This window comes from Sander vitreus, chromosome 10 (genome assembly GCF_031162955.1).
Source record: "Sander vitreus isolate 19-12246 chromosome 10, sanVit1, whole genome shotgun sequence".
NCBI lineage: Eukaryota > Metazoa > Chordata > Actinopteri > Perciformes > Percidae > Sander > Sander vitreus.
The window spans coordinates 10,472,656-10,535,155 of record NC_135864.1 but is presented as its reverse complement, the minus strand read 5'-3'; the positions used below and the strand labels follow the sequence as shown (position 1 = coordinate 10,535,155).

General features: G+C 40.2%; 4 protein-coding genes across 5 annotated transcripts in view; 2 read left to right on the top strand and 2 right to left on the bottom strand.

Moving 5' to 3' along the window:
• The window catches only part of stag3 (STAG3 cohesin complex component), a 20,521-nt gene extending 14,054 nt beyond the window's left edge, over positions 1 to 6,467 (bottom strand). The window contains exons 1-8 of the mRNA XM_078261338.1: positions 6,439 to 6,467; positions 5,609 to 5,705; positions 4,966 to 5,181; positions 4,060 to 4,156; positions 3,638 to 3,714; positions 2,595 to 2,799; positions 1,870 to 2,021; positions 175 to 372 (exon numbers count right to left, since the gene is read on the bottom strand). Of these exons, the coding sequence (XP_078117464.1) occupies positions 175 to 372; positions 1,870 to 2,021; positions 2,595 to 2,799; positions 3,638 to 3,714; positions 4,060 to 4,156; positions 4,966 to 5,181; positions 5,609 to 5,705; positions 6,439 to 6,467 (1,071 nt within the window). The remainder of the gene's footprint in view (positions 1 to 174; positions 373 to 1,869; positions 2,022 to 2,594; positions 2,800 to 3,637; positions 3,715 to 4,059; positions 4,157 to 4,965; positions 5,182 to 5,608; positions 5,706 to 6,438) is intronic.
• A 2,290-nt stretch (positions 6,468 to 8,757) lies between these two features.
• gpc2 (glypican 2) lies at positions 8,758 to 22,178 on the top strand. Its single transcript, XM_078260188.1, has 11 exons — positions 8,758 to 9,230; positions 11,248 to 11,406; positions 12,737 to 12,871; positions 14,477 to 14,652; positions 14,750 to 14,830; positions 15,363 to 15,528; positions 16,255 to 16,385; positions 17,187 to 17,333; positions 18,292 to 18,428; positions 19,509 to 19,681; positions 20,171 to 22,178. Exons 1-11 carry the CDS (start codon positions 9,035 to 9,037, stop codon positions 20,440 to 20,442), a joined length of 1,773 nt encoding a protein of 590 aa, XP_078116314.1. The 5' UTR covers positions 8,758 to 9,034; the 3' UTR covers positions 20,443 to 22,178.
• LOC144524141 (integrin alpha-6-like) lies at positions 21,581 to 34,616 on the bottom strand. Its single transcript, XM_078260187.1, has 25 exons — positions 34,273 to 34,616; positions 34,061 to 34,179; positions 33,189 to 33,268; positions 32,836 to 33,106; positions 32,107 to 32,226; positions 31,787 to 32,000; positions 31,001 to 31,197; positions 30,349 to 30,437; positions 29,217 to 29,344; positions 28,503 to 28,592; positions 28,346 to 28,410; positions 27,096 to 27,241; positions 26,858 to 27,004; positions 26,584 to 26,705; positions 26,325 to 26,481; positions 25,668 to 25,751; positions 25,503 to 25,582; positions 25,350 to 25,424; positions 24,981 to 25,083; positions 24,720 to 24,896; positions 24,534 to 24,635; positions 24,222 to 24,332; positions 23,955 to 24,059; positions 23,645 to 23,770; positions 21,581 to 23,031 (listed from the first exon to the last, which is right to left on the bottom strand). Exons 1-25 carry the CDS (start codon positions 34,488 to 34,490, stop codon positions 22,945 to 22,947), a joined length of 3,213 nt encoding a protein of 1,070 aa, XP_078116313.1. The 5' UTR covers positions 34,491 to 34,616; the 3' UTR covers positions 21,581 to 22,944.
• A 10,191-nt stretch (positions 34,617 to 44,807) lies between these two features.
• LOC144524140 (uncharacterized) lies at positions 44,808 to 54,461 on the top strand. Of its 2 annotated transcripts, none has more exons than XM_078260185.1 (6): positions 44,808 to 44,888; positions 45,124 to 45,468; positions 45,554 to 45,892; positions 50,088 to 50,204; positions 50,474 to 50,520; positions 54,019 to 54,461. In XM_078260185.1, exons 1-6 carry the CDS (start codon positions 44,846 to 44,848, stop codon positions 54,142 to 54,144), a joined length of 1,017 nt encoding a protein of 338 aa, XP_078116311.1. In that variant the 5' UTR covers positions 44,808 to 44,845; the 3' UTR covers positions 54,145 to 54,461. The 2 variants fall into 2 exon arrangements, with proteins under 2 accessions (XP_078116311.1, XP_078116312.1); XM_078260186.1 differs by having other exon boundaries at positions 44,809 to 44,888; positions 45,104 to 45,468.
• Positions 54,462 to 62,500: the final 8,039 nt, after the last annotated feature.

The following is a 62,500-nucleotide window of genomic DNA, read 5'->3' as shown; positions in this document are numbered from 1 at the left end:
CCCTAGTCATTTCTAGCTTCAGTGCTGGCCTGCGGAGGGCTGCAGACAGACAGCTGCTACGTTTGTGACACATGTTGTTGGACAGCGGTGAGGGAAACAGCAAAATGAAGAAATAACATCATAGTAACACTTAACTCTGTCATGTATTGTCTAGTCCTGTATATATGTGTTTACCTTGTCATGCAGGGTCCACCCCAGGTATTTAAGACACCCATCATTCAGAAAGTCTTCAGGATCCGTTTTCAGCCACATGCCCAACTCCTCAATACAGGCAGCCCGGATCTCAGGCAGCCGGTCACGGTAACGGTGCACAAACACACCACGGAAAGTGGCGTTCATCATGGAGGATATCTCCTCCCTGTTCTCCCGCAGCTACAACACACATATGAATCACTAAGACTGTGAGCACTAGTCACCTGAACTCCTGTCTCTTTCCTATAGTGGTCCTGCTGGGGCAATAATCTTTTATTGCTTTGAGGACCAGCGGGCAAACAATTCACAATAGGGCTGCACGATATTTTGTGCATCGCGATGTGCGCATGCGCGATAGTCACATCGCAGGACGTTGTGATGTTGACGCTACAACTTCTTTGCTGCTCGATAAAAAGTAAACTTTCACCGTTCTCCTTTTCCATGATTGTTACCGGCCGACCCTTCCCCTTTAAGACAGGTGGACGTGTGATGTAACGTTAGTCCGACCGGGGGGGGCTGGGTAGTGAAGCTACAGTAGTCAGTGTTTTACGTTTGCTGCAAAGACAAACTAAATCACCTGATTAATGCAACGTAATCACGACATATCCCGTCCATTTTTCACATCAGAAAGCTGCTACCAGCCAGGCTAAAGCTAACATAGTTAGCCTAAAGAAACAAGGCGTCTGTCCCAAATAACGTTATGGTTCGGAGCTGCGACGCTGGAAACGCAACACTAATCTACAACAGCAGTCTGTTTCTGATATAACGTAATTTACACTGATTTAAGTGCTCTTGAATACACAGTTAGTTGAAGAGTGTGACATGCAGGCTCTGCATGCACAGCAAACCAACAATCATGATCAATTTTAATCAATTTATCAAACAACCAAAGCAGGCCCCGCTAGTATTTATGTCCTCTTGTAAAAATTAGTCTTTTTTTCCCATATCGCAATATATAATCGCAGGGAGAAAAAAATATCGCAATGTAAGTTTTTTTCCCAATATCGTGCAGGCCTAATTCACACAGCTAAAAATGTTCCTCATATTAAACTTTTTCCAGGTTTAAATAGCAACTAAGGATTACATTTCACCATTTCTACATCTACCTGTATCATTCTAGTGATCCACAATTAGTAAGGGAAGTAGACCTAATTTTGTTATTGTCACAGATGATTTTGTCATGAGACAAAACATCATCGGAGGTACCCTTTACTTTACTCCTAATGCTTCACCAACCTTAATAACACTTTGAGAGTGCACATCTGTTGTCCCGGATATAAAATATGCCCATCTTTCTATCTGAGAATTTATGCATTAATGCATTCTGGCTAAACCTTCTCTACTCCATTACCCAGGCTGGAAAGTAAAACATAAGTTTTTGACGCATTATATTTGGAAAATCTATTTGGGTGGTAAAGAAAAAGCCAACAGCTAATTAACAACTGTGTCTAACAAGCAAGGAAAATGGTGCATTGTCATCAAGGACCTACTGACATGCAAAACATGTCTTTGCACTAAGAAAACACTGGCCCTTGGTATTGTCCATTGTAACCTTTCCCATGAAAAAATAGCACATGTGAGATATTTTTTACTGTATAAAGCCAATGTGGAAGGACTTTAATGACTTGCATGTTTTGTCTGTGAAAGTAGCTGCACTCATGCCAGTGTTTGTGTCACCTCACTGATGGTGGCCTGCAGCTCCTCCAGTCTGCCAGAGGCTCTGTCTTGCTCCCTCTTGCTGTTCTCCGTGTCGTATTGCCGCTGGGTGGTCTGCAGCTGAACCGACACTATCACAGCTACCTCCACCAGCCCAGTCATCAACTTCATGGCTGATAGAGAAAAACATGCAGGTTTACAAGGCTAGACAGTACTGACAGACCAGCATATAACCTTGGGTCAATCTGAGGGGGATTGACAGGTGATGTTTCCCCACTTTGGTGGGAAAAGAAAATACTAAATGAATCCTTAAAAATCCATCCCAACTGTTATTTTGCCAAATGTCACTAAAACTGTTATTAATTTTTAATCTGATTTTACAATCGTAATGGAGAAAAAAAAAAATCCTTAGGGGATAAGAAATATAGGGGAGAAGAAATCACATGGATGAGCTTTCAAAAGCTGAGGTTTCAAAAGAAAACAATGACGAACAATAGAAGCCTATAATAACAGCTATACAGGAGTACAATCTGAAACACAAAAGAACTTCTCGAGCAACTAAAACAGATGTCAGCTGAATGGAGCAGTTTGTTCTGCCTCCCAGAAAAGCAGGAGAAAAACCCTCCGGTATCTGAAGCATGGAGTGCGATTACCACCAATCAAAAAGTGTAGCCTTAATACTATAATCAAAGCTCTCTTGTGAAATCGGTGTGTATACTAATATTGTATTGTACCGATGTGCTTACCAAGCAGGGTACTGGTGTGTCTGAAGGCTCTGACCTGGGAGTCAGACATGCCGGTGAGCAGAGCCAACAGGGAGGGGAAGAGGTACTCATCAAAAATGAGGCTATTCCGACAGGAGCTCACCAGAACCCGAATAAACTCGCACAGGCTGGCTTTGAATCGCCTCAGCTGGGGGCCTGGGGTGCACAGAGGGTAGTTCACTGAATCCTTGAGGAACCAAAAGAAATGGAGGAAAAATCTTTCACTGTGCTTAGTATTAAGTTATTTGAGGCAGAAGAGGTTGCTGTGCTAATGACAATTATATCAGTGGCGAACCCATTAACCCATTAATGTGCTCATTTATCAACATTAGATTTTAATTAGTTTGTTCCATCATGCTGTACTCCATCCTTCAGATCATAATCTGCAAGGATATGGAGGTCGTTTAGATTTCTCAGCAAACTTGAACAGGATTATGAGAAGAATGGGTGACAAAGAATATAAAATAAATTTAAAAACTTGCAGATATGATAAGAATAATCTTCATTTTTAGGATCTATTAAACAAATCTAAACTATTGGCGCTTTTCCATTACATGGTACCTGCTCGTCTCGACTCTACTCGCCTTTTTTGGTTTTCCATTACGAAAAAAAAAGTACCTAGTACCTGCTAACTAGGTACTTTTTTTTAGTACCACCTCGGTCGAGGTTCCAAGCGAGCTGAGCAGATACCAAAAGGTGACGTGAAAGCGACAGAGGGGGGTGTCCTGAACAAACCCGCTATTTTTAAATAGTTCAGCCAGCTGTGTTTTTTTTTTGCTGCCTCCAGCTTCATTTGAAACAAAATGCGTCTTCTGGCCGTGGCAACAACAACACACCTTCGACGTTCTGTGTGTGCGTCGCGTTAGGTCACGGCAGTTTACTGCGGCGCCGCTATGACGACCAGCCACGCTGAGGCGGTACTAAAATCTGCAATGGAAAACGGATGCACAGTGCGTTGAGTCAAGGCGAGTAGAGTCGAGACGAGTCGAGCAGGTACCATGTAATGGAAAAACGCCCTGTCTCACCTCATTGAACTCTTTGGTTAGTGTGCTGATGATCTCGGCATTCTGCATGCTGTCCAACATCTCTCTGCTAACCACACCTGGACAAAAAAAATGAAACGCAATGTCCCACATTAGGAATCAAAGTGAAATAAACACCTGAACATAGACAAGTGTAATAATACAATAATTCTGGCTCTTCTATTTGACCCTAAAACAAATGACATGGTAGGATTTCTTTACATTTTCATTCCACTCTCACATACAATTGATATATTGTGTTGTCAATAGACCGAGGATTAACACAGCACCTAGACATTGCATCGTTACCATACTGGGAGATCAATAGCTGACTGCTGATCATTGCCTGAGCTGTAATTGGAAAGATAATCTCTTGAACTTTGACTCCCACCCCCCAACTTGTGGGCTCCCTCTTGACCTCTGACCTTTGCATCCGCAGGACTGAACAATGAAGTTGATGAGCACCAGCAGCCCCGCCTCTCTGCTTCGCTTGTAGCTATCCAGCCACTCGTCCACCACCGTCTTAAGATTGACAGGGAGATAGCAGCCAATGAGAACGCTGGGCTCAGATCAAAGGGTCGACGGATATAAATAAATAACATTATGGATTTCAGCTTTCACCTTTCTTCCTACCATTGTCCTTTTGTGTTTTCTCAGTAACATATGTATGCCCCACCGTCCGATTTCAAATTTATTCACCATGTCCTTTGCATAATCATTTCTGGCAACAATGGCACCATTACACATAAATAGACACTACTTTAGAACATCTGCTCTGTTATTATCATAGTGTAGCGTATGTAAAGTGTAATATATTGGAAATATAGTATAACTAGAACTGAGAAGCCTTTGCTTAACAGACTAAAATTTTGTGACCTGCAGTTTGCCAAATTTGCTGAACGTGCTGTATAAAAAGTAGGCCTTCACCCACAATCACCATCTGCATTTTGCCGCTGCTCTACACTGTAGTGACAGACTCTTTATTACTGCCCACCACACTTTTTAGCCTCTTTTGTTATGCGATTCTTTTTTGTAGTCTTTAACCAGAAGAGACTAGGCACAGCACCACAATGGTTGGGATGGACGCATGCTGTCAATCATTGCCTACTACACAACCCAGTGAAAACACTTCTTCCTCTTCGCATATCAAAGCCAATTCTGTAGGGTCAAATCAGTCAGCCACTGACAGCAGATGATAATCTCTCTCATTGTTGCTCTTACAGCCTGGTTTCTCTTCTCATTACACATGCCTCCTTCAGCACCGCCCTCCCTTCATGTGTTCATCTCTACATCCCCTTCCCCCTTTGCTCTTCAGCTGGGGTTTTGCTCACCACCATGGCACTCTTTCCAGAGCGGACAGCATCATAGATATCCTCTGCACTGAGGCCCCCGTTTCCCTCGTTCACTCGCGTCACAGGCCTAGGAGAGGCCTGCCTGGATGTCACTCGGGAGTGCTGCTGCAGGGAGGGGTTTGGAGGCGTGGGGATGGGGCTGCTACTGGAGCTGGATACCCTCAATGCAGCTTTACGCCTGGGTCTCTTGGGTGGCTTGAGATGAAAGAGATGGGAGGGTAGCTCAGCAGGAGATTTAAGGTGAATTGATGTTGTCAACTGAATTAGTGGGAGCCATGGTAAGATAAGGTGCAGGCTTACCACAGTGTAGCAGTTACTATGACTCTGGTATTTGATCTTAAGAAGTAAAAGATGATCGACAATAATGCAACTTGATTCAATACCATAAAAAAATAAATAATACCAAACTTAGACAAGATCATAGCCCTGGTCTACTGACCTTATGAACAGTGAATGAATGAATGCAGACATATCAAAAATAAAGCAAACAAAGTATCAAAGAAATATGCTAATAAGTCAAATAAGCAAAACATTCAATAAACAAGTAACATTGGCTAACTTAACAGTCTAAATTGTATCTTAATGAAAGTGAACACTTTTGAGAGAGAATAAGATAATTTACCTGAAGTCCAGTCACTGGCTGGTTTCTTCGCTTTGTAGCTTTCGTTGTGGCCTCATAGTCACTGTCAGAATCTGAGAAGTCATCCAACTCCTCAAGACTAACAAACAAGAAAACTGAATCAAAACAAATTCTTAGATTCAACAAATAATTATCACTAAGACTAACAAGACTACACAGCCAGGCAGGTATCATGATAAAAAAAAATGTTGATGAATTGAGCATACAAGTTACCAATTACTTAGTACCCCTCAAGTTCTTGTAGCATTTGGTTGTTGTGGCCAACAGTTAGGGAGGAGTTTCCAGTGCCCCTCAAATTTTGATTTTAAATAAAAATTATTTTATTTTTAGTTATTGTAGTTACTCCATTTGTCCTTGTCCGTTCAACCCTCTCTTACATATAGTTTTGACTGTTATTGGATGTTGTTTCGGCACTTTTTAAGTCTTTGCTGGCTAGTTTCAGCTTCTACAGACGCACACATGCTGCTAATGCAGTGCAAATAAACTGTAACACATAAGGTCATTATGGACAATGTCAATAAGCCATTTGGGTTTAATGTAGTTTTATTTTGAATTTAGACTGAGATATTCAAATACAGTTTTGTGTTTATCAGTGTATTATCTCAGACATCTTTGTTCAATTTTTAAGGTTGGCACATTGTTTCTGTTAACTTGTGTGCATTTTAAATCAGTAAAATATGTACGTCAGATAAATGCTCTATACGCAAATACGTTCAACAACTCCACACGTTTTACTTTGAGACAAGATTCTTAAGAGTTAAGTTAGCTAAAACAAATAAAGTAAAACATTAGCTAAGCTTGACTAACTTTACCTGTCCAAAAGGGAGTCTCCACTTGACATTTTCAGTGAAAGAGGCACCACAGATTGTAAACTGGTTTTGAACTGCAGGTTAGCTGTTCTTTGCTAACACTTTTTCAGCGGTAAGACCAAGCTTCTGTGCGGGAGAGGAGAGAAAATTAGCCGATTTTCATTATTATTATTAATTTACAGTATCTCAAACCTACATTATCGGACTTGCAACCATAATTCTAACTAACGTTAACTACTTTTTAAAATGTGTCGGCCAACAGACATATAAAACAAACTATGGAAATCGCTGCTAAGGAGTAAAGTTATGTCCGATTATGGATCTAATGAGCCGCTAACGTCCCTTAAAAACGTTAGCTTAGCTAAACGTTAGTTAGCTAGCTAGCTAACTTCGCTAGTAGCCAGCTACCTACTACAGCGAAAATTATCAATAAATATTATTAGCAAACTAACTGAATCATTGTACCACCTGATAATATCGCTATTAACCGATCAGTATGTTGCTTTCTTGTCGTGTTTTCTTCTCTGTCTTCATGACCTGAGGAGTCAAAGGCGCGCAAAAGTACGCAAAGTTATGCTGGATGCCGATTGGCCAGCGATTACTCAAATCATAAAACGATTGGTCTTCCAGAGGGTCACTTGATGATCATTGGTCATTCAGAACAAGTAGTTCTGCCTATGCAGCCTAGTAAATTAAACAAAAAACAAAAAACCCACAGTGAATTTAAAAGACAAAATGAGTTTAACTACTGCTGAATAGTAATAGTACACCATTATGGATATTTCTTCTATGAGTTTCTATAGTTACTGTCACGTATTGATTGCATGCGTGTATAATCTTTCAGTCGTTCTGCTCTGTGTCTGTCTGTCCAGTTTTTAGGACCCTGAGGTGGTTGTCTCAGCTGCTCCCCGCCCCGCCACCGCAGGCTCTTCGCCCTTCTCTCCCCTGTTGGTCCTCTTCTGCACGGTCCATTGTTCGGTGTATGGCCACAGTCAATCCTGCTAGGGTGAAACACGCAACTTCTGGTCCGGACCTTTAAAATAAAATACCTATTGCCCTTATTGCTTCACAATTTCTTTCGTAAAAATGATGCAGAAGCATAACACACTACAGTCCCTCAATGGGACAGTAGTTCTGAATATAATTATGTACATTATTTAAATTACCCCCCATTGTATAATAATGATCAACACCACCACAAGCTCAAAGTAGTCAGTTAAATCTTGTGCTCAACAGTGTCAGCAAGCAGCATCAGTGTCAAACTAGCAGATAAGCTTTCAATGCAGCCAATGTATTACTTGCAAGAATGATATTACTAAAACAGTCTCATGTGGCTTCAATTAGCCTTGCTTTTGCTTCAAAAAAACTTTTAATTATTTTAGTATTTAAACTGTGACAAACCTTAATGAAAAAAATTTAAACATTTCAGGGTAGACCTATTATAAATGATTTACGATGTACAATTCATAAACCTTCCACACCATGCATATATCCAGGGAGAAAAAACATGTTTAGTGTGAATAGGTCAACACAGGTTATTCAACCTAGCTCCACAGCCCTGATCCCAACCAGTGGTGCTGCAAAAATCTCCTTGGGTACAAAAACATGAACCTTTTTTGAATTCAACTATAGTAGACTGTGGAAAAATATATAGCCATAAATTATGCTATACTAAATGTAAACTATTTAACATGATTTTGGAACATACTGTACATTTGATTTATCCTTTGTTATGGTTGATCCTCCAATATAGAAAACAAAGAATTTAACTATACACATTTTTTTAAAGAGCTTAAAATGTAGCCATTTGGGACTACTCATTCATATCTTACAGCACTGCAATTTTTATTGTCTTTTTTTTTTTTTTAAAGATTATTTTTGGGCATTTCAGGCCTTTAATTTGATTGAGACATGAAAGAGGAGAGAGAGGGGCGCAGCAAAGGGCTGCAGGTCGGAGTCGAGCCCCCGTTCGCTGCATCAAGGAGTAAACCTCTCTATATGGGCACCTGCTCTACCAGGTGAGCTACCCAGGCACCCTTTATTGTTTTGTTTCATCAGTTTAAGCACATTTTTATCTGCCACTTTATTTTACTCTTTTTATACGAGTTTTATACATGCTTGAGAGTCTATTACAACTTTTACGTTTGTATGGCTTATGTATGCTTTGTTGGAAGAAAAAAAAAAAATAGCTCAACAAATAAACATGCCCTGGCTTTTATTTTGAAAACGGTAGCTTTTCCGGTATTCTTATGCTAAACCCTTTAAACTTGACGCAGTTTGGCTGTTAGATGAGGTTGAGGGACGGGAGTGCCCCAGTCACAATCTCTTTACATTTAACATAGGATAACAGCGGATCTCCCAGGAAGGACAAATTGACTGGACACGGTCGATGGAGACATATGTGTGATATAAAAAACAGCCCGGATGCAGCTGTTCTTTACACTTATAGGGGAAAACTATGACTCTTTTAAACGACTGACGATTTGGGATACTGTTTTTACTTTTTCCTGCATCTTAGCTGGCCATTCATTAATTCATTTATAAGGTGCTGCACCCGTCTGGTTTTATATAAACCCGCCCTCTGTCCTGCTGTCTTTTTATGAGTTCTGCGATTAGGATGGACACCCGGCTTAATTTCCCCACGTACCCGCTGATTGTGCTGCTCTGCGCCGTCTGTGCGCTGTCCGGGACCCGGAGCGCCGTGGCTGCTGCGGGGAGGAGCTGCGCCGAGACCCGGCAGGTGTACGCAGAGAAGGGGTACAGCACAGGCACCGCTCCACTGACTCAAATCTCCGGTAAGACTCCACATCTAGCCTGCGGTTGTGATTATACACCATTAGAGTTTGGGGGAGTCATGCAGAACAGTCACATATTCATCCGTTAGGAAATATGTGCCTAATTCAAGCGTATAAAAACACTTAAGATACACATCGCAGCAGAAATGTAGGCGCGTCAGCATACGATCGCAATAGGGATACAAAAAAAAACACTTATGCAAATTAAGGTCACTAGGGTATATAAACTCGCTGCTCACCACCACCACCAATTATTTAGTATAGGAACATTAGTAATAATATAGCCAAAAATACCGTAAAATAACAAACGCACTGAGAAAAGTGATATTTAAAAGTAGGCTACAAGGTGGCACAAAACTAATTAATAACCACCAGAGACACAATGTAGGAATATCATGGTAAGTTTTCCTAAAGAGAAACAATACAGGGTGGTTTAAAACAAATTATACCCGCCCCCTCCTCCCCTCGTGCTGTTTAAATAGGATGATTAAGGGGATGAGCAAATTGCCAACACCGGTGCAACAAAGAACCTCGCCCCTAATTAGTCTTTGCCTACTGGCCCACTGCTAAATCCCTGCATATCCATAGGCTCTGTTCACTGGTGATAATCGTATCTGCTGATTTAAAAAAAACTGTTGGATTTTGGATAATGTGAAGTTTTGGTGGGTGGAGAGGTGGAGAGAGGGGAAGTAGGTGGACATGTTGAAATGAGGATGTCTGACCAAGTGAGGGAGCAAATGATGGAGCACTTAAGTGTCAAAGATGTAGTCTACTTCTTGGAGGTTCAGCTTTGCATTTAAGTGTGTGTGTGTGTGTGTGTGTGTGTTTTATTTTGTTACCCTCAGACAAACTAGTGTGTGAAGATTTATTTTGTGGCAATTTAACTCTGTGTGTGAGTCACTGAGACAACCGCAATATTGATTTTGTGTGTGTGTGTGTGTGTGTGTGTGTGTGTGTGTGTGTGTGTGTTGGGCTATCACTGCCTGAGTCTTGGCTCACTGTCCCGTGGGCCAGGGGAGCAGATGGCCGGGAGAGCGAAGGATGAAGAGAGGCAGTTTAGAAATGGAAATAGAGGGATGAGAGAGGGCTAATAGTGAGACACACAGAGAGAACAAAAGAGGCAGAGGGGAACATCAGCAAGGGTGGAGTTGGAAGACTTTCGACTGTGTTAACAGTAGGTATATTCATGTTAGATGTAAAATTCTAGAAACAAAGAATTCAAACCTTTTGCTATGTTTTTTTTTATTTTTTATTTTTTTTATCTTTCTCCCCTGGTTGTCGTTTGCATATCATTACCTCTCACATATCAAAGACCCAACCTGAGCTGACAAAGAAAGACAGATTGAAGCTGAATAATTCATGCAGGGAAATTACAATTTTCTATCATACCCTTATCTTTGATAAGATTTCCCCACGGTAACTACACAGACTGATGAGTGGAGGAATTGAGTTTCTCGCTAAAAATGTTTGCTTAGACCTGATAAAAGACTACTGACGTTATTGAGAATAGGCCTTGTTTTTGGTTGAGGTAATAATCATTTGTATAGTAAGTAAGTACATTTTATTTATACAGCGCTTTTCACAGACACGGTCACAAAGTGCTTTACAATGTGCATAGACAATAAAAACATGGTAAAAATGGTCAATAGAATAAAATACAAATACAACAGAAACAATTATCAAATAAATAAAAGACATAGGCTACCCAAAAGCTAGCCTGAACAGGTGAGTCTTCACTTGTCCCTTAAAACAATCCACATTCTCAGCAAACCTAATGCTGGTAGGTAGTGCATTCCAGAGAATGGGTGCCATAGCCTCAAAAGCTCTATCCCCACATGTCTTCAGACGAGTGGGTGGCGTGGATAGCTGATTTTGATATAGCACCTTTTAGCCACAAAACAGAATCATAAAATATGCTATTAAACCAAAATAACCACATTTCTACACATTTGTTTCAGAATGTGACTGATCCTAACTCTTCTTTCTCTTCCGTCCTGGTTTTACCTTTGTACTCCAGGTGAGCACCTGCGGCTCTGTCCTCAGGACTACACCTGCTGCTCCAGTCAGATGGAGGAGACTCTTGCCCTGCAGAGCGAGAGAGATTTCCTCAAAGCTGTCGAGGAGAACAGCCAGTTCCTTTTGACTACTTTTACCCAGAGACACCGCAGGTTTGATGGTAAGTCTTGGCTCTGCATTGCTGTGGAGATAGGTCTGGCAATGCAAGACTAGATGGCTTGTACACTTATTAATTATGTTTGATGGGAATATTATCTGGTTTGATATAGCGGCCACACACACACACACACACACACACACACACACACAAACACAAACTGAACTTGGCTTCTCCTTGTCTCGCCCTCCTTATCTACCAAGTTAGTGGCGATGAGTGACAGCTGATTAAAAACGTATTTAGGCTCCCTGACTGCACAGTTCATCTTAGATGGTCGGATATCTAAGCCACAAAACTCGACTTGACTTTGAAAGCTAAAAGCACAGCAATGCATGCATATTGCAGAGACTCTAGTAGGTTCCTATGTATTTTGTTAACATATTTTATGTTTAATCAACACATAACTGCTATAATTAAAGAAGTAGTATTGCACTTTCATAAAGTTGGGGGACTCACAAGAGATGGATTATAAAAAATAATGGTCCCAATTGAAGCTGCAGACGTCGAGATATCCTGATTTTTAGTCTCTATGGGTTAAGCTCCAGAAACACTGGATCCTACGTTTCCCATAATGCAATTTGATAGCGTCTTTAATTGGACCCTTTGTGCCTGGTAAATGCACAATTTTTTTAAACAGCACACTTCCAGTTTGTAATGCAGACTTTCTGTTTGTAGTCAGTAATTGTAAATTTGTAGACACCAAGCGTAGCAGAGGTAACCCTGATGACATCATTATGACATCAATAGGGTGAGCTCAGACTTTTGAGTACTCCCTCCAGAGCCACAGAAGACATAAAACAGTTTTATCGGACTAACCATGGCCAGTAAACTGAACTTCATGTGTACAATTGGTGGAATGTGCCTTTAAACAAATGGTCACTGTGGGGATACCCACCCAGACAGCTTTAGTGACTGTTGTTCAGAGAATTCAGCCCACGTTGTCTCAAATTCTGTATGTATGGCTGAAGGTTTGTAGCAGCCACAGCACAGCGCTGAATTAACACTTTTTCCTCCTACTTGCTGTGGACTGCTATCACCTTTTTTCCCTCCTCATCCTCTTATATAATGTACGGTATGAATCATTTAAACATGCTGAAGGAGTGGGAGACTGCATATGAGTCCTAAAGTCCTAAATAGAGTACACGTTGTTGCACTCATTTACCAGTGTGCAGGATCTGATGTAACTTTCCCTATGAGCTGTTAATCTTGGAGGGGAGGGGGGGATTGAGCGCCCACGTACGTAGAAACCTGGCTTAGCTATTAGAAGAGAATTAGGTGGGTGATTAGATATGGGATTCCTATCTAATCTAAAGTTTTTCCTGTCTGTCTGCAGAGTTCTTCAGAGAGCTTATAGACTTGTCAGAGAAGTCGATGAACCAGATGTTTACCAAGACCTACGGCCGGCTCTTTACCCAGAATGCACACGTCTTCCAGGAGCTGTTTGTGGAGCTGCGCAGATATTATTCTGGTTAGTTTAATCACTTTATCCACCTCACTTCAATCTTATGTGTTCAGATGGTCTAATGTTCTTTGCAAAGTGATGCCAGTTGGGTTGAATTTGACATAGAAAACAATGAAATCAGGGGCTTCACAGTAATTTTGTGGTCTAAGATGCATACCATGTAGGTCTAATGGAATCTTCCTCATTTTTTTGCTTATCCCCCACACAGCTCTCTCCTCATGTTTTCCTGTCTATCTCTTATCTCAACTCTCTACTCTCAAACAACGCAAAATATCAAAAAAGTTATCTAAAAAAGGAAATACACACAACATATTAGTTGTTTTTTGCACAACAACCCCATTTCAGGAAACAATTATTCAGGCAAGCAACCTTGTAGTCTACATGGGCCTCTATCAGGCCTGAATCAATGCAGATAAGTCTTAAAAAAAAAAAGATGGTAAAGAGCTGTGATGACTCCACTGGCAGTTTATTGTCATTTTATCAGTCCACATCTCCGTTGTGGTAAATCCACAGCCGCTCTGGGCAGCAGAAAAGAGCCAGCATTCTCTTTTGAGGAGACTTGAAATGCCAAGAACTGGAGAAAAAAAATAGAGAGAATTGGAATCCCGCGGATGACTGTTTCTATTTCTGTTCCGGATCGCTCCGTTTTGGCATGACAGCCGCTCGCTGGCGAGTCTCTCTGCAGGCTGTTGCTGCTTAGTCAACATGTCTTTGTCTGCCAAACAGCATGTATAACTAATTTGAGGCTGTATTGTAGACTACAGATTGGAGAGTCTCATATTCAGAATTTTGTCTGCCAGTTGACTAATGCAGAGAGAATGACAAGCACATTTAAAGGAAGAAGTAAATGAGGAAACATAGTGTTTAATAGACAATATAGGTATCAAAGCAGCAAATAACACAGTTTTGTGTTAGTTTGGTTCTTTCTTGGCTTTTATTTAGTTAGTTAGTTTTTTACAATATCTGTGGCAGCTTACATCTAGGAGAGTGGTTCTGCTGTGCATGTGTAGAGAAAGTTCACTCAAAAATGAAAATTCACCCATAATTTATATCCCTTTGTCAGTCAAAATGTGTAGTACTGCTAAATGTGATTAGTCCCTGTAGTCAACTACATCTCAAACCATTGAAGATGGCCATCTTTTTACAGCATCAATAAGGCATTTAAAAAGTATTTAAAACTGTCTATTAAAGCTCTCCAATCAGCTGGTGCAGTGTGTGTAGTCAACAGTTAGTTGTATAACAAAAGTCTGGTAAATTTGTCTTACCGTATTTTCTTTCTTGACCGTGGAATCGCATACAGCTGTCATATAGTAGGGGCTAATTCACAGTGTGATTGGTGGGTTTACATGCTTCAGTTGACATGGAAGGAACCAGATGATGACTGATGTTTTAGTTAAACCTCAACCTGGCTCAATGAGCATCATAGTTCCCCAGTGTATAAGGATATGGTGCTTTAGATGAAAAGCCTAATTCAGTCTTGCGGAAAAACGTACATCATCCACTCTGCTGAAATGCCCCCTACTGTAATACGATGCTCTTTCCTCTCTGCAGGAACAGGATTTTTGTCAGGTTACAGATACTGTATGCTGACCGTTGTTCTTGTGTCCACAGGGGGCAGTGTCAGTCTGTCAGAGGTTCTCTCAGATTTCTGGTCCAGGCTGGTGGAGCGGGTCTTTTCTCTGGTTAACCCCCAGTATCAGTTTAGTGAGGACTACCTGGAGTGTGTCAGCAAACACGCCGAACAGCTGCAGCCATTTGGGGATGTGCCCCGCAGACTGCGTGTACAAGTATGTGTGTTGTGATGACATAGTTAATAATTGTATTTGCAGATGTGCGGATTGTTTGACTAATCTTACATCTTGCTATTTTTCTTTTTAAATTCAGGTGTCGAGAGCTTTCATTGCCGCCAGAGCACTATCTCAGGGCTTAGCTACTGGTCGGGATATTGTCAACAAAGCAACAAAGGTGAGTTGTTTCTTGTACTGTTGTCTGCTCTGCTGTTAAAACTACATTGACAAGATTGTTATGTAAATAATTGTACACTTTTTAGAGACCAAGGCGACATGTTTTTTTTGTTTGTTGTATCTGACCAACAGTCTAATCTAGCTATCATATATGACAAAGACAAGCAGAACATTCTCACATTTCTTAAGCTGGAAATATTTGGCATTATATATATATATATATATATATATATATATATATATATATATATATATATATATATATATATATATATATATATATATATATATATATATATATATATGTGTATATATATATATATATATATATATATATATATGTGTGTGTGTTCTCACTTTTTAGTATCAACAAATTACAGGTTTGGTTGATGAAATAAGTGCTTGTTTTCTGCACTTTAAAGGTTTCCAACTGTGTAGCTGCCAATGGGAAGTCCCCTTATATAGTTTTAAAGTCAATAATGTTGATTAATTCTTTTGGTCGTAACTCTTTGACCCACTGCTTTGTGTTTCAGTTGACTGCAGATTCAGAGTGTGTGCGTGGGCTGATGCGTCAGTGGTACTGCCCGCTGTGTCGAGGCATGCCCTCCCTGCGCCCCTGCCACTCCCTGTGCCTTAATGTCATGAAGGGCTGCTTAGCCAATCAGGGCGACCTCGACACTGAATGGAACAATTTCATTGGTGGGTGAGGGTAGGATGAACAACACATCCTAATATGTTGTTGTGGTTTAAGTGGGTTGTTTAGGGTCAGGTGCATGACACACACATACTGTATTTCAAAGAGCCACAAGAAGCCTTTGGGTTAATAATATTAGCTTGTTAAGAAAAACATGTCATGACCCAAACATAATTTAAAAGCCTTTTGAATTATCATTGTTAAATTGAGCATACCTAAAAGTAGACTCCTTTTATTGCCCTCTGTCACTCATTTACTTTCACTTCCTTTCCCTCCTAATGAATTCCTCCTCCATTAATCATTCATGCTTCTCTGCCCCTTCACAATTGATCTGTCTTGCTATGTTTCCTTTCCCCTTTCATCAAACCCATCATGTTCCTTCCTTTTTTCATCCCTCAGTCCATGTGTACTGCACCCAAACCCATTTTACCTATTTTATGTACCCTTTTTATCCAACCATTATTCTTCACATTCCCTTCATATGATGTTTATGAGGCTTGCTTCCTAATCTTCCAATCCTGTAACCACAGATGAAAATCCAATCTTTTTTTAGCTGGTTCGCCAGTGAGAGATTTCAGAAACAGGAAACCATTGTCTTGATGTTTATCAGGGTCTAAAATATGCCACCAATAGAGCGTAACACCAGACAATGAGAACTTGGGTAAATGTAGTCATAGCACATTTTATCACCCTGCCATCTATATTTCTGTATCCCCTTTGTCCTCTATCAGATGCTCTGTACCAGGTTTCGGAGAAGTTGGAGGGGCCGTTCAATATGGAGCTTGCAGCTGACTCCATCTCTGTGAAAGTGTCGGAGGCCATCATGCACATGCAGGAGAACAGCGTCAGCATCTCCACTAAGGCAAGGAAGAGGCAGATGATTGGGGGGGGGGGGAGAAACAAAATGGGCATGAATGTATTTTTAATTACGCTCCCTAGCTGTTCATCTTGTATTCATTGAACCTTTGTGAGTGCATAAAGATCATCTACCGTCTTTATAAAAATCACTCCAAGTCAAAGCTACAATCTTGATTATTGTTTGGTTCTAATCTTCTTAATAAGACAGCATGCAGTCAAAAATGACAGGAATTATACACAGAGAGCATGGCTGCCTCACAGTGTGATAAAACATGGCAGACATCCCAGCAGCTAATCCACCAGAGAGACACCCACATCTCGTTAGAAACAGAAAAGCTCCTGGTTTGTGGCAGCAGTGCTTTAAGGAACAGGCAGCTCTTTCCTTTGCTTTATGTGTTTGCTGCCTTTCACCAACAAAGTGTGATTGTGGAGGTTATGGAGAACCATTTCAACAATGTTAAAAATGTTGATAATTGTCACCCCGCAATATTACAATAATCATACACCATGTGAAATATGTGTCCTGTCCCGTCCTTAGTGTTTTTATGTCTTACATTATTCTTGTTTTTAGCTATTTGTCTATCTTGTTTGTCTCTAATGTACCTTCAGTGCGTTGTATGGGTCTCTGTGCAATGACAGTAAAGGTTTATCTCTATCTCTGTTGTATTGCAAGATTCCAGTTCAGTTGCAACACTTGTAGTTGCCCCAATAATTGTGTATTAAAAATCTATATATTTATTTATAAATGCTTGTTACATAGCTGTTTACTGTACACTGGTATTGCTTTTGTTGTCGTTTACCTCAGGTGTTCCAAGGTTGTGGAAGCCCCAGGCCAGCTCCAGGACGGTCCAAACGCTCACCCAAGGAGTCAGGGGGCAACAGGAGGCCCTTCCGCACCTACAGTCCTGAGGAGAAACCCACCACTGCTGCAGGCACCAACCTGGACCGACTGGTGAGGAGGAGACATACCCTGTGTATACTTGGTGTCGCAGCTACTTATCCATTCATATTCTTTAATATAGTGCACTTAAAACTGTTTAAACTTACATTAATGGATTTTTGGCCAGGACACCAAGCTCCAAACACAACATTTACATGTTATCATCTTCAGAAATTTTAAAACTAGTCAGAAAACAGTGGCTGTCACATATCCAGCAGACACCGTAACATTAGCTTTAATTTGGACAAGTTTTATTTTTTTTGACATTATAGTTGCATGCCAGAAAACCAAAACAATGAGCTGAAAAACTCTCTGTAAAGCTAAGCGAAACTACAGTCTGGTGATAACTCTCTGTGGGTTCATCACTACGAGCGACTCTTTAAACATTACACATGGTAATTTGACCAATTGTTGTATTAAAGTATTGATTAGTGCAGCTTTAAGTACTCAAAAAGATTGTTTTGTGCAGGTCATCTTCGGGTTGAGTGTGATTTTCAAGTTATTATATACAGTATATATTGAAACCCCAATAAAGAATGTCAAAATGTTTGCACTGTGTGTGAGTCAGGATTCAGACATAGCAACTGAGCAGGAAACAAAGAGAGGACAAACAACAAATAAGTCTAAGCTTGGTAAAAGAAACTAATAATACAGAGTGCAGCAGTCAGAGCCCAGACAATACTCCTGTGACCACAGAGTGGTACTGAACTTAAAGAAGTGCTGGGCAATAAATGAAGCCAAGAGCAGAGGAGGTAGAAAGAGGATGGTAGATATTCATCATCTATTTATGAAACATCAAAGACATGTGGTTTAAGAACTGACCCGAAGCAGTGTCATGTCAGTTTTTCACTTTGGCCAACGTCAGCACTGCAGCTTCAATATGCTTCCTCCAGCCAGCCATACCAAACAAGGATACTTTAAAACCAGGTCTGAGTCACAACACAACCAATTTCTTTCCGCCTCCGTGTAGGTTACCGAGCTAAAGGAGCGACTGCGGCCCATGCGTAGCTTCTGGGTGTCCCTCCCACACACCATCTGCAACGATGAGAAGATGGCTGCTGACGTCACTAATGAGGACCGCTGCTGGAACGGGCAGACCCGGGGGAGGTGAGCGAGATCAGAGTGGAGGGACGGAGGGTTGGGTTCGGTAGAGGTGGAGGAGGTAGTGATGGTGCAGAGGTGGAAGGATGCAACAGATGGAACCAAGTTCCTTTTTAATTTTTCCACTGATAGTCACCCACATGCTCTCTGCGTGGGTCTGCTTGCTTTTATGCACACAGAGGCAGCCCAACACCATGTATCCAGGCCGATGTAGAGACACTGTGCAGGTCTGTGTCTGTGTGCTGTGAGAGGAAAAACAAGTCCGCATAATGGAGGATTTTGTGTCTATGATGTTCATGCAATAGGAAACAGGTTTATGTAAAGGTACACCCACCTCAGCAGCTTAAATCACAAAGTGGGACTGCAGCCACATGGGCTGGTATAAAATGTTATACTACTATAATTGCCTTTGCCAAAATGTTAACATATCCTACACATCACAATTATGCAATGCTAAAATAATTGAGTTAATACATTAAAAGTACTTGTTTTTATTATAAAACATTGGTAAAAATACATTTGGGAAATTCTAATATGCAGTTTGAAGAAAATATGGTGCAGTTTGTTCCCTAGATATTGTACAACTTATGGGCCGCAGTGTTTCTAACAGACCTCCAAAAAAGATTCTGTGACACTGTACTTAGATACAGTGGTGCTACTGCTAACGTCACCATGGTAACATGCTCAGAAAGACAATGATGCTGATGCAGAGCAGGTATGTTTGCCATTGTCATCTTCTCGTCTTTAGCATGTTAGCTAAAATTTGATGTGCTAAATAAAAAGCGGTAAAGTAAAACGTATAACCAAACTCGCCACAATTCATCCTGAGGGGGACATGTATGTCAAGACAACTACAGGACATTTTTACTCTGAAACAAAAATGTGAACCTCAAGTTTAGGAGATCACCAAAGTCCGTAGGATTCATGAATTGGGACCATCCAACAGCTGTTGAGACATTTCAGTGTGGACCAAAGAGCCATGCTGTTAGCGAATCAAAAATAACATGCAGTTCAATAAATCCATATTTGTATGGAATACAAAAGGTGCTTTAAGCTTAAATAAGTAATTGCTGTGTATGTGTGCAGGTACCTCCCGGATGTGACGGGCGACGGGCTGGTCAGCCAGATCAACAACCCTGAGGTGGAAGTGGACATTGCCAAGCCGGATGTGAGGACCAGACAGCTGATCATGGAGCTGAGGGTGGTGACCAACAAACTCAGACACGCTCAGAGTGGACAGGACATGGACTTCATGGACAGTCAGTCTATATATTTGTGTTTATTAAAAGGTGCTCTAAGCGATGTCACACGTTTTTTAGGCTACAACATTTTTTGTCACATACGGCAAACATCTCCTCACTATTCACTAGCTGCCTGTCCCCTGAACACACTGTGAAAAAACGCGGTCTCTGTAGACAGCCTAGGCTCCACAAACGGAAACAAAAACAAACTGCGCAACCTGCACCACGAAACATAACAACGTTCCAGCCAATAACCGACAAGAAGGATTTTGGGGTGGGGGCTGGGGGGGTTAGTGCGCGGAAGGGAGGGGGAGGGGACGGGATGAGGAGGAGGAAGGGGCGAGCTAGCCTCCGTTTTGTTTGACAATACTTCGAACGTCAACAAGAAGTGACATCACCCAACATCGCTTGGAGCACCTTTAAGTGATGCATCGATCGAACTTATCCACTAAATTAGTATGAACTGTTTTATATCGGTCATAATTTTCTTTTTTTTCCTTGATCCAGGTGAGGAGGGCAGTGGCTCAGGAGATCAGGGTGAAAGGTACAATGATGATTGGCCCGGCTATGGGCCTTACTCCCCACCCTACAACAAACCCCCTCACAACCCCGCCTCCAACCCTGCAAAGCCGCCTCGAGTCCGAGAGAAAAACGGGTCCAAGTGGAACAGAAACAACGGTCATGGACGGGTCAAATCTGCAACCAGCCAGCTCTCTTTCTCCCTGGTTCCTTTGTTGTCTTTGCCTTTCATGGTCACTGTTGCCCCCATGTGGAGATAGCTGGTTATTACAGTCTGGAGCTGGAAGTTGTCTGTCATGCTGGAGTCTCAAGCACATTATGAAAAACAATGAAAGTCATTCCATTTGGTTGCACCAGCAGAAAAGCAAACAAAAACAAACAGTCTAATTTAGCAATAATTGAAAATCTGTTTACAGCAACAACAAAAATATAGGTTAAAGTGAATAGTTTTCCTACTGCCCAAAAGGTATTACCAGGCATTGATGATTACAAACAATACTTAATAAGTACTGCCATTTTTGTAGTGCCATTTGTTTGACCTATTGGAGTCTTGATACTGAATGGTGTGTAGTACTGGAACATAGGAGTCTGAAAGAGAAACTAAAAGTACAACAGCAAATGAATTGGCAGCATGTCTGAGTGAAGAAGCTCATGTGTCATGGTGTCATGTGTTTGGTGAGATGGAGGTTAGTCGTGTCGGTTAATAACTGTGGCGTTTCAGTGAGCAGCTGATTCGATCTGAGTGAGTTTGTTTGCTGCCTTTCTCATGAATTAAGTTCATTCATTTATCATTGATCTTGATTTCAATGCGGTTGTGGTTAATTGTTTGTGGACGTAGTAAGATTTAATTTACTGGCTTAATTAAACCTCCATATTTTGGCTTGGAGAAAGAGTTAATAGTGTGACTCTTGAAACCAAACAAGGGGCTTATTTTGAATGTAACTAAAAGCTCAAATTAATTTGGGGTAACTTGTGACAAGGGGTTGATTCATGTAATATATTGGTTATTAATTTATTTGTAATATATTTCATTGTCTTGTGATTTTTGAAGCAAGTGTTTTTATCTTTTTAAAAGATAAAAAAAAGGAAAGATAGTGTATGTATTGATCCTTATCGTAAACCAATCATTTAAATATTAAAAATATTGTTATTGAACAAATCACAAGAAAACATAAAATAATGGGACACAAGACCAGCTATAAATATTTTAGCCTTAACCAGAGATTGTTAAGGAGCAGTGTGTGTGTGTTTGTTTGTATGATGGTTTTCATATTGTTTGTTGTATGTTCTTGGTTCTGAGGTCATGTTGAGAAGATTTTTGGGATGTTTTTTTAATAACATGCTTTTCTACTTATCTTTCCTAAAAGCAACAAAAGATGATGAAAACAGTAGGCGAGGTCATGATGTGGCATAAAATTTAATTGAATGTTAATGGAAAGACAACTAAGAGACGATGGCTCTTAATTTTCATATGCTGAATGTGTTTGAGCGAAGGTAAAAATCAAAGAATTTTCAAGAAGGAAAAAAAAAAACTTGTGAGGATTGGTCATCCATGGACAGAGAGGACAATAAAGTAGTTTTTTATTTTTTTTTAAATTTTTTTACTTTTATTCACTTTCTTGCTGAGAGTTGGATAAGAAGAGTGTTGCCATGTTTGTATTGTAAATGTCAAGGTGCAGCCAGTTAGCTTAGCATAAAGACTGGAAACGGGGAAACGGCTACCGTGGCTCTGTCCAAAGGTAACAAAATCTGCCAATCAGCACCTTACTAATTAACACATTGTGGATTGTTTGTTTAATCTGTAAAAACAAAATGTGTAAAATCAACAAGTTGTGGTTTTACGTGATGGACTATTTCTTGGCTTGGAGCAATTGCCAAGTAACCAGTGGAGACCCTTATGCTAAGCTAACCAACTGCTAGCTCCAGTTCCAAATCTTGGCAAGAAAGCAAATAAACATGATGAACTGTTTTGTTAAAGATGATGAAAGCCAATTGATAGGGTCCCAAAAAGAGAGCAGATGGAGGATATTAAAAGAATGTATAGATGCTGTGAAAGGACACCTTGCTGAATAAGGAATCGTGAAATTCACTTGGTTGAAACAGAAGTACACTTGTCAAATGGGCTATTGCACCTGTACAAAATATAGAGGGGTTTTATTCTAAAATGTTGCTAGCAGTTTAATTGTTAAGTTTTTATTTGAGTTTCTGTCAAATTTTGGAATGAAACCCTTTAGTGTCAGTAGGGTCCTTGTATTCCCTTCACCACAAACACAGTATTATGTTGCACAACTACAAATGAAAACAGTATTTCAAAGACAACAACATTGTAATCATATGTGCTTTCTAATGATCAGCAGTCAGATTAGGATGTGGTGGCTGCAATATTTAAATTCTATTTCAGGTAAATTGTTCTGTAGTACGACCCCTCATCCATCCCCACCACTCGCACATTCCTTCATGGTAAAAGTATAGCACAACTTTTTTCATGTTGTAACAGTTTTTTGGTATCAAACGAGTGATATTTTCTGCTTCATTAAAAAAAAACTCTAAATATGTTTGTATTTTTTTTCTTATTTTATAATAACGTAGCAAAAACATGCCGAAAAAAATAAATACAGAAAAGGCTCTACATCAAAGATGTCCCAACAAATCATCATGTATTTTTCATGTAATTCTGCACTAGTATATTTGAGCCAGAATCATACGGTTAACATAACATAAGGTGACATGTGTCTCGTACCGCTAGGGTCTCTGGTTTCATTTTAGCCTTTAAGGGGAGCGGTCTCTGTGTTTGGATCTCCATCATGTGAGGGCTTCTTGTTCTGAGCGAGGCAGTTGATGCATCCACGCTGACAAGGACAGAGAATATACAATCAGTCAATACATAACATTGAATTCAGATTTACAGACTACTCAGATTAACAGGCTACATTTACTGAGGCAGTACATAAAAAAGCTGGTGAAAAAAGTTAAGTGAATTAATTTATAATGCATCAGTGACAAAAATGGCTCAGTACTACCTTTATCTGTACTTCACTTGAATGCTTTTCACATTACGAGGCAATCAACGTATGTATGTAAGTATGTAGATTACTCATGAAGAATAACTATACTGTGTATTACATCAAACTTTAAAGGAGCAGATTGTAAATATTAAAGCATTGAGATCATTAAATTGAACTACTTTTAGAAATGGAATTGATGAGTTTTTACTGTAAAATTTCAGACTGATTATTCAATGCCTTGTAATATCATGATGGTAGACTGTAAAACTGGAACAATCAGGTCATTTAAATAGACAACTGGATCAATTAAATAAAAAATAAAAACTTCAAAAAATATGAATCTTAGTACTTTGATACATGGAATGCCAGTCTCAGCAATCATTCTTCCACAGAGACATTAGTTCACCACAGTTCTAAAAAACAAAAACCGAAACGCTATTTTAGATTTCTATGTTACCTTCCACAACAAGAAGCCAAGAACTGCCAACAACAGGAGCAATGCAATGACCGTCAGGAAGATTATCCACCAGGCAACTTTAGTGAAATATTCAGCCTTCCTCTCGAGGAACACTGTCAGTTTTACCTGCGGATATAGACAGTAGACGTAAGTAGGTTCACCTGTTTGTCATGTTAGTTTCATCAGTGTGATGGTATTTATTGCAAAATTAAGCTGGGAATTTTAACGATTATCTAAGCCCAAAAGGTAGATTTGTCCTCTAACACAAAGTAATTTAATTTTAGAAAATCAAAAACACTTATGGTTTCACCTTTGTCCCAGGATTTTTTGGTTTAAGTCCAATATTCTCTGGAGAGTTTGTTAAACTCAGAGTAGCATCCACAACAATGTCTAGGTAGTTCAAAGAGCTGTAATCCTATACGAGAAGCAAAGTGAGTAATGTTGGACAGGTTGGCAACAAAGAGCCACAAAGTTACAGGTCAGTTTGAATAATTCTTGGAATCAAGATCTTGAAGCAACAAAACTGAGTAATTTTCATCAAACAATAGAGGAAGGTGTTTTTACAGAAATAAGTCACCTCTGTAAAAGTGGTGTTCCAGAGGCGCGCCTTAAGAACCATTACTGCAGTACTGTCCAAACCCAGCAGAGGGCAGCGTATCTGAACACACTTCAGTCCATCTGAACAGCTCTGAAAGGGAGCACAGCAGGCCTGAGACTGACGTTTGACATCTAATAGATTCACAGATTAGTATATTTCTTGACATTCCCTTTAGTGAATACAAAAGCGCAGCAAAGCAAAGGTTCAGACCAGTAAAAGCATTTAAAATTTTGCTACAGCATTTTTCTTTCGGCGATTAAACCTTTGAGCGCCATAATAATGATTCATTACAAAGGTTTTGTATTTCCTTCTCTTTGGAAGAAATGGGAATCCATCAGTAGAGAGAGCCTCGTGTTCCGCTTCGCGTCTTTTCCTCGAGGGGTCACGCCAACCCTTAAAACCAAACATTACCAGGTTAGAGGTGTTTAAAGGCATTGCTTATATTTTGAAAACAAAACTGTTTGGGGCATTTATTACCTCAACATGTTTAAGTGGATTGACCTCGTTTACAGGTGAGCAGTGGACCGACTGTACACCTTTACTACTGATCTGAGTCAAGTACAGAAGCCATTTTCCTACAGAGTTCTCCTTTGGCCAGTTGATGTTTAGTGATGCATTGGCGAAAGATTTCAGTGGTCTGCCCAAATTTATTATCTGGTCGAAAAATAAGATATTAGAACAGTTTCCTTTGACCTGTTTGTGTGTGTGTGTGTGTGTGTGTGTCATGTGATGGCTCACCCTAAATTCATATTGAACTGGAGTTCCAATTTCATTCACTGATTTTATGGCACTCTCACCCCTCAAGTTTTCGCCAAGTGACACCTGAGAGGGCCTGGCTAATCTGACAAACATAAGAAGATAGTCTATGACATTATTCTTTGATCATTCCAAAGCATTTAAAACAGTTTTCAAGCTTGAAGATTTTGCAAATAGCTTTTTAAAAATCACTTTGTATATTTTATTGCAACAAAAAAAGTCATTCTCCACTTACAAATAGCATAAATACAAACGCTGGGGGTAATTTATAATGAAATGACCCAAGATATATATGTAAAAACAATAAATAACTATGTACAAGGCAATATAAAACAACAATCTAGTACCTACCCATATACTTGCAGCTCCAGCTCAAAAACCACTTTCGCTAAAGCCTCAACTGGTTGTATGGTCTGTGTACTTGTCCTGCATCACAGGAATAACAGAATAAGGTTAATTCATATATCTACAGCCCACTGATCGGTAACTGATCAAGCCACTTACGTTTCAAGTTGCAGGGTGATGTTGACGTCTTTTGTACTCAGTGAGATGCCGGATGTTAAGAGTATGACATAAAAAGTAACCTGAAGGGAACAAAATAGCCATCATACAGTACATGCAGATGCTAATGCAAACACGTGGAGGAAACTAAGCACTAGTGCTACTCACTTCAGCATCTCTTTGGAGTGGATTCCCCAGTTCACAGTTTATAAGTGTACCTTTGTCATTGGCTGTACAACTCACTTGTGTTTCCTGTTAAACAAATGCATGAAAACAAGGACATCTGTCTGAATTTGAATGAACACAGAAAGCGTTTAGGAAATCCAAGTGTGAAAGTTACTAAGTGCATTTACTCAACTACTGCACTTACGGTCAAATTTGTACTTGAGTATTTTAATTTTCTAGATTTCAGAGGCAAATATTGTACTTTTTACTTCACTACATTTATTTAATAACTTTTTGTGGATTGAGATTAATAATACAAAATATAATTAACAAATACATTATAATGTATTATTATAGGTTAAGATAAGACAAGACTTTAATCCCCGGGGTCAATTCACAAGCTACCCTGCAGAATATAAAATAAAGCCCCACCTTCACCGGCTGCAACATTGAAGTGATTTACACATTAATGTATCACTATTAACACCAAATAACACACACTATTCTGAAAGGAGACATTGCGCATTGGAGTGCTTTTAATATAGTTTAAAACCAAATGTTGTACTTTTAGTTTTGAATGCAGGACTTTGCCACATTGCCTGATATTTCACATTTGCCACCAATAATTTTTTTTTAAATGTTCTACTACAGAATACTTACCGATACTGTACTGTAGACAATAGAAGAGTAATGAAGAGTATCCGGGAGGCTGATGACTGAACGACTCTGGTGGGCGTCATCCCCATTTCTGTTAGTCACAGTGATCTCTAATGCTATAGCTTCATCAGAAGGAGTGATGACTGCAACACCATCCTCTCTACAGACATGACACAATCCCAAATTAATATGCCGTTTGCTTTGAGAGTGTTAGTTTGATTACATGTATTGCTTTGTGTGTGTTGTCCTCTTAGTTATGTACCTGGCGAGTGATTTGAAAACATCTTGATTATTTTGGGTTTTTCTCGAGCAGAACTTGTACTGTAACTCTAGGTTACTTTGGCAAATGTTGTCCCTGCCACAGCCCTTGTTTATTAAGATAATCTGTGAAAAACAACGGAGCAGAAATTCTTTCTGGACATTTTTAAACTTTTACAATCTTAGATTGTTATCCTCTTATATCTCTCACACAAAGTTCTCTCATACATTTCTAAAGACAAACAGGTATATGGACAGATATAGGCATACACTCGTACCGCTGAGTCAGTGCTCTTTTGCTGGAAGAGGTTGAGGACAGGAGTAAGGACGGGCAGATCTGCACTCGTCCTGGTTGTTTGACTGGAGTTCCACAGAGACATAGTGACGGAGACAGGAATACTGTGCAGCCTGTCCTTGATATCACGCTGAAACAAAAAAGTTTTATTTAGGTGTTATGTGTACAGTCTGGTGTTTGATAGGTCTCAATAAAAAGGACATTGCACAATAAAACAGTACCAGAAGTTGGAGTTGGGTGTCAGTACAGATTTGTCTCTTCTGTCCAGGCAGCTCCAGTCTTCCTCGAGAAGAACCCCGAAAAAACACTCTGGGAGGAAGCCTCGCTTTTCTCCTTTCAGCATCGACCTCAAAAGTGTAGTCAATCACTGTGAAGGAAACGTTAGTACATCATTGAGGTCACCCACAATGCTGGTTGCTTTGTGGGTTTGGTAAATGTCCAGGAGTGGGACACCAATGATCCGCCCAGCAGCCCTATTACTTACTACTAACACTTAAAGTGTGACAAACTACTACTGCCACTACTGTAGTATTATCACATCAACCACTACCACCATTATTGCTGCCACAAACCCTTCTACAACTTCTTCTAGCAGCTACTATTACTGCCAGTAATATGTAGAAGAAAATTAATTACCTAACAGTTTTAGTCTTACTTTATCTTGATATACTTTTTCCTGCTCACTGATTAAGTTCCTATTATTTTCTCTGAACAACAATTATTTTAGTGTCTCCTGTGTTAATTAAGTCGGTCTGCCGTTTGTATAGCTTTAGTGTTAAAACAAAGCATTGACTTGGGTCACTGTTGGTGAGACCTTTTGTTCAAGGGCTGGAGCCACACTCCAGCAGAGTTCACACTTCATTCAAATTAAGGACTGTCCAAATCGGTTCCAGTGTGTTCACACCTCGTTTAAACAAAAGACCGCTTTTCAATAGTTTGAGCAGACAGCACTGGGTCTATGTAAATCTATTCTGATAGTTTTGTGAGTGAATGCCTTTTGATATTCTGTTGCTTTGTATAAAACCCTGACCAGAAAACTCAATCTGGTCAGAGAGAATCCTATAGGTTCTTGAGAGCTTCCTTCTCCACTGCACAGTGAATAAAACTCATCTGAACCAGCCACTGAATTGGACCTGAGAGAACTTTTTCTTCCACAAATACTAATATTAGTGCAAATAATAACTATTTGTTTACAATATCTGAGGTGTTGTGTGTTGTCTAAATTTGAGTATGTCTATTTAAAAAAACATTGTTACCTTAAATTTGACATCAGTATCTTTGTAATCAATAATCTAATCTGGAGCTACCTTGTCAACCAAGAATCTAACTTGTACACAATCTATGAAAAAGCTCTTTAACTCTATGGTATATCCATAAATCTATTTTCAAACGCACATATGTTACAAAGAAATTAAAAGCCCCAAACCATTATATTTAGTGTGAAGAATACTGAACTGAAAAGGAGACTTACTCAGTTTAGGGTTAAACGATGCTGGATGTGCTGTGTAGGTGAAGCATGCCAGAGCTGCAAAGTTACTTTACAGACATTTGTGCAAAGAAACATTGGATTAAAAGCCAATAAGGTTGCAGTTGGATCACGCTGACATTTATGTTTTTGTTTATCTTACCATGTGCGTTTATCACATTGTTCATTTTTGATGTCTATATCAGTTGGTGTTACCTTCAGAGAGCTGCTGACAGTGACCACTGGTCTTGCTCTGAAACAAACAGTTGAATAAGTTCACTGGTTTGAGATTTGTTATCAGAAGACATAAAAGTTGTAAGAAACATGAAAAACAGTGGGACATAAGTTGTACTTTTGACAATGAAACAGAGGGATAACACCATGCAGTGTGTGGATTGTAGATTGCATTGTAGTGATGCCAGTGATATTCATTAATATACCCTTCAAATAACAGAGTCATCACAGTGCTCCCCAAGATGGCCTAATACAAGAATAGATATATGAATCATTTCAAAGCCATAAAAAGCAAGTATATATTGGGGGGAAAGTTAAAGGAAAATATATCAAACTAATTTAAACATGTAGGATACAAACAAAGACAAAATGATGAAAACTAAGTCTATACAAATGGGGTTTAATCTGTAAATCTGTTCTGGGATGTGTTTAATGTCAAGTTAAACCATAAAGCTCAAAAGAAGTTTTCAGCCCTGGTCCTGAGGTTTCTTTATTGGGTTGTATGATTTACATTATATATTTGAATCATCACCTACATACTTCATAAAAACATTTTGATTGTAATAGACACTTGGTGTACTAAAAAAAAAAAGAATATCAAACTGATATTTATTTTTAAGTGTTGCTGCAGCTGTAAAATTACCTGTAAACAAAGACAGAATCAGACAGAGATCCAACAGCCAGATCAGGGTACTGATTGTTATCCACATCCAAGTTGCCAGACAGAGAATATCCAAACAGAGAAACTTTATTGGCTCCCGATGAGAGTACCTGAACAGGTCGCAATATAAGAATTAAGTAATAAGCACTAACCTTCGGGTTAGGGTTAGGGTCAAGGATTAGGGTTAGGGTTGAATACGAACCTCTTTGCAAGCGCCCCGGTTCTAGCCACATCACTGTCGTGCCAATAATGACGTTAAATCTAAATTGCAATAAATAGCTTAAATCAATTTGCTCTCAAAATAAAAAAAAGCAACAGTTAACGTTAGTTTTGTAGAGATCGTCGGATATCCCACACTGAAACATTACTGCAAATATAAACACCAACCTGCTTTGCTAGCTCTATCCTGTTATAAGATCTGCTAAAAAATGTTTTTCTATGGATAGATTTAGATACTAAACGTCTGCGAACTTCAAACAGATGATTTCCTGTCCCTGCAAAACGTTAGCTGGTCAGCTTAAGTTTACGTTAGCTTTATAGAGATTGTAGGATTTCCCAAACTGAATAACTGCCGCACATATAAACACCAAACTGCTGTGCTAACGTTGTTATAAAACTAAGATATCCGCTGAATTTTTTTTCTCCATTGTCCATCGACAGATATAGCTCCTGTACATCCGCAAAAATCACATTTAGCAGCTATTTTCAAGATAGAGCCATCACCGGCGTTATAACATAAATAAGTTGTTTAATCTGATGAGATGAATCACTTTATATACTAGTTGGAGAGCTTGTGTGTGTTCCACTGTGGTTCCTGAATTAAACTAACATTACATGAATACAAATGTTTTTAAACAGTTTTTTTTTTATTTCAAGTCCATATGCACAGACAGAACACAGAACTTGCGGAGTGATATTTTAAGTGATGCGCCAGTTGTGCTCAAATGGCTCTGGGTGTGCGGTCATGCTGATTTGAGCATGTTCTAAATGTTTAGTCTACCAATCAGATTGTCTGGTTGGATCTACTTGTTGTATAATGTAATTTAACGATCTGTTTTGCTAAATAGTTCCAAGTACCAGATTTGAACTAGTGACCTTTTCAGAAGAACCCCACCTGCGCTGGCTTTTTGTTGATTCCATCTGATGAGCCGTAGTAAAGGTATACTCGACCTGAACCATCATATGGTGCCCCCACGGCAATATCTGTCAAAGATTCACATAAAAACAAAGTGGGGCAACAACATGAATGGGAGACAAAGACAGTAAGTGTATCCCAAAATGAAGTCCAAACTGGACTCAAAAATGCCCTTTTTGGATGAAAAAGTTATTTCATAATTACACTACATTATTTGATATAGTTGATTACAGTACTTAGAGTGTGTGTGTTCTTTTATTCAGGATGTTTTTAAGCTTTAAAGTAAAACTTTAGCTTTTGAGAAGAAATAAGACATCCTTCCTCTTAAAAAAAAGTCCAATTCATAACAAATAAAACGCTCCTTTGCTCATCTCAGTACACTCAGGGGATTATGCTACTACAGTTTTCTTGGTCTGGTATGACCAGTAGCTAATGGTGGGTCACGTTGACGGATGTAAGCAAACTTAAGATGGATATTGCTGTATGTTTTAGAATTACCGGAAGTTACATATCCTGTATTTGCACCTTGTGTCCATAGAGGCCACTGTTCAAATAACAAATGTTACATAGTCTCACTTTAAAGTGTCAACTAGAAAAAATGATTTGATATTTGATAATAAAACGTTCCAACCTCCATAACTATCTTGATTGATGTCTCCTATGTTTTCCACTGCGAGGCCGAACATGGAATCTTTATGTCCAAGAACTTGAGTTGGAACAATCTTCTCCCAGTTTTTTCCTTTACTGTTGATATAAATGTAGACTGCTCCTCCAACCAAACCATCTTTAACAAAGAACTCCGGTGCTCCAACAGCGAGGTCCTCCCACCTGCACATACCCAAACAACACAATACAATAATTAACAGTAATAAATTTAACAAAGAGGAAGACAGTTTGTCTTTGCAGAATGCTAAAGTAGTGATATGAATTGTGTACTAAAGGGTATGTGATGAAGATTGTGTGCCTGGGTGTAATATATTTGATATTGTGTTTTGTTCGGAGTGTGGTGCTAGAATAAAACTCATGGAATGCCCAAAATGGAAAGGTTGTATCCTTTGGGGGGACATGGATGTGGTCAGTAACTTTCATGGCATTCATTCCAGATTTGGATATTTCTTGTGTGCAAATGACAAGAAATGGTCATGCTACACTAATCTGCAGCAAATTCCACGGAAATCTGGCCATTCATTTTTTACTTTTAAAGGGCAATATTTGACCTAATGCTGGTGCTGATATAAGGTCATGGAGTAATAAAATCATAACCATGAATAACCATAAAAATCATGTCATGTCAGTCTAGACAGTCATAATGGGATTTTACTTTGAACCAAACTGTAGGATTGATGGACTCATCAACCTCTTTAGACCATGCAAAAAGCAAATCAAGTAATTGAATAGAAGTCTAAAATAAACATACCCATCGCCATTGAGATCCACCACTGCTACATCGTAGCCAAAGGAGGAGGCCAGGCCCGGACCGGAGAGGACTAACTCCACAGACAAACTTCTCTGTGCCACAGGGTCTGCCTTAAGAAATGTCACCTGTCCGCTGTAACCTCCTCTGGGCGCTCCTGATACGATGGTTAGCTCACCCTGTCTGATGAGGGCCATACCAGAGTCAGTGGAGAATCCTGGAGGACAGAATATAAAGCTGTTTATGAGAAGGTTTTATACCCTATAAAAGGAATAAAGATCAAACTTGTTAAAGTACTGACTCCGAACAGACTAGTAACTGACCCAAGTAGCTGTTGCTTTGGAGAGGAATGAGTCTCGAGTCAAACTTGTCAATATCTCCAGTCTCACGACCATCGGCACCGATGATGCCCTGGTTGTCCAAGTGCTCCATTCGTACGATTCCTTTACACAGCGAGCAAACACAGAATGATAAAACTTAAAATGCATCATGGGAAAAAGGATTGTAAGGTCTATTTTAGCATGTAAATTGTAATGCATGTCATTGTGGGCCAGAAATGATCAAATTAATGTTAATAAGTGCATTTATAATTTGATGGAAGGTCAAATATAAATATTGCTTACACTTCAGGCAAAAACAAACAAACAGACAAATGCAATACTCCTGTTCGAGTCACATTTATTAAACAATAAAGTACCCAGCTGTTTAAGGAAATTTTTGGCCTTAGAATATATTTGTCGCCCATTTTTAAAGATTTATATCTACGCTTCTTTGTGTCTGCAAACTACAGGCAAGCCAAAGTGTATTAAGTACTGTTGATTCTGATCTTTTTATGGGGACCAGTTTTATCCTTTGGGTTTAATGTTGGAAAGTGCAATTCAAAATAAAATAAAAAAATAATAAATTGTCTCCGTTTCTTAGAATGCAATGAAAGATAGAAAAATTTAAATAAAGCTAATTTCCAATCAGTCTGTCAGGACTAGGCATATTCTGTACTATGCTTGTTAATTTTGGCTGATGAAACAAACACTTGAGATGTTGCTCTATTTGACCTTTCCACTGGTACGCTCCTGGCGCTCCGAATATCAGAGATGTGTTGTCCTTCGCAAAAGATGCTCCATGACCCTGTTGGCAGTATGCAAACCACTCATGGTCATTTTGACGTCTGGTCAGGTGCTCAGAGTCACAAACTACCCTCCTCCACGTCCTCTCTTCCTTCCCGACCTGCAGGTCATCTCCTAAGAGGTAACACTGACCCGTCACCAAGTGAGGGACATAAAGGCTCGGACTCGGACTCCACTCCTGGTATCGATGGGCACAGGTCTACAAGGGAAAGATGTGGTGAAATGACTTCTTGATTTGACAGATTTTGTTTTATTATTTGAATGGGGTGTGTTTCGCTTACCATTACATTTTTACCAGGACCTTGGCTCGTCACTCTAACTCCCATCCACTGGTTGTTTATGCCTTTACTATCAAGGAACTCTGGAAAAATGAACATGTAAAGCTCACTGTGCGGCCGCAATGTCACTATGATTACATTCAGAAGAAGTACTCAAGATCTTTTACTTAAAAAGTACAAACATTACAATAGCCCAACAAGTCCTACATATAAAATCCTGCTTGAGTAAATGTAATGGAGTATTGTCAGCAAAATGTACTTAAAGTCACAAAAGTAAAAGTGCACCTTTTGCAGTAAAATTCTGCGTGACTGATATATTGTATGGCATTAGATTAATACTGATGAATCAATGTTTAAGCAGCATTTTACTTTTGTAGCTGGTTGAGGTGGAGCTACTGTGACCTACTTTGTGAGATGCCTGAGATGATTAATGTGAGAGGAAAGAGAAAAACAAAGTGCTGCAACACAAATCTGTATTTACTTTATAGACTTTTCATTAACTTTGATTTCTTTGTGAGAATTTGGAAAAAAGGAAGGAAAACGTGAGGTTTAGAAGGGAAAAACACTCTTTGGTGGATCTGCTAACCACTCAGACATGTGAAACCTGAGACAATCAGAAGACACTGCTTTTGGGCTGGAAACCATTGTTTAATTTTTAACAATGCATTTTATTTAAGAAGGTTATCAAATGTTAATATAAAATCTCAATCTGAAAAGTAGCCAACCTGTCAAATATATGTAGTGGAGTAAAGAGTATAATATTTCCAGCATGAATATACTCAAAAGTACATACCTCAATATTGTACTTACGATAATCGATTACATTACATTAAAAGCACATAAAGATGAATAAAAAAAAAAAAAAGCAAACAAACCTTCGTTATTAAACTCAATGGGCTGACAGTGGTCAGATGTAGTCAGATCACACTGGTAAACAACACCTGTAACATTCACTTGGTTCTGGTGTTTTGACCGTGGTGCTCCGACCAGCAATCTAGGGGAAAAAATAACTCAAGCGGTAAGACACAGATGCAAAATGTTATTCAATTTACTCAAACTTAATCAAATAACTATAACTTTCACTCACAGATTCTTTCTGGCCGGGTTCAGCTGCTGGTGAAAGGCAACAGAAAATCCAAACAGGCTTCCTGGATCTCCATTTCTCTGCAGCACACTCTGGGTGTCCAGATTGAAAGCTGCAACATTTAGAGTCTGGAGGTGCCAGAAACTCAACAGATACACTATGAGCCAGTGCTTTGCCATTCTTTTGATTAAAATGTGTACTCTTCCTGCCCTATATCTCATGCAGTGCCCGTGCTCTCTAAAACAGCACAGAGTGATTGTAAACCCACGTAGAAAAGGGATTGGCCCTAGCAGCTGCCAACTGGCTCACTGTAGACACATACAAACACGGTGTGGTGGCAAGACATTTATCTTCATACTAACAAAGCTACACTGTTCACCTGAACAAGCTGATACCTGTAGTTAATATTAACCAACGTCTGCTTCGATGAAAGTGAAACGTGAGACACACCCTCTGAGCAAAAGTCTTCTCTGCTGGCAGTGTGCTGATAGTCGATCATGGCTGAATATTTAGAAAATTAAATGAGGTCATGTTGTGGCTTTCCCTGGCTCTGCAAAAAAAACATGTTAAAGCATATGGCTGAATGTACCAGGAACGTATAATAATTTACTCTGCGACATCTTTTCTGAGATTTATGGGAACTCATGACCTCTTGTTCAGAATCACCCTGCTACTTATTTCCACCTGAGAAGTGAGAACTACCCTTGTAAAAGCAAATTTGTTTCCCATTAAGCAACAATTATTAATTCTTGGTGGAGGTACACTGTCACTTTCTTCATAGTTCTAAGCTTTCCACCTCCCACTCTGTCAAGGCTGAATGTTTCCTTGTGTAGTCTATAAGAGTACTTAGTTTACTTCAGTGGTGACTGGCAAATTACATGTGTTATTTTTTAAATTATTGCAACCTCACATACTAGAAAGTAATGTCAGTTTTCTTTCACACTCTTGTCACTACATACATACAAAAATGAATTCTGAAACTTTTCATGGAGACAACTTTGTCAAATTGATATACATGAGGCTGTATTTAAAATTGAGCAAAAGTCTATTACATTTTAGAAATGTTTTAACCAAAAGCTTAAATAAGCCCCCAACGCCATGTTTTCAACTTAATATAAGTTGTCACTTTGACTAATTTTGTGTCTATCACAGTTTTGAAGGTGAATGAAAAACCCAGAAAACAGAGGAAATAGCAGACCGTTTAGTTGAACTACAGAGACGGTTTGCATAACGGTCCACTTAAAGGACAATTCCGGCGCAAAATGTACCTAGGGGTTAATAACAGATGTGTACCCACTCGATCGCTCTCTGGGACATGTTTTCATGCTAATCGAATGTGTCTGTAGCTTGAAAGAAGCTAGCGCGGACCGCTGATTAGCTTACAACGCTAGTATTCGGGGCACAGGGAAAGTAAAAACAAATCACCATTTATACCACTAAAAAGGCTCAAAATATCACCAAACTTCAACGGTAGCATAATGAGGGTAAATTGGAGACGGCGACCCAGACCGGAGGGACCAGATGGACCTACACTAGACAAGTTATGTTTTACATTGGTGCGATTATTTCAGATATATTGAGCAAATTGCTTTTGATTTTAGTTTGCATCGCCAGCTGTAAGTCATGACTGGTTTTCAAGAAGGCGGCCGCATGTAAACATGAACGTGAGTGTCTTTATAATCTATCTTTTCAATAAACTGCCCATACACTGACAAAGTTCTCAATGCTTCAGTTAACATTTAGGGACCGTCATTATGCTACCGTTGAAGTTTGATGATATTTTGAGCATGGAAAAATAATCGATATTACACTCACACACAGATAAAAAGGTGCAAACACTGCCGTTATGGGCAACTGGTTGTTTTAAACTGAGGGAGCAAAATTATAAAAGTTGCCTATAATAATTGCCCTGGGGTCTAGGGGTCCTCCCCCCAGATAAAAAGTAATTTAAAACAAATTGCTGCATTCATCCTCTATTTTCCCATGTCCTATTTTCAGTCCAAGATCACAGGCATGTTTCTTAACTTTGTAAACAGTTAAGACTCCTTTGTGGATTGACAGCCAAAGCAAATGATCAGCAACGGGTGTGCTTGAAACAACTTGCAGGGTGGTCCAAAAATGTGATTTTTATGATCAGTTTTTTTTTTTTTAAAGACAAAGTAACCAACTTTGCTCCCCCCAGTTGAATAATGGGGATGCATTCGCTCCACTTCTGCCATTGCTACTCAGGCGGTTATGGTTGCCGTACTTTTGAGCAGGCACACAACCCCCCATTCTGGATAATGCTCTGGCCTGGGACAAAGAAAACACAGGTTGGTTAATGCATGTTTACAATTTATAAATGGTCATACTCAGTGTCAAAACTGTAATTTTACCATATTTGTCTATTTTGCACACACAACAAATATTGCATCACTGTCCATCCTGAAAGAGGGATCCCTTGTCTCTTGAGTTTTTTTTCTCTCCATTTTTTCACCGTTATAGGGTTTATTTCAGGAGGTTTTTCCATATCCGAATCAAGGGTCAGAGGACAGAAGGTTTTGTATGCTGTAAAACCCCTTAAATGAAAGTCAAATTTGTGATATTGGACTAAATTGGAAGATGGTAAGTATAGACACACCATAACCCAACACTGACATAAGATGTAGGTAAAACCCAACAGAAGTTAGCACTGCAAGAAAAGAACAAAATAATCAATTACACACTGACAAGAACCACTAATGGGTACTAAAGAACGATCTCACATGTTTTACCTCAACAGTAACTAAATGTGTTGACTCAGATCTCATTTGGGGCAGGAACAGTCATCCTGCTCTGCATGAAGAAAACGTCAATGAAATATGTGACTAAAGCAACTGTGTTACCAAAATGCAATATATCTTACCTTTGTCATCAATCACAAACAATCCAGGGAATTTGCTGGTAATCAAGGGAAGACAAGCAACCAATGCTTCAAAAAAAGTATTAACAGTATTAAAATTAACACACTGAAAACATGAATGCCACAGTAAAAATGAACATTTTCACACAACACATAATGAAATGTGAATTTTTACAAAAAAGCAGTACAGGATACATTACAGTAGGCCTAATGACTTTAAAGGTGAATTGTTTCACCAGGTGGCACCAGAGTTTTTGTTAACAGAAGAAGGTGAGGGTCCAATATGTCAGGGCTACAGATCTGCGGGTGACTTGCCAATTAAGTACAACAATCATTATTACTATTATTCATCTATGTTATGTTGTAATGCAGAAGTATTTATAAAAGCTGTAGTAACAGTTGTTATGGTATTATGGTTTATGGTGTTGTTGCTCTGAAATTTAAACATTAAAAGTAACTTCAAACCAAACGTATTACTGTAAATTAACTGACGTCAGCAACGGACACAACACATGGTTTCTTTAATAAAACTTATGATACATGAGTTAGCGTTAGGTTTGGTAAGAAACAAGTTCAGGGGAATTGTTGGGCTAAGATTTATGACACATCCTGTACCAGTACTATGACATTGGTGAGAGTTTGGCTCATACTTTCTGCTGCATCACATCCACTGCATCACGTTCGACTTCCTGTCTCTCTGTAATGGATATTTAAAAGAAAGAAAGGACAGAATGAACAAATAGCCTATAACAGAATCTCACACCCGGTCTTTACTGATCTGCAGAGGTTTTACTATGTAGTTAAAATAATATAGTAATTTAAGATTATTTGGTTGATGTAATGTAATGTAATTTTATTCCACAGCAACAGTGCACAATTAAACATTAACTTTGTATGAGAACAAGGAGAGATGCATTGAACCAGGTTGTGTAGTTGTGTGCGCGCATGCACACACACACACACACACACACACACACACACACACACACACACACACACACACACACACACACACACAGTGTGAGTGTTTCCACTGCGGTAGTTGGGTGATGTTTTCTTGTTCCTGAGAAAAGGAAGTGTTGCTCATTTACTGGTCGCGCCTATGTCTTTATGACAGACGTTGGATGCATTTCTACTCACACGTCTTTTCCTCTGACCTGTAGGTTGACTTTTACTTAAGTCACTTCTTTTTGTCTGCAAGAATAACACCTGCAAGCCTTACTGATTTTGTAGGTTATAGTGAAATAAATCTTACCAAATATAATAGTAGTTACACTACTACTTATAATCTGTGCCAAGGTTATGTTTTCGGCAGGGTTTATGTTTGTTGGTTTGTTTGTTTGTTTGTGAGCAGGATTATGAAAAGTAGGAGTAGGAAAAACTACTTGCCCGACTTTCATGAAACATGCTAGAAGGGTGAAGCACGGGCCAAGGAAAAACCCATTAAATGTTGGAGCAGATCCGAATCATGGGGCAGATACACAAATTATTTTTCACTTTTACACATTAGTAACCAGTGGTGTGGTGTGACTTTTCCACTAGGTGAGGCTACGACTTTAAAGGGAGCTCTACACTTTGCCATCGAGACCTGCTCCATCACCATCTGGTACGCTGCAGTCTGCCCTTGTCCTTAGCAGTGGCATTATCACCGCTCTGCTGAGAAGGTGATTGGCTGAAATCTGCAGTCTCTCCAGGACCTGTACGCCTCCAGGATGCTGAGCCGGGCAGGAAAGATTGTTGTCCCTCTCAGGCTGGACACAAACTCTTTAAACCTCTCTCCTCTGGAAGGAGGCTGCGGTCCATCAGGACCAAAACCTCCCGCCACAAAAACAGTTTCTTCCCCTCTGCAGTCAGCCTCACCAACAAGGTCCCAGACCCCCACTGACATTGAATCTAATCCTACATCCTGTCCACCCGAACAACTATATACATATAGACCAGGGAGGCCTCAGACAGACACTTAGTGGCGACGTTCAGTTTGTGTGATTATCACGTTGTATTTATAGTATTAGTGTTACACAGCGTCACTCTCAAATTGTGCATAATGGACAGACTGCTGTTTTTTCTGGTAAATAGATTAGTTAATAGTGGTCAAAACATAAAATTCATTACTGTCTTTGAGAGGCTGTAATGGGCTCAATTTTACCGACCTAAGGACCGAAAGAATCCATTGGTACCAACCATGTCATGCTAGTTTGTCAGGAAGGGGGCTAAATAAATTGGCTAAGAAAAAACTAGTTCTTATAGTTTTGGAAATATATCCAGATATATTGGCCTATAGTGGTTGTGATTGCAGATTTGCATATCATAGAATTCTGGACTAGGCCTTTGCGAAGGTCTGCGCTCTCTGAGTGCCCTTCTAGTTGTATAAATAGTATTATTGAACTTGCAGTAATAATGTGAAACAGTCAAAGAAAAGGTTTGACATTTTGTGAAATATGTTTATTTGCTTTCTTGCAGAGAATTCAATGGGAGATTTATACTCATTTGTGTATTGTAAAAATGAAGTTACAGCCGGCAGCCGGTTAGTTTAGCTTAGCATAGCACAATGACCGGAAACAGGGGGAAACAGCTGGCTACACTTCATATTCTGTTAATTAACAAGCTTTAGAGGTACTGGTAGACAGATTTTGTTAACCTTTGTACAGAGTCAGGCTGGTTGTGTTTCCCTGTTTCCAGTATTTGGACTTAAGCTGGTTGTTGGCTGTAGCTTGATATTTAAGATCAAAGTTTACGATACAAAGTTTAAACTGCCCAGTCTACAACCTTGAGCTTTGGAAGCCATCAATTTTGTGGAGACCCATTTTTATGTCCCAGGAAAGGACATTAACATTGTGACAGAGTAACAAAAGGATTTCCTGCTTTTATGATGACCTGGTTTAAATACTGAATGAAACTTACACACTTCCACTTGTGACATATGTCATGATCTGAAGTTGTTCAGTTTAACCAAGTGTCTGGTTTGATTGGTTTGAAGAAATTTATTTTGTGTCCCACCTCATCGGCCAGTATTCAGCCTGGTGGGTGGTATCGTTGGTCTTGTCCTCTTATCTGCTCAACCACACACAATAAAAGGTTATTGAATATCATTGTTTGAGACCCCAGTGACATCAAGTTCAATTGCTATTTTATCATGTTAAATGTTGTTTAATTCTACCTCCACTTTAGGACTTTGATCACATAACGACGTTACAAAATGTATCATGAAATATTTGTGATGCTGAACTTGGTTCAAATTTCTTTTTAATTAAAAAAAAAAAAGTTTATGAATTGATTTACAAAAACAATTATGGTTGCATGGAGTTGAGTGGTTATTTTTTAGACATTGATTGAACTAAACAAGTGCACATCCAAGAAGGCAGAAACCAAAACTATCATGTTAACAGTTTGTACTAAATTTAGCTTACGGAGGGTTTTTGTGCACCAGCTACATATCCTGTTGATGCCCAAACTCATGTACACTCTGAGTAAACATGGTTGGCGGTCTGTCAAAGCAAAGAAATGGCTGACCACAGCCTACATCTCACAGCTCAGCTGCTGCATGTGGCTTTGCTTGTTGTTTCACAGGCATCCAGTGATGCGAATAAAAGACTTGTGTTGATTCAAACAAACTACTTTTGAAAAGCTACACTATAGATGTGAAAAATCTATTTTTAGCATTTTAGAAACTATTTGAAAAGCTCTTTTGTTTCCATCCAAAAATAAAATCTGCAGTATTCTAATGCACCAATACAGGAAGCCACTAATCTTTCTTGTGCAATAAGAACAAATCACATTTTCTTATTGACCCAATTACTTTTTATTGTACTTCTCACACAAGGAGAAACTGGATAACATAATGTGCATTTATTTTACTTTCAACTGTACTGCACTGTTGTTTGCTTTGTCTTTGTGCCTTTGTAGTAAAATAAGTAATCTAAATCTAAAATACATCTTGTGCACAAATTTACAGCAGTTTGGTACAAATCACCTGTATATGGAAACAAGTATGCTGTACTGGGCGACTGGTTCACTTTAATCCAGGCCCAGTTATACATTTTACTCAACTGACAGTATACCTATTGAAAATTCTGCCTCATACAGTACAGACGTTAAGACTTGACATTTATCTATTCAATTACTGTGTAAACATGATAAGTTAAGAGTAATTTAAAAAATCACAGATCAGTGTAAAATGTATTGATCTTGTGCTAACATATTATGTAACATGTAGGCAGAGTCTTGCATCTCTCTTAGTTCCTGAGATGAGAAGATGACATATCTGCTCTGAAGTGGTAAAGCCCACCAACGGACGCATATACAACAGGCTTTTATCATCAAAGCACAAGCTATGTGCTTTTATAGGTGTCAGGTAAAACGAAAATCACAGGTCTCTGTGTTCATTGCATGCTTTCTACTTCAAAAGGAATCCTCAACAGAAACACGATTTTAACTTTATGATTGAGTCCTACAATGACACATTTCTATTTAAACCACATACAGTATGTAGCGTGTGAGTTGTTCTAAAAATCTTATATATTGATATATTGATGAGTATCTGTACCATAGTCCCCTGCATAGTAGTCATTTTAAAAACTATTACTATGAGGATATTGACTAATTTACATCAAGATAATGGCTTACAAAAACCAAAATCAAGAACCACATCAATTCATCTTAAATAACATGTATATTAAAGTCAGGCCTTCTCAGGTTAGTCAGAGGGAGCTAGGGAAAAAGCAGCTGCCCACCAAAACAGTAACTTATGCTCTGTTTTCTGTATGTTTTCTGCTGGCCGTGCATTATATTATTAAAATTAATTGTATGGTGGGAAGCCAGCGAGGGATCATGTTCTTGTCACGGCAACCTTAAGGTTGGTCGGAGCACCTGCATGGTGAAGTCTGGGGTGTTACGGCACATACCGACATGTCAACACTGATGCTATTTTTATCGACCTTTAACATCAGTTTACTCATACTGTAACTGAATCATTTGCTATTTGGATTTCGTCAGCTCATGTTGTTTTTTTTTTTACTGTATTATATATGCCGTTTGTTGAACTATTGAGCATATTTTTATTATTCTAGGATGCCTAACAACATCAGCCAAGGGGACTGCCCGATGAAAACTAGCCTTTTAGTTAACTTGGGTACATTTTGATTTGTTGTAAATGTTAATGTACATTGTCATTTTTGAAATAAAAATGATTAAGCGAAGTGACTGATTGTGTAGTTGATAATACAGCTGAGTCTACAGCCAAGCTAGCAGCTGTGTGAGGCTGTATCTAGTTACAGCAGTGCTTAAATGCTAAATGCTAAAGTTACTACGTTAGCATGCTAACATGCTCACAATGAAAATGTTAAAGGTACAATATGTAACATTTCTGCATTAAAATGTCTAAAAACAACTATACCTATGTTATATATTTTGTTGAGTTGTGTACTTACACTAAATGTTTCCAACAATGTTCAAACCCAGAGAAATCTGTTATTTTATTTTAATGACACGGAACGTTTCATTTAGACGCCTGTCAGTGGTGTGATAAAAGCTTTGACCCCTCTGGTTCCTCTAACTTCCGTCAAAACATGGGAACCCAGGTGATACGTTCGAGAGTAATTGTAAATCATACAATGTCACAGAAAGAATAATACTCAGTAACTGTATTACAGCTTGCTTTCTGCCACACAGCATAATTTTGTCATACGCTCATTTGCATATTTATAATGTCATTACGCAATCATTTGCATAAAGCTTAGTGGTTGTGTCAGCAAGGTAGATAGAAAGAAATAAAAATCTTTAGCCAAATAATCACAAATTCAATACAGAATTTATTTTACCTTATAATAATTACTTAGGTAGCCTATCTTTGAAGTAAAAAAAGCAATTCTACAAAGGGAGGGAAAAAGATTGATAAAGAATTCTTAAAGAAGGCTGGCTTGCCCAGGGCCAGGCCAGCTCAGCGGCGTCTTTCTCACATCGCGTCCCGCTGTCTCTCATACCTACACCGGCCCCCGCACCCTGTCCCTTCTCCCCTTTCTACCTGCCTGCGCACTGTGCACAGTGCTGCTGCACATGAGGAGAGAGGGGAGGGGCTGCTCCTTTGCGCCACAGTGAGTAACAGAACAGAAGAGAGAGGAGACTGTTTTGGCGGCCACAGGAGAAAAATACCTGCCTACGCTGGACAATACTGGCGACTTTTTTACAGAAAGTCGCTGTCTTTTCGACAGCGAGTCGCCAGATTTGTCGCTAGTCCCTTTTCTGAAAAAAAGTTGCTAAGGGGGTCTGAAAAGTCGCTAAATCTAGCGACAAAGTCGCTAAGTTGGCAACACTGCAACTAACTAGCTAGCTAGCTATCACAAATTGAATCAAGAAAACGTAATTATGTGGGGGAAACTGCTGCTATTTTATCAGAATGACATGAATAAATGTTACTAAACGTAACGTGGATAAAACTGTAATGGATAAACCCATCCGTGAACAGATATATTTTAATCGGCAACTGTGTTAAACAATGGAAACTACAACTCCCATAATGCCACTTCACGACGTCATCCAAAGTCCGTGTTTACATCCATTGTTTTGATTGAAAATAGCAATACCACACTGTAAAAATACTCCATTACAAGTAAAAGTCATTATCAAATAGGACTTAAGTAAAAGTACGTAACTATTAGCAACAAAGGGTACTGTATTATTGGATCATTATTATAGATGCATTACCTGTGAATAATATAATAGCTGATCAAGCTGGATTTTAACTGCTACTTATTAGTAGTTTATTTTATATCAGAGCCCCAAATTTATAAAGTGATCACATATTTTGTATTCAAAATCTTAATCTGTAAAGTAACTAGTGACTGTAGCTGTCACATACAGTAAATGTAGTGGAGTAGAGATATTAAGTAACATGAAATTAGTCTCAAAATTATCCTTTTAAATGTACTATTACTACTAGATTTTAGTACTCTCATAACCCTGCATTATGTCGCTGTAAAAGAGTCCACTGGAGCAGCTGAAGGTTCAGAGCCGTTCTGAGGAAGAGCAGAGCGTTACTCTAAATGTTAAACATGCATTTCTTCCAGGCAGCTTTGTGTTTTTTTTTACCCTGAGCTCTCTAAACCCCATCACATTGGTTGACTAAAAAAACACTCAAAACAAAACCTCAACATGAAGAATATCCATCGTCCATCAAATTATTGTTTAACGTAATCAGTTAAAATAATTATAAGTACTATAAATATCCTGTCTATTTTTAATTCATCCCAGTGCTGCCTTTGCTATGATACTACTCTATGACTTTGTAGGAACAAATAATTATTGTTATGCATATATAATACAATATGAATACAAGCAGACGTATCTGGTGTCTAGGCTATTTTCCATTTGCTATTAGCATCACAAAATCATAGAGAAACTAAACATAGTTTTAATATACAGTTGTATCTGTATTTATGTATGATTGTTTTACTATATATATTCATATATAATACAGTTTTCAGTCATGCTTATGTTGCTTTATTAGCTTGTCTATCCGTGTAAAACAACAAACTGTACATTCTGTACATTAGATTCACTGAAAATTTGACAGGAAGTGCATTTTCTATGTTTCAGCCAATCAGTAAGATTTCCACATTGTAAACCTTTATCACCTTGTGACTAAATCTTCCATTTGAGTGGGAAGACATCAGTTGTGCAAAAGAAGAGCTCTGTACCACAATGATCAGAAGACTGGCTGCTTTGATTCTTCTAAGTACATTGTGTAAGTGGAATTTTAGTTTTCTACTTTAAGATGAGTACTACTGTTAAAAAGTTAGTTTTGAACAATGTGTAAAAATATGACAAAAATGCTATTTTTGTATTACATTTATGTACTTTCTTATTTTCCTTTTTTTTTTATATGTATTTGTATTGTAGGTTATATTTGTGTTTAATTGTCTGCTGTTACATTTTTCATAGTTTTTGTCTTTGTAACAGTTTTTGTCTCTTTTCTTTAGCCCTGATTCAAACTTCAGAGGTTCCTCATCAGATCTCTTTGACTATGGTTGAACTTGGGGATAGTTTGTCTCTGACATGTTCAGTCTCTGGTATTGAAGCCGGGTTGTTTTACTGGTATAAGCTGAAGTTTGGACACGTTGTCCAAACAGTTGCAGCAGGAACTTTTGACAAAATAACACTTAAAGAACCATTTACCAACTCAAGATTCACAGTAACAAATGTGAACGCTCAGCATGTTCTCAACATCACAAATGTAAGCAAAGAAGATGAAGCAACATACTTGTGTCAAGCAGGATCGGCATACATAATGACATTTATTAACGGCACACTTTTGGCTGTAAATGGTAAAGTATGTTCATTTCAGTGACCTTATTTGCTGCTTTGTCGATACTAAAATATTCATTAACTGCCTTTTGGTGAATCACACAGATCATAAAAACCTGCAGAAAGCTGTCTATGTGAAACAAAGTCCGGAGACTGAGTCGGTCCAGCCGGGCGACTCAGTGACTCTCCAGTGTTCCCTTCTCTCCAAGACAAAAGGAAACACAGATCAGTGTCCAGGTGAACACAGTGTGTACTGGTTCAGATCTGGATCAGGAGAATCTCATCCAGGCATCATTTATACTCACAGTGATGAAGAAGAGGATAGAAGTTGTGTCTACAGTCTGTCCAAAACTATACAGAACTCCTCTGATACTGGGACTTACTACTGTGCTGTGGTCACGTGTGGAGAGATCCTGTTTGGTGAAGGAACTAAAGTGGAGACAAGTATGTTTTTAAATTCTTATTTAAATCATAATGCATGAACTGATTATTATTATGTTGCTTTCTAAGTACATTGTTGATAATAGGAAAGAGAAACAAGAACATTCTTCTGCCTGTAAAATGTATTTTAGGCCTTTTTTTCCTTCAGGCCTCTAAAAATGATTCAGATTAGTTCAGCTTGAAGTGCGCTCAGTTAGAAATACTGGATACATGTTTGATGAAGGGTGGTGAGTTTCAAAGAGTCACAAACCACTGAATTGTTCATAGTATTTACAGGATACTTGTGGTGGACTTGTAATGGCAACACACACTGTACATAAAGCTGTCCTTTGGTTGGGGTTTAGCTGTCTCCACCACCCTTCCTGTCTTTGTTATTTCTGTGTGTGTGTGTGTGTGTGTGTGTGTGTGTGTGTGTGTGTGTGTGTGTGTGTGTTTTCTCTCTATTTCCTGCGGTACTCTATGTCCCATCAAGGCCTTTTTGGTGAGGTGTTGATAACAGGAGCACCTGCAATGCAAACTGCTGCCCAAAACTGACCATAGCATTAAATCAGCAGGTTTTTGAAACATTATTGATGAAACCTGATAAGTGTTGCAAAGGTTGTCGGTATTAGATTGCATTAAACTGTTGAACTGTTGCTATTTTGTGTCCACCCTTGTGGTACATTTTTCTTGGAATGGCTGAAATTACAATGGCCTTACTTTATTTTTGTGGGAGTGGGCCTTCTAACATGTGAGTGTGGGTAAATTGAGACATAACACTATTCTTGTGTGAGATTATCGATTCAGTTTATTTATTTATGTTTTATATATTTTTTCCTATTTTAAAAACTTTTTGGTGGAAAGGAAAAGTACATACAGGTTCATGTTAATTTAGTTCAGATTCTGAACTCTGTGGAGCCCAAACTGAACTGCGTTTCTTAAAATAACATGAAACATTTATAGAAACATCCATCCATCCATCCATCCATCTTCATCCGCTTATCTGGGGTCGGGTCGTGGGGGTAGCAGCTCCAGCAGGGGACCCCAAACTTCCCTTTCCCGGGCCACATTAACCAGCTCCGACTGGGGGATCCCGAGGCGTTCCCAGGCCAGGTTAGAGATATAATCCCTCCACCTAGTCCTGGGTCTCCCCCGAGGCCTCCTCCCAGCTGGACGTGCCTGGAACACCTCCCTAGGGAGGCGCCCAGGGGGCATCCTTACCAGATGCCCGAACCACCTCAACTGGCTCCTTTCGACGCAAAGGAGCAGCGGCTCTACTCCGAGCTCCTCACGGATAACTGAGCTTCTCACACTATTTCTAAGGGAGACGCCAGCTACCCTCCTGAGGAAACCCATTTCGGCCGCTTGTACCCAGGATCTTGTTCTTTCGGTCACGACCCAGCCTTCATGACCATAGGTGAGGGTAGGAACAAAAACTGACCGGTAGATTGAGAGCTTTGCCTTCTGGCTCAGCTCTTTTCGTCACAACGGTGCGATAAATTGAATCTAATACCACACCTGCTGTGCCGATTCTCCGACCAATCGTCCCCGCTCCATTGTCCCCTCACTCGCGAACAAGACCCCAAGGTACTTGAACTCCTTCACTTGGGGTAAGGACTCATTCCCTATCTGGAGAAGATTTAGAGGTGCTTCAACCTGAGATTCGACTATTGACTGAACCCTCCTTTCCAGCACCTTGGAGTAGACTTTACCGGGAGGCGAACGGTTTCCAGAAGCACTTTGGTGCCGACCGAAAGTCCTTCTCCATGTCTTCTCCGAACTTCTCCCACACACGCTGCTTTGCCTTTTTTCACAGCAGAGGCTGCAGCCCCTTCGGGCCTTCAGTACCTTGCAACTGCCTCCGGAGTCGTCTGGGATAACATATCCCGGAAAGACTCTTCTTCAGTCGGACGGCTTCCTTTGACCACCGGTGTCCACCACGGTGTTCGTGGGTTACCGCCCCTTGAGGCACCTAAGACCCTAAGACCACAGCTCCTCACCGCAGCTTCAGCAATGGAAACTTTGAACATTGTCCACTCGGGTTCAATGCCCCCAGCCTCCACAGGGATGCACGAAAAGCTCCGCCGAGGTGTGAGTTGAAAGTCTGTCGGACAGGGGCCTCCTCCAGACGTTCCCAATTTACCCGCACTACCCGCTTTGGGCTTACCAGGTCTGTCCAAAGTCTTCCCCCCACCCCCTGACCCAACTCACCACCAGATGGTGATTGGTTGACAGCTCCGCCCCTCTCTTCACCAGAGTGTCCAAAACATACGGCCTCAGATCAGATGAAACGATTATAAAATCGATCATTGACCTTTGGCCTAGGGTGCTCTGGTACCAAGTACACTTATGAGCATCCCTATGTTCGAACATGGTGTTCGTTATACACAATCCATGACTAGCACAGAAGTCCAACAACAAACAACCACTCTGGTTTAGATCAGGGAGGCCGTTCCTCCCAATCACGCCTCTCCATGTGTCTCCATCATTACCCACGTGCGCGTTGAAGTCCCCCAGCAGAACTATGGAGTCCCCGACTGGAGCCCCATGCAGGACTCCACTCAAGGTCTCCAAGAAGGCCGAATACTCCGAACTCTTGTTTGTGTGCACAAACAACAGTCAGAGTTTCCCCCCCCACAACCCGCAGGCGTAGGGAGGCGACCCTCTCGTCCCACCGGGTTAAACTCCAACGTAGCGGCGCCAGCCGGGGGCTTGTGAGTATCCCCACACCCGCCCGGCGCCTCACACCCTGGGCAACTCCGGAGAAGAAAAGAGTCCAACCCCCTATCCAGGAGTATGGTTCCAGAACCAGAGAGATGTCTGCCACGTAGCTTTTTCGGGCTGTGCCGGGCTCTGTGGCAAACCCGGCCACCAGACACTCGCTGACGAGCCCTCCATCCGGGCCTGGCTCCAGACGGGGGCCCCGGGCTTCCTCCGGCCAGGGTCACTTCATCCCTTCCTCGATTTTTCATAGGATTTTTGAACCATTCTTTGTCTGGCCCCTCACCTGAGACCACTTTACCTTGGGAGACCCTACCAGGAGCACAAAGCTCCAGACAACACAGCCCTCAGGTTCATAGGGACACACAAACCTCTCCACCACGATAAGGTGATGGGTCCCAGAGAAGATTTATAGAAACATATCTAAATAATAACTAGGAACTAAACACGACTCTACAGAGTCTACAGCCTTGCTAGCAGCTCTGTGAGGCACACCGATGCCATGAGCTAAATGCTAAGATCAGCATGCTAACATGCTCACAATGACAATGCTAATACTGATGTTTAGCAGGTATAATGTTTATCATGTTCATCATCTTAGTTAAGCATGTTAGCATGCTAACATTTGCTAATTAACACCGAACACAAGTACAACCGAGGCTGATGGGAATGTCATCATCAATCAAAATATTGACTTGCCCCTGTCATCCCTGCAATAGTCTCGCTTTGCCAGACCTTCCTCCACAGTGCTGCGGAGGAGGGTCTGGCTAGTCCACACAGCATTCCGGGATAGGAGAAAAACGTGCTCTATTGGCATTTTTTTAAACCAATCACAATCGTTATGGGCGGCAGTAAGCCACGGTGCCGCTGCAAAATAGACTTGGGAAGGAACTTGTTTTGGTGGAACGTGTACATTCAAAAGTTGTTTTAGTCGTGCAACAGAAAACTCTGATTGGACAGATAGTCTGGCTAGCTGTCTGGATTTACCCTGCAGAGATCTGAGGAGCAGTTACCATAGTCATCAACCAAAGTTTAAAATTCCAACTCAAAGAAAGCGTAAGGTAACGGACATCCGGCCGAAAAGAGTGAAATCTAGCGGAACAATCTCGGAAGTGGAATGTTGTGGATAGAGACTATGTTTAGAGATGTTTCAGGCTGAACCAAAGTGGTGTAGGCCTACCAACGAACCAACAGACCAACATTACCTATATAGAGCCATGCTGCTAGTGTAGCTAAAAGTAACATTTGTCAATTGGACAATAAGTCATTGGTGCTGTGGAACAATTGGTTGGTTTTGCTTCCTGTTATAGAAAGAAATGTCTTCTATCCTCAAAATACAAAATAAGTAGTTAAGTGAAGCTTATCAGTTTATCATTATCTGAATAAAAATTACTTTGTAGTGAATTACAACTGTAATTAATAATAACCACACAATAACATAACATTTTAGTTAATAGTAATTAAGTTTCTCTTTTTTGCTGTTGTTTTCTCATTCTAGGACAAGAGCTGTGCCCATTCGTCATTGTGCTTGGAACGATGCTGGCTGGCTGTGTGATTGTGATTGCTGCTCTAATTATCTTCAGAAAGCAAAAGCCAGTTTGTGAATATTGCAAAGGTACGTGTGTGTGTGTGTGTGTGTGTGATAACCAAGTCACGTGCCAGCACTATGTTGTTTACAGTTTCATGTTTAAATAAGCATCTGGGTTACTACTACGTCCTTGTATGTGTTTTTTTAAGCTACACTCAGTAATGCAATAAAAGCCAGTAAAAGGTTAAATGTTTTGTTACCAGCTTGTTACTGGATAGTTCGTGGTCCTGAGGAACATTAAAGTAGGAAGACAACAATAATTTTATTTCCCGTAATGTCTTTTCTTTTATTAACAGGAGAAGCTTCCAATCATGCTCAATATGAGGATCAACCAAGGAATGTGGTAAATATAATTTTAATATCTAATGCATGACTAGAATTGAATCATAATAGCCTGTGTGGTTATTCTACACTGGATACATGTCATGAATGGCAAAGTGAATATGCTGATTTACAGGATTAAAAACACACAGAATATGGTGAGCTGGGCAGCTCCCATTCATTTTTGTTTAAAGTTTGAGAAGAAGAAACTATTATTCTTCACTTTCAATCGTACAGTACAATGTAGTGAAATTCAATCTCTGCAGCAACATGGGGTTCAGTGTCTTGCTCAAGGCCACTTTGACATGTGGCTGGAGGAGCCGGGGATTGAACCACCAATCTTGTGGTTGAGGGCTGGCCCGCTCTACCTCTGAGCTACAATAAATAAATAAATGATCTCTGAGCTGGAAGGAATAATTTTTACGTTAATCTTGATCGCTATAGCTACGCGAGTACTTTCGCTAGAAAAAACCCCGACCCGAATCAGTGCAAGCAACACGGAGTAGCTGCAGCTATGTACTACAAGCATCCCCTGAGCTAAAACGGCAGTTGTCGGGGCAAGTTTTAGGGTGCCTTTGTGCCTCTTAACAGACACAAAATGCAATTAATATGTCTGTGCCACATGAACAGGGCCCTTACGTGTCAACAAGATGCGTTTTCAACTCAGACATTGTTTAAATTCACCTACCCTGTCTCGATCCTGCCGGTGGGTAGCTTGGCCGCTAGCTGTTAGCTGCTATCTGCTGTACGTGATAAATGTGTTCAGCCAGGCTTTTGTAAAAAAAATCATCACGCAGCATTTCCATGTGTATTTGTAGCTCATCCATTTTGAGTGTGATCGATCTGGTGTTGGTGAGTAGGAGGCTTGTCAGTGTCGATCTGTGTGGTAGCTAGTTCCCTTAGCCAGGCAAACAGCCTTCGTCCCCCTCCCACAGCCGACAAAAATCCCCTGAGCGCCCTGTGGTCTGGTGGATGTCCTGCATAGGACAGATCATGCCTTCGCAGCGAAAAGTTTTGATTATTTCCCCCTCACAAATAGGTAATTGAGCACTGTAGTGGTTATGACCATATCAGTGACTATGTAACTACATGGAAATGGGATAAACGATGTCAGTGGCTTGCACAGTAATAGCGTTACTGAAGCTTAGCTGTAGCATCGCGTTGTCTCCTGGAAATTCAGTTGTAGCAGGAAAAGGTAAACAGTAGTGTGCAGATCGGAGCGTAGTGTGTGAAGAGTGAATAGCGGCGTTTCTTTACAAGGGAAGAAGCTTGGAGTAACGTAACTATGGAGAATATAGCAGATATACAACAAACGGCAGAGCCTTTTGAGATGGTCGTCCTTATTTATTCGAACCCAAGTATACAGACGAAGAACTAGCCTCACAAGAGTAGGCATGGCAAACTCGATTCCTTTTAAGGATTCGGGTTATTCTGAGTCACTCACTAAACTGATCTGGGTTGTGCGAGTCACTTGAGTCAGTATTGATTTGGATAAAATGCCATGTTTTCATTTAGAATCTTTTAATTTTAATTGTAAAACGTTATATCCATAAATGTAAATGGTCTGAAAGAAAACCGAATATTCATTTAAAAATGACAAATTATATTTTTAAACTTTAATAGGACTGACAAATAAGAAAGCATCCGGACTCTGAACATTTACAATGACTTACAACCTCTTTAATGTAAATTCCATGCGCCCCTTTTTCATGTATGTATGTAGCTTATGCATTTAATGTTTTCAATGTGTATGTGTATCTGTACTAAAGTTTTTTGAAGACAAAAAAAAGTTGTCGGTGAGGCAAGCTTACAATGTTTCGGACTGTCTGCTCGACCATATTGCATTTTAACATACTACATTTATACACCAAACCTACAGTAGGCCTAGCTAGGCTACATGCAGAACATTGTATGTTATTTCAGAAGTGAAAGAATGGCTTTTGTTGTTGATTTGCTTTACTCTGAGCTCGAGGACAGACCTCACTCACTTGTAATGTTTCGGACTGTCTGCTCGACCTAATTGCATTTACATACTACATTTATACACCAAACCTATACAGTAGGCCTAGCAGTAAGCTGTAGTTAATGATACTAGAATCATGACTCAAACAGGTTTACACAAGAGTTGGAAAGAATGAGACAGAGGGGCAACAGGCAGATGAACTTGCTGCTCCAAGCGCAAGCTAAAGCTAGCCTTCAGTAACTGGAGGACATAGCAACACCACCGCCGCTCCGTGGATTGTTATTGGGATGATTTTCCAGAATACCTGAATACACTCACCGGAGGGCAGCTAGCAGCTACTACAGCACTACTGTATTTTTTAGGGGGGAATAAACTTCAAGACATGACATGACCTGTCCTCTGGAGGACATAGCCACACCACCGCCGCTCCATGGATTGTTATTGGGATGATTATCACAGAAGCCTGTCTGAATACACTCACCGGACGGCAGCTAGCAACTAACGGCTATCAGCCAGCAGGGCAAGCTAGCTACCGGCAGGATTGAGACAGGGACCTGGGCAGGTGAATTTAAACAATGTCTGAGTTGAAAACGTATCTTGTTGACACGTAAGGGCCTTGTTCATGTGGCACAGACATATTAACTGCATTTTGTGTCTGTTAAGAGGCACAAAGGCACTCTAAAACCCGATAACTGCCGTTTTAGCTCAGGGGACGCTTGTAGTACGTAGCTGCTAACTATCTTAGTCATAGTTAAAAATCTTAGTCATCGTGATCTCCTCCGTCTGTAGACTGTGGCTCTTAAACAACATCACTCTACGTCCTCCTTTGTGCCTGATGGAAAGGAGTCATACATACTGCATCTGCTGGAGGGCTTTGTCAGTTGAATGTAAACATTATGTTGTTTTTGTGCACTTGCTAAAAGGTCTGATCCTCTTTTGTTTGGGAGGACAGTTCCTATCCATCAAATATTTGTTGTAAATTAATGTAAATTGCAGCTTGTTATTTAAAGATGTGTTCCTGGTTCAACAATTTGGTTAGAACATAAATCAGCAATCTTTGGATCCTTTACAGGCAGCACATCAGACACTGGGAATCACCCAGGCCTCACGATACAATATCATTACGATACTTATGTCACAATATGATATTATTGCCATTTTAAACATATTGCAATATTCTGCGATATATTGCAATTTAATTAAAAAAATTCCAAATTTTCCCAATTTCAAATTATTTACCCAAAAGGAGACTTTGTCAACATCTGTTTTATCTAAAAAGCTACATTTCTCTGTTTGATCATCTCACTTTAATGTTATTGCTGCAAAATAGGATTGTCAAGTGGACAAACTGACCAACACATATATAATAAAAGATCAATACTTGGCGTCTGTGTATTGATACAGTAGTGCCACGGAAAATATTGCGTACTATGCTATATCAATTTTTTCCTTCACCCCTAGTGGACGCCACAGCTTTTAATGGTTATATTAAATCCAATTATAATTGGCTGTGGTAAAACAGCTTTAACATCTAACAATAATAATTATCCTCTGCAGGACTTTGAAGCGGAAGCCATTAACTATGTAGCACTGGATTTCCCCTCAAGAAATGCTAAAAGATGGAAGAATACCAGGGAGTTAACACAAGACTGTCTGTACTCTGGTATGGCAGACTCTCAGTGAAGTATTTTAACCATGAAGAACAACTTCTAATATGTTCACTGTCACATAAAATAATTTTCATGCAGCTTTGATTTGTGTTTAGGTGTATGAGATGAGAAGAGATATTTTTGTAGTAATTATATTGTTAATAGTTTAATCCGTGAGATTTGTTTAGGATAGAGACAGCACTTATGCTTTGTGATGTTGCCTGGATGAACCAAAAAAATGTTTTCATCATTATTCCGATTATGTTTTTGTTTTATTATTGTTATTGCTTGTGAGGTTAATCTTGAATAATCACTCAAAATATGTGTACCATTAAAGAGAAAATCCATCTATGTTCTTCATATTGTGATTTTAGAGACAGAATATTTACTCATATTTTATTTTGTTTGATAAAGACATCTGATGTTCAATTAGTAGGAGGGTCAGGCTTATGTTGGGTTAATATGCAAGGACAAAGAAGATCATCCGCCAGCTTTGAATGTTATCAGCCGATTGAATGGGTGTATCAGTTGTTATCAATACCGTAGATATGAGGCAGTATGGCCCTACTCCACCTTTTTTTTATTATTATTATTTTTTTTTTACCCTTTATTTATCCAGGTAAGTCGATTGAGAACAATTTCTCATTTGCAACGACGACCTGTCACATTCACAGTTACACATTCATACCTGGAAGCTGCCCAGTACAACCACAGTCAGTGGTGGTAATGAGGGAGGGACAAGCTGCTTATTCACTTTCCCCACCTAGATTTTTTCCTGTCGGTCTGGGGATTGAACCAGTGACCTCCCGGTCCCAAGCGCGCTTCTTAACCACTTCTAGTTGGATCAGTAGGCCGTTATCATCCATTGGTAAACTGGGTCACCCATTCGCATCAATATTCAATGTTTAGAGCAAGTGCTTGACCGCTGCACTGTAAGATGACGTAGTGAGAGCAACAATGGTAGGAAGTAGAATAAATAAACCATATAGAAAAAGTGTGTCTGTCAGTTAGGTACAGAGCTCCGCGTGAGCACGGGCTTCTATGACTGTCAATATAGCCAGCATCTAATGTTAGCTACTCCGCTGTGCTGTGAAGTAATGTCTGGCTATGTGAGACAAGCATCTATAAACATTGTTGTGGATACTCTCTTTGGAGGAGGGTCTAGCAAAGCGAGACTATGGATGCTGCTCTCAGCCTGGCAACCTCCGTGAACTTTGAGTCTGGGGAGGAGGGGGCGGGGGAGACGACTCTCTCCAGTATTTTGAATTTGTACTGCAGTAACTATTCTGAAAACTAGCTGTCAGTATTACATATTGCACTTTTAACAATAGCTTTTGTAAAGATAATACACCATGGAAGTCCCCATAAAGCTGTAATTGATTAGTTTGGCCAACTGGGGGCAGATGTTAGTAAAAATCCAACAGAGCATTAGCATGGTGAGTGTAAGTTTAGCGTCCACTCTTTTTTACCAGCTGCGACAGTGGTGCTGGTATTGTTTTTCATCTTATGAGTGTGTCTGTGTGTGTGTGTGTGTGTGTGTGTGTGTGTGTGTCATCCAGTCAAGAAACCTTACAGGTGATGTGCAATAGACAGTAGGTTAATTAGCTGCTGTTGGTTATTACTAAAACGTAATATAGATGTGACTGAACCATACAGAAAATGGCCGAAGAGTTTAAAATGCTCTACACAGCTATTTGCTATTTGACTGATCATTTCTATAGATTATCACTGAACCCATTTCACATGACATTACATGACAGCAATTTAAAGAGGAAAGAATAATTTGAATGTAGGTGTAACAGACAATGTAGCTGTGTTTTTCACTCATGAAATTAGGGTTATTAAGCAGGGAGGATGTATGTAGGTCCAAAAAATAATATTTGTTTTAGAAATGAAACCATGATAACCTAATTTTAAGAGTTTTTTGTAGCAATTTTGTCAAGTTTTATCTTTTAAACAGACAGGATCATGCATGGGCGTAAATCTGATCTAACAGTAGGGGGGGACAATAAACATAAAATTTCTGAAGAGCAATTTTTGAAGGGGACACAAACAATACAGCCACAATTATACTCGTAGAGGACGTGTACACAGAGGAAAGCCTTAATACTATCATTAGTGTAGCATGGAGACTGTACCATTATCCTTCTTTTCAGTGTTTCTCTTGATTCAATAAAAAAGCTGACTAAATTGACCAGAATATTCTTCTTTAAAACCATGTATTTATTTTTAAGTTGTTTATAATCAAGCCACAAAAATACCTTAAAACATAATGACTTATTTTGAAAAAGTGTCCCCATATAAAAGAAATACAATGCTTTTGTACACTCGTTAAATTAGCTGATCATAATGTAAATGAGTGAGCCACTAGTAAAGCTCATCTGCTCACACTGACAGCCACACACCTCCAAAAATATGTACTAAGCTCAACACACTTACCTGAGACTCTATACCTGACTGTCTCTGGTCTCCCTGAGACTCTACACCTGACTGTCCCTGGTCTCCCTGTTTCTCAGGTCTTTCTGTCTCCTTTGCTTGTGACATAGTGACGTTAGTATTTCCATAAGCACCCATAAATATGTTACCAAATTGTCTTGATATGAGGACTTATTGTACTTACTTGGCGTTTTGGTGTAGGCCTACTGAAAAAGGATCTTATGTCTGTTTTTCTTTTCTCTTTCATTTTTAACAACAACACAAATCTTTAATGTCAGATGTCTAAATATGAGTTAGGTTCATAGGTTCACCACGTGGTCATATTATAATTATAAAATGATCTTGCGTCCTCCACATAAATATTAGGTTTCGTCTGGGACAGAGGATATATATTTAACTGATCAGCCACTTAACTTCATATTGAGCAAAACACAACTGTAGATCTTCAATATTAACCCTAATATCAGTTCACACACATAACGTTAGGCTTATCGCTGTGGTAACGTTAGTTGTAGTGGGTGCATTTCTATCCAACAAGCTATAAGCTAGGTAACATTACATTATATTACACTAACATAATTTTCAAAAAACACTATATTTCTGTTGTAAGACAATTGCTGCAGCTCCTTTTGTCAACCTGTGTGTTGAGCTCTCCGTTTTAGCTACTGGGTGAGGCATCTCACTTCTGTTCCATCTTTGTTGGGAGTTGCACGTGCGCAGTAGCTAGGTAAGCACTGCTAGCTGGTCAGTTGCAGAGTATGAGGGCGTGCCACGCTAGCAGCTAGGTGAGCATTATAACGTGTGTTACAAAGTTACCACATTTACGCATGAAAACGGTTTGAGCTGTTTAATTGAAACATTTTCAATTGCAGAAATTTACAAATATTTTCAGATTAAGACAATGAGCATTTTTCAAGCAGTACATTTTATGTTAACACAATTAAAAGCATAAGATGTGATTATATGTATGAAATGCAACACTTTGATATTACTAATATTGTCAATAATAAAGCAATTGAGCTGGCTTAATATTTAGGGTGAGATGGTAGAACAACAAAAAATAAATGTGAGCACATAACCGAACATGATGTAAGGTTCAGGTTCAATGCTCAACATTATAAACAGTATCAGCATTTAACTTGAGAGTACACACTGTCCTCAGCAAACTTTCTTCCTCTCGTTTTTTTCCCGGAGAAATTCAGTGCAGCGTAGTTCAATCTGTCATCATCTCCAGTCTGTGTAGAATATAAAATAGTTAAGGTTATGTATATATACTGTATATAGTGATATAAATATACAGTATTTTAATGGAAAAACAATAAAAGTAATTTGGTATCATCACTTACTATATCGTGTACTGGTTGGCGCAAGTTGTCATGTCGTTCTTCTAAATTAGCACTTTCAATTCCTAAACATGAATTAAATCATACTATTAAATATTTAAGAGATACATTCACTTAATCCAGTACGGGTATAATATAATAACATAAAAACCCTAAGGGTAAAAAATGTACTTTAATTATTTGAATAAAATATAGCTAGAGTTTAATGATGTACACAAATAAACATTAAGCATGCAAGCAAACTTACATATTTTTCTTTAGAAAAAGTCCTGCCATTGTTCATGGCAAACTCCATTTGACCCTAACCTCTATTGTAAAAGCTTGTCCGATCTTGTATATAAAATGCACAAGTAAATGTAACATATGATCAACATGTTTAAAATGTAACAGGAGAATTTGAGTTTTTGCAACAATTTTATACTCTTACAAGACTTACCTTTATATTGTTCATGTACTTTTCGGTTACAGATAAAGACAACATTTCCAACAACAGAAATGAGCAAGCAGACTATTAACATCCCCATTGCAACAAATACGGAATGTGTTCTTTGCACTAGAAAAATAAGAAAAAAAACATATCAATCCTGATGTAATTAACATATTTTGAGGATTACTTCCATTACTAAATGCCAGGTCATACCAATTTCCACTTGAGTTCCATCCATCCATCCATCCATCTTCATCCGCTTATCCGGGGTCGGGTCGCGGGGGTAGCAGCTCCAGCAGGGGACCCCAAACTTCCCTTTCCCGGGCCACATTAACCAGCTCCGACTGGGGGATCCCAGGCCAGGTTAGAGATATAATCCCTCCACCTAGTCCTGGGTCTCCCCCGAGGCCTCCTCCCAGCTGGACGTGCCTGGAACACCTCCCTAGGGAGGCGCCCAGGGGGCATCCTTACCAGATGCCCGAACCACCTCAACTGGCTCCTTTCGACGCAAAGTGACAGAGTGCTGTGCCGATTCTCCGACCAATCTCCCGCTCCATTGTCCCCTCACTCGCGAACAAGACCCCAAGGTACTTGAACTCCTTCACTTGGGGTAAGGACTCATTCCCTACCTGGAGAAGGCACTCCATCGGTTTCCTGCTGAGAACCATGGCCTCCGATTTAGAGGTGCTGATCCTCATCCCAGCCGCTTCACACTCGGCTGCGAACCGATCCAGTGAGTGCTGAAGGTCACAGGCCGATGATGCCATCAGGACCACATCATCTGCAAAAAGCAGCGATGAGATCCCCAGCCCACCAAACTGCAACCCCTCTCCACCCCGACTACGCCTCGATATCCTGTCCATAAATACTACAAACAGGATTGGTGACAAAGCGCAGTCCTGGCGGAGGCCAACTCTCACCTGAAACGAGTCTGACTTACTGCCGAGAACCCGGACACAGCTCTCGCTTTGGTCGTACAGAGATTGGATGGCCCTGAGAAGGGACCCCCTCACCCCATACTCCGCAGCACCTCCACAGTATCTCCCGGGGCACCCGGTCATACGCCTTCTCCAGATCCACAAAACACATGTAGACTGGTTGGGCATACTCCCAGGCTCCCTCCAGGATCCTTGCGAGAGTAAAGATCTGGTCCGTTGTTCCACGACCAGGGACGGAATCCGCATTGTTCCTCTTCAACCTGAGATTTTGACTATCGACCGAACCCTCCTTTCCAGCACCTTGGAGTAGACTTTACCGGGAGGCTGAGAAGTGTGATACCCCTGTAATTGGCACACACCCTCTGGTCCCCCCTTTTTTAAAAGGGGAACCACCACCCGGTCTGCCACTCCTTAGGCACCGTCCCAGACTTCCACGCAATGTTGAAGAGGCGTGTCAACCAAGACAACCCCTCACACCCAGAGCTTTAAGCATTTCTGGACGGATCTCATCAATTCCTGGGGCTTTGCCACTGTGGAGTTGTTTAACTACCTCAGCAACCTCCACCAGGGAAATTGATGCCAATCCCCCCTCATCCTCCAGCTCTGCCTCTACCATAGAGGGCGTATTAGTCGGATTTAGGAGTTCCTCAAAGTGCTCCTTCCACCGCCCTATTACCTCCTCAGTTGAGGTCAACAGCGTCCCATCCTTACTGTACACAGCTTGGATGGTTCCCTGCTTCCCCCTCCTGAGGTGGCGAACGGTTTTCCAGAAGTACCTTGGTGCCGACCGAAAGTCCTTCTCCATGTCTTCTCCGAACTTCTCCCACACGCTGCTTTGCCTCTTTCACGGCAGAGGCTGCAGCCCTTCGGGCCCTTCGGTACCTTGCAACTGCCTCCGGAGTCGTCTGGGATAACATATCCCGGAAAGACTCCTTCTTCAGTCGGACGGCTTCCCTGACCACCGGTGTCCACCACGGTGTTCGTGGGTTACCACCCATTGAGGCACCTAAGACCCTAAGACCACAGCTCCTCACCGCAGCTTCAGCAATGGAAACTTTGAACATTGTCCACTCGGGTTCAATGCCCCCAGCCTCCACAGGGATGCACGAAAAGCTCCGCCGGAGGTGTGAGTTGAAAGTCTGTCGGACAGGGGCCTCCTCCAGACGTTCCCAATTTACCCGCACTACCCGTTTGGGCTTACCAGGTCTGTCCAGAGTCTTCCCCCACCCCCTGACCCAACTCACCACCAGATGGTGATCGGTTGACAGCTCCGCCCCTCTCTTCACCCGAGTGTCCAAAACATACGGCCTCAGATCAGATGAAACGATTATAAAATCGATCATTGACCTTTGGCCTAGGGTGCTCTGGTACCAAGTACACTTATGAGCATCCCTATGTTCGAACATGGTGTTCGTTATAGACAATCCATGACTAGCACAGAAGTCCAACAACAAACAACCACTCTGGTTTAGATCAGGGAGGCCGTTCCTCCCAATCACGCCTCCATGTGTCTCCATCATTACCCACGTGCGCGTTGAAGTCCCCCAGCAGAACTATGGAGTCCCCGACTGGAGCCCCATGCAGGACTCCACTCAAGGTCTCCAAGAAGGCCGAATACTCCGAACTCTTGTTTGGTGCATATGCACAAACAACAGTCAGAGTTTTCCCCCCCACAACCCGCAGGCGTAGGGAGGCGACCCTCTCGTCCACCGGGTTAAACTCCAACGTAGCGGCGCTCAGCCGGGGGCTTGTGAGTATCCCCACACCCGCCCGGTGCCTCACACCCTGGGCAACTCCGGAGAAGAAAAGAGTCCAACCCCTATCCAGGAGTATGGTTCCAGAACCAAGACTGTGCGTAGAGGTAAGCCCCACCAGATCTAACCGGTAGCGCTCCACCTCCCGCACAAGTTCCGGCTCCTTCCCCCACAGAGAGGTGACATTCCACGTCCCCAGAGCCAGCCTCTGCTGCCCGGGTCTGGTCCGTCGAGGCCCCTGACCTTCACTGCCACCCATGTGGCAGCCCACCCGACTCCAGCGGTTCCTCCCACAGGTGGTGGGCCCATGGGATGGAGAGATGTCTTGAGTTCCATCTCCAAATAATATCTCCCCACATGTGGCCACAGCACAGTAGTAAGTCCCGGCATCAGAAGAGCTGACATTCTTAGAGAAGTGATAAACACAACTCTTCTGAGTGTCAGATCTCTTGTCACATCCATTATGTCTTCTTTGATCAGTGTAGATGATGTCCGGATGAGATTTATCTCGATCCGGCTCTGAACCAGAACACACTGTCATCTTCTGGACACGTCTTGTTCCCAGAGTCGGAGAGGACTGAACACTGGAGATTAACAGAGTCTCCTGGACGGACTGGATCAAATAATGTTGGCCACTGAACAACAGTATAGTTTGATTTCCTCTGAGTGTTTCCTTTGTCATACAAAACTGTGTTAAAAGTTTGGGCTCTCTTTTGAAAGCTTAAGAAGCATTGAGGTACAGTATATCTCAAATATAAATCCAACATGCTTGATGACACTTTATAAAAGTAGATCACATTATTACCTTTTACTAACAAATATGTCCCACTCCATTGATTATCATTCCATTCCATAAAAGCACAGTGATACATTCCTTCATCTTCTTTGGTTGTCCTCAGAATGGTCAGGTTGCTAAAATTCTTACCATATTTTACCTCCAGTCGTGATTCAGAAACATCTGGTGCATACTGAGGTTGTGTAGATTTCCACAGTGTCACAATATGTTTCAGAGTTTCCTGCTTGAGCACTCTGCTTGTACCAGTGGAGTTTTTTGCTGCTCAACTCTTTATTAGAGAAAACACATGTCAAGGTGGCAGGTTCACCAAGATGAACTGTGGTCACTGGAGTCAGCGTATCTAGATTAAATTAAAATGCACAAGACATTAAACAGTAAATGATAAGTGTAGTAAAGATCTATTCATACATGAAGCACAATACTGTAAATAGATTTCATGTAGATACAGATGAATTATAAAATATTCAGTTATTATTGTATAGCACTTACATCCCTGGTGAAGGAGAAGCAGTGTAACCCACAACACGATCATCATCATCTTGACATTGTGTCTTGTGAGTGTGAAGTGTTGGTTATTTTATGAGTGAAGGAGATGAGATGAACCTGATAGATCAGATCATCAAATGCATCTTGTGTCTGATTGGCTATAACAGACATAAGATCAAAGTGGATTTCCTGCCACACTGGTTTTGACAT

What these genes read in the sequence shown, in the direction of transcription:
- gpc2 (XM_078260188.1), top strand. Translation starts at nt 9,035, where the DNA reads ATGAGTTCTGCGATTAGGATGGACACCCGGCTTAATTTCCCCACGTAC. An exon ending in GCGTCAGCATCTCCACTAAG is followed by an intron (nt 16,386 to 17,186) that starts GCAAGGAAGAGG and finishes CGTTTACCTCAG; the next exon opens with GTGTTCCAAGGTTGTGGAAG. An exon ending in AACGGGCAGACCCGGGGGAG is followed by an intron (nt 18,429 to 19,508) that starts GTGAGCGAGATC and finishes GTATGTGTGCAG; the next exon opens with GTACCTCCCGGATGTGACGG.
- LOC144524141 (XM_078260187.1), bottom strand. Translation starts at nt 34,490, where the DNA reads ATGAGATATAGGGCAGGAAGAGTACACATTTTAATCAAAAGAATGGCA. An exon ending in GATTCTGTCTTTGTTTACAG is followed by an intron (nt 28,593 to 29,216) that starts GTAATTTTACAG and finishes TGTTTGTTTCAG; the next exon opens with AGCAAGACCAGTGGTCACTG. An exon ending in TTGTCTACAGTACAGTATCG is followed by an intron (nt 25,752 to 26,324) that starts GTAAGTATTCTG and finishes TTTGTTTAACAG; the next exon opens with GAAACACAAGTGAGTTGTAC.
- LOC144524140 (XM_078260185.1), top strand. Translation starts at nt 44,846, where the DNA reads ATGATCAGAAGACTGGCTGCTTTGATTCTTCTAAGTACATTGT. An exon ending in CACACTTTTGGCTGTAAATG is followed by an intron (nt 45,469 to 45,553) that starts GTAAAGTATGTT and finishes TGAATCACACAG; the next exon opens with ATCATAAAAACCTGCAGAAA. An exon ending in AGGAACTAAAGTGGAGACAA is followed by an intron (nt 45,893 to 50,087) that starts GTATGTTTTTAA and finishes TTCTCATTCTAG; the next exon opens with GACAAGAGCTGTGCCCATTC.